General features: G+C 38.4%; 2 protein-coding genes, 1 long non-coding RNA gene and 2 other non-coding genes across 5 annotated transcripts; 3 read left to right on the top strand and 2 right to left on the bottom strand.

Moving 5' to 3' along the window:
* Positions 1–16,028: 16,028 nt before the first annotated feature.
* LOC145138443 (uncharacterized) lies at positions 16,029–18,117 on the top strand. Its single transcript, XR_013721529.1, has 3 exons — positions 16,029–16,310; positions 17,045–17,093; positions 17,791–18,117. It is a non-coding gene; the product is annotated as an uncharacterized LOC145138443 (long non-coding RNA).
* Positions 18,118–30,664: 12,547 nt separating this feature from the next.
* Positions 30,665–33,450, top strand: LOC145138095 (la-related protein 6C-like). Its single transcript, XM_079072243.1, has 10 exons — positions 30,665–31,217; positions 31,334–31,415; positions 31,532–31,626; positions 31,699–31,770; positions 31,962–32,041; positions 32,128–32,206; positions 32,290–32,337; positions 32,596–32,664; positions 32,748–32,876; positions 33,048–33,450. The coding sequence occupies exons 1-10, from the start codon at positions 30,867–30,869 to the stop codon at positions 33,285–33,287; spliced, it is 1,245 nt and encodes a 414-aa protein (XP_078928369.1). The 5' UTR covers positions 30,665–30,866; the 3' UTR covers positions 33,288–33,450.
* Positions 33,451–34,447: 997 nt separating this feature from the next.
* Positions 34,448–34,521, top strand: TRNAI-AAU (transfer RNA isoleucine (anticodon AAU)). Its single transcript has one exon. It is a non-coding gene; the product is annotated as a tRNA-Ile (tRNA).
* Positions 34,522–36,100: 1,579 nt separating this feature from the next.
* LOC145139983 (akuammiline synthase 1-like) lies at positions 36,101–37,447 on the bottom strand. Its single transcript, XM_079073618.1, has one exon. The coding sequence runs from the start codon at positions 37,445–37,447 to the stop codon at positions 36,101–36,103; it is 1,347 nt and encodes a 448-aa protein (XP_078929744.1).
* Positions 37,448–68,603: 31,156 nt separating this feature from the next.
* Positions 68,604–68,710, bottom strand: LOC145141606 (small nucleolar RNA R71). The gene has a single exon (XR_013722799.1). It is a non-coding gene; the product is annotated as a small nucleolar RNA R71 (small nucleolar RNA).
* Positions 68,711–72,089: the final 3,379 nt, after the last annotated feature.

Raw genomic sequence — 72,089 nt, 5'->3', positions numbered from 1 at the left:
AAGAAATTTATGTTGACCAACCCCCTGGGTTCGTTAACTCAAAGTTCCCTAATCATGTCTACAAGTTGGACAAGGCGTTGTATGGGTTACATCAAGCTCCTCGAGCATGGTATGCGACTCTAACAAAGCACTTGCTCGAGCATGGATACTCTCGCGACACTATTGATCAAACTTTATTCATCAAGCATGTTGGTAATGATCAGATACTAGTCCAGATCTATGTTGACGACATTATCTTCGGGTCTACCAGTCCACAGCTTTGTAAAGAGTTTGAAGGCGTGATGAAAAAGCGGTTTGAGATGAGTTCACTGGGTGAAATGACCATGTTTCTGGGGCTTCAGGTCAAATAAAATTCAACCGGAATCCTGCTACATCAAGCTAAGTATGTGGAGGATATTCTTGAGAAGTTCGGGTTTGATGACGCAAAACCTGCATCGACACCAATGGCTGAAAGACCCCTACTGAATCCAGATATTGATGGCGAATCCATAGATCGGACACACTACAGGTCGATGATCGGATCGTTGATGTATCTTACTGCAAGTCGTCCCAACATCATGTTTGCAGTTTGTCAATGTACTCGCTATCAGGCTAATCCTAAACTCTCTCATCTTATTGCTGTCAAAAGGATTTTTTGGTATATCAAAGGCAGCCCAAAATTGGGTCTTTGGTATCCGAAGAATTCTGAATTTGATTTATATGCTTTTGCTGACAGTAATTATGGAGGCTGTGAGCTTGACAGGAAATCTACTTCAGGAGGGTGCCAATTCCTTGGCGATAGGCTGGTGTCGTGGCAGTGCAAGAAACATCATACCGTCTCTACCTCAACAGCAAAAGCGGAATACGTTGCTGCATCTGCCTGCTGTTCTCAAGTTATCTGGATCCAACATCAGCTGTTGGATTACGGTTTGAATTATCTAGAAACCCCAATTCACTGTGATAATGAGGCCGCAATTCAAATCACTAAAAATCCGGTCCAACATTCCAAAACCAAGCACATTGATATCAAAATTCACTTTATCAGAGATTGTTATGAGCGCTCGCTCATTAGGCTAGAACAGGTTCCCACTGCAAATAATGTGGCGGATCTGTTCACCAAACCCTTTAACAAAGCTCGATTCGATGTGCTTGTGGGATTTTTAAAAATGATTCGTTTTGAGGATTAAATTTTTTATTTTTTTATATTTTTTTGTTAGGTTCGTTTAAATTTGCGCATTTTAGTCATTTCATTCTCTCCCATGCACAAATTTAGGGGGAGAAATAAACAAAAACCAAACAAAAAAAATTAGAAATTTAAAAATCCAAAAATAGTGTTATTTCTGTTTTATTTTTTTCAGAAAACATTCAAAAATCCAAAAACATTAAAAATTCAGAAAAATCAAAAATATTGTCGTTTTCAGTTTTGCTTGTTGATATAGTACTGGGAAGTGATATTATCAAGTGATAACAGACAATCTGAGTCTGCGTAACGTACCCAAAGTTGAAGGGTCTATGCTCTGGGTTTGATGCGCTGGTAGGCACGAAAGATTCTAAATGGACTTGACTAGGCATTAATGAACTTAAGGAATTCATAGACTTGACAAATTTTGACCTAGTTAAATCCGTTTAGCCTGACAATACGACGCTCGGATAGGTTGAGCAGGGAGATATATATGGGAATCTACTGGTCATATTAAAGAACTCGTATCTGGAACCGTGGATTAACTTTTCCTCGATGTGCGGATTCTGTCCTTAATTCCGGTATTGATGGGGTGACTGGTGAATTCCGATAAGTTAGGTCTGTAGAAGGTTATATTCTTTCTCTCTATCTGTTATTCATATGTTGCCTCCTCTGTGTGATCGAAAGATCCGACTTGGAATGTAGCATATGCAACTCAATCTCTCTGCATCTTCTATCTATGTAATTCTTTCTATCTGTTATCCATATACTGTCTCCTTTGCGTGACTCACAATCCGACCTGGTACACAGTATATGCATCATTCTTTTTCTCAATCCCTCTAAAACTTCAGTTAGTCATATGTTTCACCCTTTGCGTGATTGGAAGAGATCCAACCTGGGTGTATAGCATATGCATTCTAAATCTATCCTCTCTCTTAATAATTGTCTGCTCACCCGATGTAAGGAGTATTCTGGAAGTTCTTGATTACTGGGGTATGTCAGGAAGTGGGAACCATGTTCTAGTACAATTAACAATTGAACACTTACAGATTGTCTCTAGATCTCGTTGCTCGATTTAGGTGGACAACAATATCCCTGGTCGTCGTCAGCTGAATGGTCCTTAGGAAATATTATCTAGGAACTTAGGATTACTTTGTCTTATAATTAATAGTATGTCCTAATTCTGTCACAATTTTTCGTGTTTAAGTGGACCACACTACCGGCGATCGACCAGACAAAGATGTGAAGATGAAAGGTACCGACAAGTGGATTAAGGCTGTCTAACAACTTTGATCCCAGTATCACAAGAAAATTTTTGGTGAATTTTAAGATAAAATTTTGTCTGTGTTTATTCTTATTTTATTTTATTTTTAATTTTATTTTAATTTTATTTTATTTTTATAATTGTTAAAAATTTAATTTTTAAATCCTTTAATTCTTAAATTTTTCGAAATTAGTTTATTTCATTTTTAGTTTAATTTTTAATTTTAATTTTATTTTAAATATCCTCAAAAGTTTTATTTTTTAAAATTTTTAATCGGGATTTGGACTGTGTGGGAGACAGGTAATCTCGAAGGAAGTATAAAAGGTGGGGCTTACTACCGTAAACCCCTTTTCACCTCCACTTCTCCCTTTTTACTGCCGCAAACTCCCTTTCTCTCTCTACTCTCTCTCCTCGAAAATTTTTTGTGAGTTTTTGCGAAATCAACTAGTCCACTTCGAAGGTATGCTAAAACCGACTGGGGATATGCTACTGGTTCATCGATTCGACTTAAACTGGAGGAGTAATCGGGGTTTAAGTGTTCGTCGGCGTTTACGGTTCTGGGAGGGTTTACGGTTTGGGGAGATTCAAGAACCGTAAACTCATTTTGGCCTTACGATCGTAAACCCATTTTGGCCTTACGACCGTAAACTCCTTTTGGGTTTACGACCGTAAACTCCTCTGAGTTTACGACCGTAAACTCAGTTTACGGTCAGATGACCAGTTTGGACCGTAAACCCTGTTTGACCATTTTGAACCGTAAACTCGATGTTTGACCATTATTGACCGTATACTCCAATTTTTTGATCAAAATATTATTTTTAAGGCCAAAATAAAATTGTTTAATTAAGAAAACTTAAAGCTTTAAATTGTTTAAATACTTTGTTTTCTTACTTGGCCTGTTTAGTGCAGATCAATGGCGAATCTTAAGTTTGCTGACATGCACAACCTGGCGATTGTGTTGGATGAACCTCCTGTTGCTCATGGAGACTTCAAATCAATGATCTACAGACTAAGAGAATGTTGCCTAGCTTGTGCCATCACTGTGAATCCTGTCATTTATCAGAACATTGTCCGGGAGTTCTGGCAGACGGCCAAGATGTCAAAAGAAAATGGTGCGATTGCTATTAAAGCTGAGGTCAAAGGATGCAAGATCGTAATCACCGAGCAGTATATCAGAGACACATTGCTAATCGATGATCAACCTGATTTTCCTACTAAAATTAGGATTGATGATGTTCAAAAGATTCTCAGAAGGACGGGTTATGAGGGCATCTATGCTCCCACGGTGAAGAAGCTTTTGCCTCCCTACTGGAGATTTTTAGCACATGTGTTCGTGAGCTGTATCTCGGGAAGGAGATCAGGAGCTGATGAAATCTCTCTCAGGAACACAGGGGCAATCGTTTCATTGGCGGCTGGCATCAAATTCAACTTCTCGAAGTTCATTCTGGACGAATTCTTGGTGAATATCAACGCTATCAACCGGCAGACCAGAGATGCATTCTTGCTGTACCCGAGATTTATTCAGGTGTTCATCGACAACCAGTTCCCGGAGATGATCAAAGATGGTGACAAGCTGGATATAAAGTCACTAGGCCCACACACTATTGGTCTAATCAAGCATAATCGAAAGGGAAAAGTCGTCTTCCAGGGCTTACATCCTCTAGTGAAATTCGGAAAATTCGCTGAAATCAATGAATCTTCCGAATCTCATGAGACTTCAGACAAGATGTCATCTGAGCCCACTTCCTCCGAGAGAGTTGTTTCTGAAGATGTCATCACAGTTTCAGATCATGATGAAGAAGAAACTCCAGCTGCTAATGCTCAAGTAGCTGAGGAACACGAATTGACATTTGTTCAGGTTCAAGGAGACTACAATGAGGGATCTGGAACGGAGACTGATTTGTACGAAGACCTCAACCTCACAGGATTTTACAACGATGAAATTCCTCTAAACTTCGGTAGTAATGAAGATTTCGTGATCGGGGTAAATCTCAACACGCTGCTTGACAATGTCGATGAAGTTGCTCATCCAGCAACAGAGACAAGGGAAAAAGAAGACGTTCTCGAAGCTACGCCTCCTCCTACCAATCCATTGGCGGAAATAGCAATTCCTATGGTGACAGCGTCAGGGATTCCTCCCCTTGATGTTGTTTTACCTACTTCTGCGCCATTGGAAAGTGATCACCTAGCTACACAAGCCTCTCCTCCACCTCCTACTAAAGGACGAAGACTCGACCCTAGACAGGGAATTCCTGATTCTAGTGTTCTTCAAAGTTTTACAACTCCACCAACAACAACTCCAGTTATCATCTCATCTAAACCTATCAGTGAAGGTCCTAGTACCTTCTATGAAGCTGGTGGATCTTCATTCCCCACGGATTTCTCTCCTCCCAGGCCAGAGCATGATGCTGCCTCGGTTAGGTTAGCCAGGTTTTTAGCCAGAGAACAACTCACAACGCCTCCCTCACATGGCAAAGGAATGTCTATTGGGGGTGGCAGCTCAGGAGAAGAGAATCCTTCACTTCTTGGACTCCAGAAAGAGATCGATGCTCTTAATCAGAAAAATGTTGATTTAGATCAGAGAAATATTAAGCTTGATATCAAGGTCGCAGACCTTCAGACTGAGAATACAAAGCTCAATATTCAAGTGGCCGAACTTATCGAAGACAAAGCTCTGAAGTCGAAGCAAATTACTGACCTTCAGACGCATTTCGGCCTGCTGACCGCCAGCTACTACGATTTAAAGAAGAAGCTGGAAGATAAATTTGGCGACGAATTCAAGTCATCCGTTGACGAGCCAAAGATCTATCTTCCCGACCAAGATGCTCCCATAGTTCCTAACCCTAAAAGAACAACCACCATTGTTGATCGTTTTGAAAAAGAACCGGCTCAGGCTCCAAGTGTAATGGCATTAAAACGCGCTAAATTAGCCAAATTAGCTGAGAAGGGTCAACTTCTATTCAAAAGGAGCTCAGAACATAATGCCCCCTGGGATCAACAAAAGATCATCGTTACGGATCTGGGCGAACATCGTTTCAGAGACGTTTATGGTGATAGGTCAGGAATCATCTCGTAGGGATTCCATGACATAATGAATATGTTTATGGTGAGAAGAAAGAGCGGCAACACTGAATTATACAAAGATGCTCACAATTTTCTTTCCTTTACTAGGATTGATCTTACGGAGCTGTCTAAAGCTCCTTTCTCAAATCCATAAAACAATCCCAGGGCGACTCAGTTCAAATCATTTTTTGGAAGATCAAGTAGCTAAGGGTTTCCCTTCAATGAAGACTGCAGAGTCTATTATCAAGATTTATCCTAGCGTCATTGATCCCAAAACAAGTCAGCCACTTCGATCAGTGATGTGGCCCGCTACTACTCAAGTAAAGCAGGTTCCCGTTCTTCAAAATTATCCAGATGGATCTCTCGCATCCATGCAATACTGGGTGTTTGATGAATCTGTTGCTGCTGCTGTCATCAAGCTTAAAGACGATTGTATCCGCTTGTATGACAAGAGGGATCTGCTTCAATTTGGCAAGTGGGACATTCATCAGCTCTCTATTCATCAGATCAAGGTGGCTGAAGACATTTTTGAGCCCGTTGCAAAGGAGTACACTTCGATGGTGGCCGAAATTATCGAGAAGGAGATGTGGAACGGAGCTTTGGGAAAATCCGATGTGCTGGTGGTCGACAAAAGCTTAGTCCAAGCTAGCACCAAACCAAGGGGGAGATTGAAGGGTCCAATAAATGGTTTGGTCTAGGCTTTCATTGTATTTTGTTCGGCATGAGTCTGTAATACTGTTTATGAGTTATATATGTGTTTTTGGGTCATTATGTGTGTTTACGACCGTAAACTGTGTTTACGGCCGTAAACACGTTTACGACCGTAAACCCTGTTTACGGTCATAAACCCTGTTTACGGTCCTGTCTAGTATAAATAGTGGAGGTATTGGTCATTGTGTGGTTGTTGATGCCATTGCGTTTACAGAGTGTTCCATCGAGTTGTACCTGACGTTTTTCTGAATATAAACGTGTGCAAGCTCGATTTCTTTTCATCTTATTCTTCTTTTTGTGATTGTTTGTTGCTTGATCATTGGTAAAGATCCTTTCCAGGACCTTACACCATATTAGTAAAATCGAATTTTATGAACCAAAACAGTTTGTGGTAATGATCCTAATCCAAAATAGACCCAAAACTTGAAAAAAAACTGCCATTTGATGATCCAACTCGTCGAGTCAGGCAATGGACTCGTCGAGTTCATCACCAGATTATCCAACTTGTCGAGTCCAATCATAGGACTCGTCGAGTCCAGCAGTCAGTGGCCATAAATGTCAATTTTTCAGCCTTGAAAATCAAACAATTGCATTAATATAATAGAAAACACCCTAGGCTCTGATACCACTCTTGGGTTTTATGTACTCTAACATACCTTTGGTGCACATACAACTCTAATGCTTTGGATCTAAGTTTTCTCTAATTATACATGCAATATTCATTTTTCCAAAGCATGAATCCTAACTAGCATGTAAAGGTGATATTTGAATCATAAAACTATATAGAAGATTACCTTGTGTAGTAGCTTGTAGAATCTTGGCCTTAAAAGAGCTTAGCACCTCAAGTGTGATGCCTCAAACAAGTCACAAACACCAATAAACAATTAGAGGACAGTGAGAGAGGCTTAGGAGACACAAAATTGGTTATACTCGTCTTGGAATACAAGTGTGGCCGATTTTAGGGCTTAGGGTATACATTTATAGTGTAGAATTCCAAGAATCATTTGTAACCCTAATTCTTACACTTAAGCTTATGATCCAACAATTGATTTTCACTAACACTTCATGGACTAACTTATAAGCTTAGTCCATCACAAATCAATCATGGATCATTAGCCCAAACCATATGTATCTCTGATTTACATAGTCAGTCCCCGTTAATTTAATTAGTCTCTTTTGATCACTAAATTAATTCCAAATTAATTATTGATCAATACTAATTAAATAATATGATTTCTCAATTAATATGTTATTCTTATAATATATTAATAAATCACAAATAACCTCTTTCTCAAATATCCAACTATCAAATTGTTCTGGTGAAGGCAACTCGAAATGGACCATGCTACTATCGGGTCAGGTACATACCAATTATAGTTATGGGCTTAGACACCTAATCCAACACTACGTTCTATAGGGAGAGGGACCCCATTTCCAATAGGAGGTGGTTAGCAAATATAGCTAACACGTTCAGGACGAGTTTCTGCCCCAAGGAGGTGAAGGTCAGATATGCTTCCTCCGTATTGAAGGACAGGGCATGGGATTGGTGGGAGGAGGTTGGTCGTGAGGTGGGTGATGATGTTGTTGATGCTATATCATGGGATGATTTCTCAACCAGATTATGAGCTGAGTTTGCACCGGTGATTGAGGTACAACAATTGGCGCGAGAGTTTCAGGATCTCCGCCGGACTACTGAGACTGTGACAGAGATCACTGCCAAGTTTAGGGAGAGGGCTTTATTGGTTCCGAAATATGCAGCAGATGAGAAAATGAAGAAAGTGACGTATCATGATATGTTGCGGGATGATATCAGGGAGTTTGTGAGTATTTCAGGGTGCAAGACCCTGAATAATATGATTTCTAGAGCCCGAGAGCGGGAAATCGATTTGGAGCACCTAGGGAAGAGGGGGCTAGATCATGTGCAGGTAGTAGATGGTCCTAGGAAGAGACACAAGACTTTAGATCAACAATTGAGAGTCTAGCAGGGCCAGAGTCAGTGCAGCACGTGTGGGAAACTACACGATAAGGTTTGTCGTTCAAGGGGTTTGGGTTGCTACAAGTGTGGCAGGTTTGGTCATGTCAGCAGGGATTGCCCTCATGGGGCAAGCCCGTTATGTTTCACTACAACCAGGTGGGCCACAAGAAGTCCGACTGTCCGATGTTGAGGGGAGGAGCAGTGAGTGTACCTACTCCAAATACTTTGAGGATCACTGGTGGACGTGAGGGTAGGGCTGGAGCCCCAACAGAGAGGAGCAGGGCATTGCAGTGTCAGACAGGGGAGGTCAAGACTCCAACAGGCGATATTGCGGGTATGTTCTCTTTTGCTTTCTTTTCGGTTGTTATCAGTATTTATGTTGTTTGAAATCTTTCCTCGGTTCGGGTAAGCATTATCTTTGGTTTAATTCTCTATTTATGTTTGGGTTATATCTTCAAGAATTATTATATGCCATTTGCATGCCATCAATCATTAGTGGATTAGTGAGGGGTTGTTTCTCATATAGCGGGTTCCAAAGTGTTCGGTTGTTATTCTGGTTTATGATCGAGATCGGTTCAGGGGTATTGTGTGGAAGGTTATGGTTAGGATTCAGTGAGTTAGTTCTCAAGTATCGTCAGGGTTCAATATTGTTAGCTTTTGTGCTCGGATGGCCATTGGGAGTGTCGAGAGAAGGGGTCTATTGCTAAGGTCTTTGGGTCTTGTCATCAGTGTAAAAGACTTCAAGAGTTGGGTGCTGTATCATGGAAAGTATCTATAGTTATCACATCTGTCGGGATATCGGGAAGTGTTCAGCTGGTCTTCAAGGGTTGTGTGGTCTTTGGATTTTGGATAGTAATGGATCATTAGCATTGGTAAGCGCAGATTGACAGAAGTTCGATCATTAGAGGGTAAGATGGATTGGGAATCCTTAAAATCTTGTGTGATGGAAGAGCTTAGTTGAATCAAAGTGGGGGAGAACCGTTCAGATAATTCGGAACAGAAGCGGGCGTGAAACTAGGATGGGTTTGACATCTTCATTGGGGAGGAAGGTGACCCAAGTGGCCGTCAGGATTGAGAACTGTGCGAGTTGGGAGTTCGGGAAACTTCCCCACGGTTGGTTAGTGCCTTTTGGTGATGGATAACAGGCTTTTGATGGACCCAGCTTGGGGATTCCGGTCATGTCTCGAGTTCATCTTTGGTTCTAGGTCGAGTACGTGCTCAATTATGGATTTGTTCGGATCGATGGATGAGTGGTAAGACCATGAGCGGTGGCTATGGCAAAGTAGGAGTGTTGTAATACTGTGGGGTGGCCCGTAGCATTCACTAGTTGGAAGTTAGTATGGGAGTGTTGTAAGACTGTGGGGTGACCCGTAGCATTCTCTAGTTGGCGGTTAGTGTGGGAGTGTTGTAAGACTGCGGGGTGGCCTGTAGCATTCATCGGTCCATATGCAAGAAGTGAGGGTGTGGCAAATCAATGATTGGTCACGGATTTCTTCAGATGGTTTAGACCAGGGTGGGTCAGTTCACAAGGCTGTGGGAGGGCCACAGCAGGTTTGGAATCAGAAAATGGTAGGTCGTTGGAGACCTGGTATGATATGAGGCTACAGTTGGTCATGTAGCATTCATTTTAGCATTGGATTCGGTGGCGAGATGGCTTGGGCAATAATTTCCAAATAGGGTTTCTCTCGGGAATTGCGTGGGGCGACTGTGTATGTGTGTTTTTTTCGACTCAACAACCGGGCAGTATAAGGTCAGTGATTTTGTTCTTTTGGAAGCATCAAGATAATCAGTATTGGAAGTGTTTTGTTTAGTCTGGTTTTCAATGAGGATTTGGCATGATAGTGGTTCAGTGTGAGTGGTCTGTCGGGAAGTCTGACCAATTTGAGATTTCAGGTTTCGGTAAAGGTAGAGGTGGTTTTCTGCAAGGGTTTAAGGTTCGTTCTTCTTTAGGTTTGGTGAGTTCTTCTATGGTTGGTTTCGGCCGGCTTGGGAAGGTTGTGGTATTCTCGGGATTGTGGTCGTGTTGCTCAGGATGTTGGCGTATTGGGAAAGGTAAGGGCTGATTTTGAGGATGAAATCTAATTTAAGTGAGGGAGAGCTGCAACACCCTGTTTCGAATGGGGAGAGTTGCAACACCCTGTTTCGAATCGTTATCCATTTGGGAGTGGATGATGAAATGAAGATGGTTCGGGCATTCATAATTGGTTTTGGGTGCCAAGGGGGTATTTTGGTAAATTGGCAGCGGGCCTTTATGGAATTTGGATTTTGTGTTCGGGGAACTTTAAGTCAAGTATGAGTTGATAATAGTGTTGAGCTTCTCGATACCTCTTCATGGATATAAGGATGGTCGGAATCGGAGATGTATCAAGAAATATATGGCCTTCGGAATGAATTAGGGTTTAAGGGTAAACCCTAATACGCGGGGCATACTTGTGCGAAGGGGACTACGCCTTGCGTAAGGGAGTGTACACTTAGCGTACTTCGGAGATGGGATCGGGGAGCGAGACCTCGTACGCTGGGCGTACGAGGGTTAGTGAAAAACCCTAATTTATGTATTTGTACCATATATAAGCTTAATTTAAGCCCCTTTCCCTCATTTCTAAGTCAGCCTCCACACTCTAAAAACCCTAAATCGACCTTCTAGCCTCCTAGTGGTGTTCTTGAGCTCTTAGAAGGTTTTTGGAGCACATTTTTCCCTTGGGAAGGAAAGAAGAGAAACTTGAAGTTGTTTGGCTTGGTGGGAAAGCTTTGGATCCAGAATCATCATCTTGTGGGGAAGCTTTTTGAGGTATCAAGTTTGCATCTTGTCTGATGTATGATTAGATCTCTTCATGGCTAGTTTATTATGATTTTGGCCTTCTTTTTGAGATTATGGATGAGTTAGCTTGTTTAAGGGTTCATCCTTTCAGATCTGAGTTTGTTTTGGTATCCTTGAGCATAAAGGTGCAAACTTTATGTGTATTATGGAGGCATGCATGCATTAAGTCAACCATTAAGTCCCTTTTTAGCTTAAGATCTTCTTTTAGCCATGTATGAACATAAAGTTGGCAACTTTATGTGGTATTTCAGCTCAAGGAGGCCAAATCTATTTTTTGAAGTTTTGTCTTAATGGATTAAGTGAAAATCGAGTTTAAGGGTGAGTACGTTGGGCGTACAAGCAGGTACGCGCAACATACAAGCCTTCAAGTGAGTATGGTGCGCGTACGTGCATGTACGCCCCGTGTACTCGGTCTGAATGGGCTTGGTGTGTTTGGGCTTCGGTTTGGGTTATCTTTTGGTATTGGATTGCTTGGGGCTTTGTTGGTCCATCTGTAAATAAGTGTTTGGATTGGGGAAATGTTAATAGACTTTAGGGTAAGGTCCATGTAAAGGTTTGGTCCCAATTTGGAAAATTGGGCCATAAGTAGGCTTTGGATGGTTTTTGGTTTGTGGGCATTTATGATTGGGAGTTTGGGCCTTTGTCTTGGACCAAACTAGGGGAGGGGTAAAATGGTCTTTTTACCCCATATAGGGATTAATTGGATTTGGTTTGGAACCCAATTGTTAATTGGTTGTTATTTGTTTGATAACGCGGGGATTCTAGCGGATCAGCAGTCAGGGATTTATTCGAGGGTTCAACTGTCGAGGTGAGTCTCCTCAATATTCTATGGGTCGAAGGCAACAATGCCAGCCCATTTGGTTTGTGTATTGTAGGAAGGCTAGGGGTGGCCCTTGACAATCTGTATGAAAGACCAGGAGGCGGCTCCTGGCAACCTGTATGCAAGACTAGAGTCTGAACTCTGGCAGTTAATTAGTTAAGTAGTTGTAGATTGTATGTTAGTTGTCATTATGATGCTTACCTGGAAGACCAGGAGGTAGCTCCTGGAACTTTTCAATAAGACCCATGGTTTTGACCCCCGCCCAGGCAAGGAAAGATAATGATATGGCTTGTGGCATAATGGCAAGACTATGGTTGGCACATAGCACCTCCTATTGTATGCATGATATGTCTGGCTCGTATGTTATGTATGGTATGTGGTATTTGGGGAACTCACTAAGCTGTGTGCTTACAGTTTGTGGTTTGTGGTTCAGGTGCTTCTGGTTTGAAAGGGAAGGGCCCGACTTGATTGTAGCGCATACACCCGTGTTTTCCGCAATTTGTGATTTTGGGATTATACTCTGATGAATGTTCTATTTTGAAATTCTTTTAAATGTTTGAATAACGGATAAATGAATGGTTATATATATTAAAAATGAAATTTTTACACTATGATTTTCGGGTCGTTACAGTTGTAGTAGACTAAAATATGAACGCATGGATAAAAAGATCGTTAAAATCTGAGATCGTAAGAAAAATTTATAACGTTTAGAACACATTACCTAAACAACCAAGTAGTCGAGATCACGATGGACATAAGAATTAAAAGCCCCATACACCTCATTAATGATTGTCCCATGTAAGATGTCATGAGAAAAACCTTAAGAAATCATTCATAAGTACCGAATGAGTACAAAAACAAAAATGACTTATTTTGCAATATATATATATATATATATATATATATATATATATATATATATATATATATATATATATATATTAAGGACTAAATGTGTACAAAGTAAGAAATATATTACCCTATTAAGTCATTTTTACCGGCTACCTAGAGTAGCCGGTCATAAAGACTAAATGTGTACAGTTTAACAAGTTGAAGAGGTAAATGTGGACGGAAAAAAAAACTCAATAACCAAATGTATACAAATCGAAAAATATATTACCCTTTTAAGTCATAATCCATTTTTTGTAAAAAAAAGTTTCAGATTATATATATATATATATATATATATATATATATATATATATATATATATATATATATATATATATATAGAGAGAGAGAGAGAGAGGTAAGTTCAATTGAGAAAATAAAAAAAGTTGAGAATGGGGGAATCATTCTCAGCCACTCATTTAATCTAAGCATAAAAGACACGGTGGCAAACTTGTAAATATGATAATAACCTTCAATCTCAAATACGTAACATCGATTTCTTTGTTGAATACTCCGAATTTGAATTTCCCAGATTCGCAAACGAACTCAGTTGGAATCAGAATTTCTTTGTTGTTCATGAAATTGGAATTAGAGTTCTGGACTCGCAGTCACAGTCGACATTGAAGGACTCGGAATCGGTACTCACAGGTTCCTAATCGGATTTTCGGAAATCAAAATCAAAATGTGAAATCGATCAGACATAGGATGTCGCATATGAAGTCAGAAGCTTTTGAAATTGGAACATATATTCTAATCGGAACAGTTCACGTCTTGATTATTAGTATTACAAAGAAATCTGGAATCGGGATTTCAAGGTTTCAAAATTGAAATCGGATTTTTTTTGGAATGAAATGAAAATCGGAATTGCACGCTTTAAAGTCGAAATCGGAAGTATATGATGATTTGGAATTGATAACTTGAATTGGAAGTATCATGTTTTTAACATTTTTAAAAAAGTTAACTTGTATGCACTCCAACTGTTTGATGAAATGCATAAACTAAATTACCACGTTATATTCACATATGAATATGTTTTCCGACCTGAATCAGTATATGATTATTAAAAAAAAAACAAATATGCAAGTCTGTATGTTATTCATATGTGAATAACGTATAAAAATTATATATATTTGTGAAAAAACATTGTAATATTCATATGTGAATATACTGTGTAATATTCATAAGTGAATATATCATATTATATTCACAAGTGAATATACTATGTAAAATTCACATGTGATATACCATGTAATACTATGTAATATTCACATATGAAAATATCATATAATATTCATAAGTGAATATACCATCTAATATTCACAAGTGAATATACTATGTAATATTCACAATTGAATGCATCGTCTAATATTTAAATATGAATATACTATGTTTATTATATGCTATATTCATATATGAATGATATTTATATTATAAAAAAATTAATCATACTTTTTATTCATAAGTGATAATGTATTTTTTTCGGAAAAAAAACATTGTTTTGAGGTCCTAAGCAAGTTTGTAATTCATATGTGAATAACATATAAGAATTATATCCGCATGTGAACATATGTAATATTCACAAATGAATATATATGTAATAATCAAATGTGAATATATATGTATTATTCACAAATGAATAAAACTGTCAATAAAACCGAGGACTACAAAATATATAAAATTAAAGATAAAAAAAAGTATTTGATAAGAATATATATTTATTCACATACAACTAATCTTTTTAGGTTAATAAAATAATTATATAAGCATATATATTTTTATTAATGTTCTATTCATTTGTAAATAAATGATAACTTTTTTTTCAGAAAATTATAAAAATAGAAAAACGTCATTTTGAGGCCCTAAACAGTCCCGAATGGCCGAAAAATACCGTACGTCACGGCGATGCTGTGAATTTTGTAAATCGCACCATTTTACATCAAATATGCGAATTTCGTCCAATTCCGAGACTAAACTTCATTGCGGCAAATTGTTTTGATGATGTCACTAAATTTTCATTCCTACTAGTGATGACATCATCATGACATGCTATTTATTCATATATGAATAAAGTTTAGAAATCATTACGACATATTTACTGATGATGTTACTAACTTCAATCACACTAGTAAAAAATCATTGTAATCTGTTATTTTTATTTATGTGAATAAACTATACATGTTGATTTATTTATTTTGTGAATACAACCTTTATATATAAAAATATATAATACATTATAAGAATTGGTTTGTGAATAGTTTTTTTGTATATTGTAACAATATTATTTTACATGTAAAATCAACATTATACTAAGACAAACAACATTGTATTGGTTAATGAATATCATTTGCATTTGAATTTAACACGATCAAAATGAAGAATATATTAAATTGTATAACATATTCATATATGAATATAACATATTTGTTTTGTGTATAAAAAAAACAAATATATACTAATTAAGGTGCGAAAACATATTCATATGTGAATATAACGTGGTAATTTAGTTTATGCATTTCATCAAACAGTTGGAGTGCATACAAGTAAGTTTTTTTAAAAATGCTAAAAACATGATACTTTGACTATTTAAAACTTACAAAATAGTAGATTGATAGAGAATTATATGAAATTTTTCAAAAAAAAATGATTTGACGTTTTTCTAACCTTAATTTAGAAGTTTTGTTTGATGATCGATGTTGAATGAATGATATGAAGTGAAATTGTTGTTGATTATCGATGATGTTGATCTAATGACACTGGAAGTATAATTAATCGTAGATGTTGAAGATATGCTCGAATTCAAGCATAATTGAAGGTTGGATTGAAAGAACCAAAAACGATTTTTTTTTTGTCTACTGTTGAATGATCTTGATGAACGTGTTTTTGACGAAGATGGATGATTGATTAACACTGGATGATGTTGATCGAGGATTTAATTGAAGAAATATGGATGATCGTTGAAGGTTGGAGAAGAAATTTGGATGATGAACGATCGAGTAGTAATGAATTTGAATTGTTATCAAATTATCCACAATTATGTATCTGTGATTGAAGGATATCATATCATATTTACAATTTTGCTACCGTGTATTTTATGTTAAGATGCTAATTAAATGATTGGCCGAGAATGATTCCCCCATTCTCAACCTTTTTTTTTTCTCAATTGAACCCTCCTCTATATATATATATATATATATATATATATATATATATATATATATATATATATATATATATATATATATATATATATATATCATTATCATTATTTTATATAAAAACCTTTTTATACTCGTGCCTTCAATATTCAATTCATAGGGTTCCGGTTCGGCCACGTACCCCACTCCCGGAACGACACAACGTACTCAAATGTCGAGTAAATCTTCCTCATCATAGCATCCTGTTTACCACTTAACTTTACCGACTCTGATTACCCATCCATTCTACATCACCCCGAAGACACATAACGGTTCGTCCTCTACAAGATCTGACATATCTTCCACTAATCGGATTTTCATAAAATTCGTCCAATTCTCGACCACAAATTTTCTGAATGTTTAATCAAATAAGATCCGTAACATGAGTCCGTTTGCCATCGCCATCTTCCCACTGGTATGTTCTCTACACAAACCCTAATCTGATTTCAATTGAAAACACAAACCCTAATTTGACGACTTCAGTTCTTTTTACTTCTTACCGTCAATCTATCGATGGATTTTCTTCCCCTGATAAAATCTATTTGATGGTCGTTTTTCCTTTAATCATTATCTCAAATTCTACTTATAATTAACAATTGCCACATAGGAACATTGATTGCACAAAGTTTACATCTATTCAATTCTAATTATGATTAACGAAGGGAATTAGGTGCTGATTGGTTGCTTTTACATTGTAAATCTTTGGCCTTCAATTATCCAAGTGTCAAAATTTCCATAAAAAATACATATGTTATTGCAATCTATTTTCCCTTTTGTTTTCAAAGGTATAAAAGGGGCAGTTGAAATTCCATTAAACAACGTATTTGAGAGATTACATTTTATACTTCTTAAATGTCTATATTAATTTGTTAATTTCTCTGTGTTATTTAAATACTCTCACTTTTGACAGCACCTATGAAATACTATAAGTAATCCGATTTTAGAAATTACTGCAATTTTCCTAAACTGCATGAAAACTTTCTAGCAAAAAAAAATGAACTTCAATTTAGTAGCAGGTAAAGCACCAAAACAGTGAAACAGTCATATAATTAGTTCATACTTACATTTTGGTATACAATTATTCTTAATGACAATTGTAATCATAATATTTTCATATATGATCGTGACAAATTGTTTCTATTCAACCAGATGTTGAACTTCTCAAGTGGTGCCAAGTAACAAGTGGTACATGTCACATGTAAATCAATTTCTTTGCTTAAACAATATAACTTTTAACAAATTGGCGGTGTACTATCATCAAATTTCCATATCGTGAGTGGATGTCAACATGCACCTAATAATCACAAAAGAATAACAAGTGTTGCTGGTTGTTCCATTGTAGATAAGAAACTATACAGGTGAAAAGCTATTATAAATTGGAAAAAAACGAATGGTAACTGTCAAGATATAATAGATATGTTAGATATAGTTGATGATGCTCCTCCTTATAAGAAACGTTACAAAAAGGAAGCCCTTAAAAATGGAAAAGGAAGAAATTAACGAACATTTGCAAGACAAATGTTCAAATGAACAACACAATAGGAAGACTAATGATACCATACAAGCAAGTTTATACAACATAAGTGAAAACATAACTGGAGAAAGTAAAGGACTTAAAAGAAGAATAGTTAGAAATTTAGGTACAACAATTATGAAATAAAATAATGTTGGCAAGCAACAGAGCAATAGAAAAGGAAAACATCTCTTACAACAAGTAATTTTATCTGCTGGTGTTCTTCGAGAAGTCATGTCTTGTTGGTGTTGTCATGCTGTGAAATTTTATTCTGAAACATCAAATTTTTGTTGTTTAGGTATGAAACTATATAGAATTGCAAATCATTTGTGCAACTTCTTAATGTGTTTGAAACTGATGTATTCCGTTTTGGTTATGACAGGAAAAGTTTTTAAGCTGATCTTCCCACCGAACAGTAAGTGAATACCAATTTACCAAACATAAAGAATTGATATGTTCATTTCCACATTAGTTGTTATGTTTTCATGCTATTAAAACTAAACAAACTAACAACTTCATTTCCTCTATAATAGTATATTTCAATCAGATTTTAAGTTGTGGCTTGTGTATTATTATTGAATAATATTACATTTCTTTATAATAGTTTATTTCAGTAAGATTGCAACTTCATTTCCTCTATAATACTTTATTTCACTCAGATTGTAAGTTGTTGCATGTGATATTATTTACAATAAATAACATGCACTTCCATCATTGAGGTTAACTTTTGTGTAAGTATCAATAAGTACAATCAACTAATAGATAAATACCCAAATTCAATGAAGTCTTAAAGATACATCCATCTACATCAAACACTTAGATTTTTAAAATATGTTCACATGATTAGTTTGAATTAGGTTTCACTTATTTATAATTAGATTAGATGGGGTTTGTAATATTCATATTTATTTTTTTAATGCCTAATCCACATAAATTCGTTGATGTCTTCTGGAGATCACATATCACCTAAGGATCGAAGAGATTAGAGATGGCAATATTATTCTCTAACATTTGTGGGGAAAATTTATCAATTTGATTTGCACTCTCTCCACATCTCACTTCTCTACAAAACTCAATTAAACAAATGACAACAATAGCAATAAACAACATACAACTCATTGTTCAATCATTCTGTAAGCCTGAAGTTTCTACTTCTCCACATCAACGTATTTCAAAACAAGGTTTCTACTTCTCCCCATCAACAAACAACTGGATGTTATGATTATACAAAGCCGGATCCTTTATTGCTAACAATTTCAATCAGAAAACATGTATTCAAATGTCAAAGAAAGGTTACTTTGATTGTTCTATTTTCATTATATTAACAAACTGAATTGAGGAATCATTTAACATTTTAATTTAACTTTCAAATTACCCAATTACTCACCAAGCATCATTTCAAAAATCCATCCATAATCCATGGGTCGTGTTGAGCACGGGCCTCTGAACTTTTCTAGTATATATATATATATATATATATATATATATATATATATATATATATATATATATATATATATATATATATATATTAGTGAAGGAGATAACACGTAAACATCTTGTAGCTCAAGTGGCAAATCGTTTGCAACTCCAGAGAACAGGTCACGAGTTTGGAACCCCATCTCCTCATTTTCTAAAAATAGATCTATTTTTTCATTATTAAGTCAGAAACTGACGTGACATGTCACGTCAGTCCATGTCAGTCTCTAGATCAGTTTATTCGTCTACTTTTTCCAATGTGAAGAATTTTCCCGGTTTCATGGGTTTTTCTATTAAAAAAATCGGGACTAAATTAAAACTTTTTCCAAAAGTTTGAGACTTTTCTGATAAAAAACCCCTTAAAAACATACAAATATAATAAAAACGTATACAAAATATAATAGATACATAGAATTTTTTTATTTAAAATATATTTTTACATAAAACTTATTTATTATATTTATGTTTTTATGACTTTATACGTAAAAACTTATTATGTATACGTATAACAAATACATAAAAAACTCATAAACACGTAAATGTAACTTATAAAATTTTAAAAAATCATTATTTTTTAACTTATAAATTTTTAAAAACATAATTTTTTAAATTTGTTTTATTAAAAAAATAATATTTTTATTTTCTCTTAAAGTAATAATAATAATAATAATAATAATAATAATAATAAATAAATAAATAATGTATTTAAAGCTTTAGGTTGTAATAGATATAAAAGATAGTGTAAAAGAAAAAGCAAACAATTTATGTAGCCTAACTGGTAAGTAGTATGTATGGGTTTCCAAGTGATGTAGAAAAAACCTCCATTTGGCAAGCCTTTCTTATTTTCCAAAATATGTCATTTTTTAATTAGTAAGACAGAAGTTGACGTGGCTAGCACGTCAGTCCATGTCAGCCTCCACATCAGCTCATTCGTACAGTTAGCAAGCCATGTAACATGGTAACCTGATAAGGTAAATTTTGGTTAAAGTGAAGGATTTTCCCGGTTTTTTTGGGTTTTTCTTTTTTTAAAAAAAATCGGGACTACATTGAAACGTCTTTCGAAAGTTTGAGATTTTTTCTGATAAAACCCCTTCTTAAATTCCAATATTTATTTTAATAAATTGATTTATTATTATTGTAACATCCGGATTTCCAGGTATCATAGATTGAGTATTTATTTTGAGTCAAGGAGAAGGACGCGACGAGTTGACGCCTAAACTCGTCGAGTAGGATCGCGACTGCTGACTAGGATTAATGAATGGACTCGACAAGTCGGCGAGTCGACTCGACGAGTCCGCGCTGTGGACAGAAACCCTAAATCTTCGGGCATGTGCCCTATTTAAGGGTCCTTATGGCCCTTATTGCGGCCACACACCCACTTGCGAAACCCTAACAAACCAGAGAGCATAGAGAGTGAGGGAAAGAGCTAATTGCATCACCATTAGTGCATTCTTGCAAGGAGAGAGGGGATTCAAGTTAGGCTGATTGAGGAGCTCAGACCTGCCATTACTTCACCAAAGGTTGTTGTTGAGGTATGAATCCATGCCTATTTTCGTGTATAGAGTAGATCTCTTGAATCTAGGGTTTCTTTACCCTTTCTTTAGTTGGAATTTGGAGCATGTGAAGTCACATTGAGGAATAGACTTTAGATCTGGACCTTGAGAGGTGCAGAGTGTCCCAACAACCAAGCTTTATGCTGTTACATGAGAATATTGAGCCTATGACTCCATTTTTAGAGCTATTTCATCATATAGAGCCATATGTGCGATCCATGAATGTAAAGTTCAGACCTTTACGTGACTTTTGGGTGTTAGAAGGTCAAATCTATAAGTTAGAGAAACAGATCTAACCTCAGAAGGTCGTTTGAGCATTCCCATGGAAAAAACTCGTCGAGTCCATGAGAGGAGTCGACGAGTCGGATTGTGTTGCACCACGATTCGTGATCAGTGGTAACCCGTCGAGAAAAAGGTTAACTCGACGAGTGGAGTGAGGCCTTAGGAGGATTCAGAGGACACGCATGGACTCGCCGAGTCACCCGAGTGCACTCGACGAGTCTGGTCAAAGTTGGACCGTTGACAGGGGTTGACTTTTAGGCTTTCGTCAACAGTTGGGCATTGGACTATTGGAGGGGTAAAATGGTATTTTTCCCTTCTGAGAGAATATAGGGAGGAACTAGTCTAGTCTTTGAGAGCCGTATTAATTAGAGATGATTACTTTATGTGATTAGGCAGAGGCTAGATCAATGATTCGAGTTCGAGACTTTCCGAGATTACCCAAGGTGAGTCTTCTCACTATACATTACCTAGAGTGGTAACTATATGCAGACCGGAGGGTCTTATGTGTTATGTGTATGTTTGAGTTTATGTGCATTGTGATATATGTATTATATGTGTTATATAGACCGGACCGGAGGGTCCAACGAGTTAGACCGGACCAGAGGGTCCAACGAGCTAGACCGGACTGGAGGGTCCAACGAGCTACGGGACTGGAGGGTCCCGCTGAGACACATTGACCGGAGGGTCATACTGAGTTATAGTCTCGAGTGGCTTATGTGTTGTATGTGGTATTTTGGGGAACTCACTAAGCATTTATGATTACCGTGTTATGTGATATGTGTTTCAGGTACCAGCGAGGATCGCGGGAAGGCGCCGACATGATTTGTACACACTAGCAGAGGATTATGTGTTGAGATTCTGGGATATGTTTTATTGTGATGACATTTGATACATGAGATTTTGAGAATATTATATGAGTTTTATTATGTTTGAAAATTGAAAAATTGTTTTGAAATTTACGTTGTTACAAGTTGGTATCAGAGCCTTGGTTTGAGGGATTCGGATGCACCTTCGGGCGTATCTGAACTCAAACTGGGGATTTGAGAAAAATTTTCATAAAAGAAACAATTTTTCTAAAAGAGTAAAATATTTTTGAGAAAAGCAGAACGGAGCAGTATGTACGATCAGCCAGCGCCCAAACGGTGATTTCCCAAAATACCCTTACATTATATGTTTATGAGATATTATGTGATATGTTATGCATGCTAGAGTAGGCTAGGTATTCATATCTAGGACTAGAGTGGCCTGATTTGTGATGCCTTATCCTAGGAGATTACTGCTACTATGAGTTACTTCGAGAGTGAGTAGGTAGTAGCGAGGAGCTTATGAGTGGTCTACTGGAAGGTAGCATGTGTTCAGCGAGATATAGGGTACTTGTGATCTGGGATCCTAGGTGGAGGACTTGGAGTGAATACTAATGCGGTGTGGAAGGTAGTATAGGGCCCGTACTACTGGAAACACCGGATCAGTGAGCAGTCCAAGTAAGAATCCTTAGGATACTAAGGAACGAGTAGGGTTGAGTTATCGAGTGCGAGTATACTCGAGCGAGTCTCTGATTTCTTTTGTGTTATGTTTCAGAGACATTATGGTGGGTACGCGCCACACTCCAGAGAGCAGCGGTGTTAGCGATGATGAGATTCGCAGGATGATTCATGATGAGGTGGCAGCAGCCATTCGTGCTGAGATACCGGAGATGTTTGGGTCTATCAAGACCATACTGATTGAGACATTTGACGAGCGGTATGCTGCTCTTACCGATGCTGCTGTTGCTGCGGCCACCGCAGCCATTGCCGCTGCTAGGCCACAGGGGGATGATTCATTGCTGTACCTGGAGTTCAGCAACACGAAGCCACCAGATTTTGATGGGACTCAGGATCCGATAGCCGCGATGAGATGTATCTCTGACATTGAGGGGTGTTTCTACACATGTTCTTTCCCTGAGCATCTGAGGGTACGGTTCGCGCTGAACCAGCTTCGCTTGGGAGCGAAGGACTGGTGGAAGTTTGTGACGACATACTTCATTCCTGCAGAGATTACAGCGGTGACCTGGGAGAGGTTCACCACCATGTTCCGAGATGAGTATGTTCCCCCGATGGAGAGGGAACGATTGTCGCAGGAGTTCTTGTCCCTCAAGCAGGGGACGGACTCCGTGACTGTGATTACACGGATGTTTCATGAGAGGGTGTTGTTTTACCCTGAGCACGTGTCTACCGAGTAGGAACGTATGAGCCGATATCTGAGCATACTGAGGAGGGACATTCGTGAGTTCGTGGCGAACTCGACATACCGGACATTTGCCGAGCTCCAGGAAAATGCCCGGAAGAGGGAGATTGAGCTAGAGACTCAGGCCAGGGAGGAGGCCAAGTCTCAGAGGAGGGATAAGTGGCCGGTACAGTCTCAGCCGGCAGCCAAGCGGGCAAAGCCCGCTGATTCGAGATCTGGAGGTCCGAAGGGCCGCACTTGCGGGAAGTGCGGCAAGAGCCATGATGGGGTGTGCAGAGCGGGGGTGTGCTACAAGTGTGGTAAGGAAGGGCATTTCACGAGGGATTACCCCAAGGGGTTTGCAGTTTGCTTTCACTGCAACCAGACTGGCCATCGGAAGGCCAAGTGCCCACAGCTACTTCAGGGATCAGCACATGGATATACACCTGCTGCTAGAGCTACCGAGGTCCGGCCAGCGAAGGCCGAGGCACCGAAGGCTTGCGGGAGAGCCTTTCAGTTGACAGCGGAGGAGGTCCGCGCAGCGCCAGATGTCGTGGCTGGTATGTATTCTTTTATTTACTTATTCTGAGTTGAGATATTGTGCTTATATTGTGGTATGCATAGGTACTTTTCTTGTGAGTTCTGTACCTACTTTGGTGTTATTTGACTCGGGTGCGAGTCGATATTTCGTGTCATTGGCGTTTAGCCAGCACATCAGTATCCGACGAGAGGCGTTGAGTCGACCTCTATGAGTTTCTATAGCTGACGAGCGAGCGGTTTATGCTACTGATGTGATTCGAGGATGTGTACTCAAGATTTTCGGTGTTGAGTTCCCGATAGATCTGGTACTGATTGCGATGGGGGATGTCTGTGTCGTCGTAGGCATGGACTGGTTGAGCCGATTTGGAGCTGTTATAAACTGTGAGCGACAGTTGGTGACCATACGAGACCCTAGTGGGGGAGTACTTACGGTGTATGGCGAGGGTACCCGATTTGGGTCAGCATTCTGTTCGGCTGCCAGAGCGAGACAGAGTCTACAGCAGGGCTGTAGAGGGTTTGTAGCCTATGTCATGGATGCACGAGTTACCGCAGAGAGGCCGAGTTTTGTCGGTGAGGTACCGATAGTGCGAGAGTTTTCGGATGTTTTCCCCGAGGAGTTGTCGGGTTCGCCTCCCGAGAGGCAGGTGGAGTTCCGCATCGATTTGGTTCCGGGGGCAGTGCCTATTGCCAAGGCACCCTATCGCCTTGCACCACCAGAGATGCAGGAGTTATCCTCGCAGCTTCAGGAGCTGTTGGGGAAGGGATTCATCCGACCGAGTAGCTCGCCGTGGGGAGCGCCGATCCTTTTTGTCAAGAAAAAGGATGGTTCACACCGGATGTGCATCGATTACCGGGAGTTGAACAAGTTGACGGTCAAGAACCGTTATCCACTACCGAGGATCGACGATCTATTCGATCAGTTGCAGGGAGCGTCTTGGTTTTCCAAGATAGACTTGAGGTCTGGATATCACCAGATGAGGGTGCGTGATGAGGATATCCAGAAGACGGCGTTCAGGACTCGTTATGGGCATTACGAGTTCGTGGTGATGCCTTTTGGGCTCACCAATGCACCAACGACGTTCATGGATCTCATGAACCGAGTATGCAGGCCGATGTTGGATCGATCGGTGATTGTGTTCATCGATGACATTCTAGTGTATTCGAGATCCAGAGAGCAGCATGAGGAGCATCTGAGGGAGGTCCTTGGAGTTTTGAGATCGGAGAGGCTTTATGCCAAATTCTCCAAGTGTGATTTCTGGTTACGAGAGGTCCAGTTCTTGGGGCACCTCGTTAATCAGAATGGGATACTGGTCGATCCGGCCAAGATTGAGGCTGTTATGAGTTGGGAGGTGCCGAGATCCCCCACCGAGATCAGGAGTTTTCTGGGGTTGGCCGGCTACTATCGGAGATTTATCAGAGATTTCTCCAAGATTGTCGTTCCCCTCACCAGATTGACCCAGAAGGGTGTTGCTTTTATTTGGGGTCCCGAGCAGCAGACCTCGTTTGAGACTCTTCGCCAGAGATTATGCGAAGCCCCGGTGTTAGCCCTTCCGGAGGGAATGGAGGATTTCGTAGTGTATTGTGATGCGTCTATATCGGGGTTGGGTGCGGTGCTTGTGCAGAGAGGGCACGTGATAGCATACGCATTGAGGCAGCTGAAGCCTCGTGAGACGAGGTATCCCACCCACGATTTGGAGTTGGGGGCAGTGGTATTCACCCTCAAGATATGGCGCCATTATTTGTATGGGGTTCGGTGTACCATATACACGGACCACAAGAGTTTGAAGTATCTGATGGATCAGCCCAACCTGAATATACGCCAGAGGAGATGGTTGGATGTGGTAAAGGATTATGACTGTGAGATCCTGTACCACCCGGGCAAGGCTAACGTGGTAGCCGATGCCTTGAGCCGCAGGGCGGGAGAGTGCCCCGATTCGAGACATATGTATGAGGATGACGGTGATGACTCCTGTGTTGGATACTATTCGAGAGGCCCAGGCAGAGGCTGTGAGACCGGAGAACCGCAAAAGGGAGCGGGTAATTGGACAGGTGTCCGAGTTTGTGACGGATAGCCAAGGGCTCATGACCTTTCGTGGTCGGATTTGGGTGCCGTATATGGGCGGGGCACGTAGCACTCTGTTGGAGGAGGCGCATAGATCGAGATTTTCGATCCATCCCGGGGCCACTAAGATGTATTTGGACCTGAAGAGAGACTATTGGTGGCCCTGTATGAATAGGGATGTTGCATGGGTCGTAGAGAGGTGCTTGACCTGTCATCGGGTTAAGGTCGAGCACCAGCGTCTGCATGGCAAGTTGCAGCCATTAGAGGTTCCCCAGTGGAAGTGGGAACAGATTTCTATGGATTTTATCACCAAATTGCCGAGGATCGCGAGGGGTGTTGATGCAATTTGGGTGATTGTGGACCGACTGACGAAGAGCGCTCACTTCCTTGCTATCAGTGAGAACTCTTCTGCGGAGAGGCTGACAGAAATATATGTGAAAGAGGTGGTGTCGCGGCATGGAGTGCCGATCTCGATTGTGTCAGACCGAGATGTACGTTTCACTTCCAGGTTTTGGAAGAAGTTCCATGAGGAGTTGGGTACGAGATTGCACTTCAGTACTGCCTACCACCCATAGACGGATGGCCAGAGTGAGCGAACGATACAGACACTCGAGGACATGCTTCGAGCATGTGTTATGGACTTCGGTGGAAGTTGGGACACATACCTACCTTTGGCTGAGTTTTCTTACAACAACAGCCACCATTCGAGTATTGGTATGCCTCCCTTTGAGCTTCTTTATGGGAGGAGGTGTCGAACTCCCATCTGTTGGGGAGAGGTAGGGCAGCGAGTGATGGGTAGCACTGAGATAGTGCTCAAGACGACTGAGCAGATACAGCAGGTCATACAGAGGTTACTGACAGCCCAGATCCGTCAGAAGAGTTATGTGGATAGGCGGCGATCCGAGCTCGAGTTCCAGGTTGGAGATTTCGTACTCCTGAAGGTATCTCCTTGGAAAGGAGTGAATAGATTCAGGAAGAGCGGCAAGCTGGGGCCCCGATACATTGGTCCGTTCAGGGTGACCGCGAGGGTGGGTAAGGTAGCATACCGTCTGGAGCTACCCGAGGAGTTGAGTCATATCCATGATACCTTCCACGTATCCCAGTTGAGGAAGTGTATAGCCGATGAGACGGTGGTTGTGCCGCTAGAGGATATTCAGGTGGACGCGAGTCTGAATTACATTGAGAGGCCGATCGCGATCTTGGATCGGAAGATCAAGGTTCTGAGGAACAAGGAGGTGCCCCTGGTTCAGGTCCAGTGGCAACATCGGAGAGGGTCCGAGCTGACTTGGGAGCCAGAGACGGAGATGCGGGAGCAACATCCAGAGTTGTTTGCAGAGCGAGACTTCGAGGGCGAAGTCTGATTCTAGTGGGGGAGAATTGTAACATCCGGATTTCCAGGTATCATAGATTGAGTATTTATTTTGAGTCAAGGAGAGGGACTCGACGAGTTGACGCCTAAACTCGTCGAGTAGGATCGCGACTGCTGACTAGGATTAATGAATGGACTCGACGAGTCCGCGCTGTGGACAGAAACCCTAAATCTTCAGGCATGTGCCCTATTTAAGGGTCCTTATGGCCCTCATTGCGGCCACACACCCACTTGAGAAACCCTAACAAACCAGAAAGCATAGAGAGTGAGGGAAGGAGCTAATTGCATCACCATTAGTGCATTCTTGCAAGAAGGAGAGAGGGGATTGAAGCTAGGCTGATTGAGGAGCTCAGACCTGCCATTACTTCACCAAAGGTTGTTGTTGAGGTATGAATCCATGCCTATTTTCGTGTATAGAGTAAATCTCTTGAATCTAGGGTTTCTTTACCCTTTCTTTAGTTGGAATTTAGAGCATGTGAAGTCCCATTGAGGAATAGACTTTAGATCTGGACCTTGAGAGGTCCAGAGTGTCCCAACAACCAAGCTTTATGCTGTTACATGAGAATATTGAGCCCAGGACTCCATTTTTAGAGCTATTTCATCATATAGAGCCATATGTGCGATGCATGAACGTAAAGTTCAGACCTTTACGTGACTTTTGGGTGTTAGAAGGTCAGATCTATAAGTTAGAGAAACAGATCTGACCTCAAAAGGTCGTTTGAGCATTCCCATGGAAGAAACTCGCCGAGTCCATGAGAGGAGTCGACGAGTCGGATTGTGTTGCACCACGATTCGTGATCAGTGGTAACCCGTCGAGAAAAAGGTTAACTCGACGAGTCGAGTGAGGCCTTAGGAGGATTCAGAGGACACGCATGGACTCGCCGAGTCACCCGAGTGCACTCGACGAGTCTGGTCAAAGTTGGACCGTTGACTGGGGTTGACTTTTAGGGTTTCGTCAACAGTTGGGCATTGGACTATTGGAGGGGTAAAATGGTATTTTTCCCTTCTGAGAGAATATAGGGAGGAACTAGTCTAGTCTTTGAGAGCCGTATTAATTAGAGATGATTACTTTATGTGATTAGGCAGAGGCTAGATCAATGATTCGAGTTCGAGACTTTCCGAGATTACCCGAGGTGAGTCTTCTCACTATACATTACCTAGAGTGGTAACTATATGTAGACCGGAGGGTCTTATGTGTTATGTGAATGTTTGAGTTTATGTGCATTGTGATATATGTATGATATGTGTTATATAGACCGGACCGGAGGGTCCTACGAGTTAGACCGGACCAGAGGGTCCAACGAGCTAGACCGGACTGGAGGGTCCAACGAGCTACGGGACTGGAGGGTCCCGCTGAGACACATTGACCGGAGGGTCATACTGAGTTATAGTCTCGAGTGGCTTATGTGTTGTATGTGGTATTTTGGGGAACTCACTAAGCATTTATGCTTACCGTGTTATGTGATATGTGTTTCAGGTACCAACGAGGATCGCGGGAAGGCACCGACATGATTTATACACACTGACAGAGGATTATGTGTTGAGATTCTAGGATATGTTTTATTGTGATGAAATTTGATACATGAGATTTTGATAATATTATATGAGTTTTATTATGTTTGAAAATTGAAAAATTGTTTTAAAATTTACGTCGTTACAATTATTATTATTATTATTATTATTATTATTATTATTATTAAACGTTAAAAAGAATTACATACCCGGCCTCAGAAACGGATGTTACAAATACGTCTATTTGTATTTGACGAGAGAGAGAGAGAGAGAGAGAGAGAGATGATGGTACGGTGGGTGGCCTATTCCTGATTTTTCTAGTTTTCAAATTTTAAAAAATATTAATATAAGGTAAAAAACAAATAATAAGAGAAAATATAATCCTTTCAAATCTATCAAGGACCAAAACCATAAGAAATTATTGATTTTGGACTTCTATACACGTTAAAAACTTTTTGGACCTTATTTACAGTATTTTTTGCAAATCACGAGACCAAATGTTGCAGTTTAAAACGAGCTAAGTTATTAGTGATTCAACGAAACAATACAAAACCAATGTTCATCTATCAACTTATTTGAATATAATCCATGATATGTGCTGCATCACCGTCTTCCTTTGTATTGTCTCAATTATCTTTATCAACAACCTTCGTTTATAGAAATTTCGGCGTTATATGTTTTTGTGTTGTAGTGGTTTTTTCTCTTCCATCATAAACATATACTATGTATACTATATGATTTACACATAGCGATTATTAGCGAGATATTTCACGATCTATCAGGTAACGATTGGATGTAAAAGTAACAACACGAAGAATAAATTTTGTTCGCGAGAAAATATGTAGTTTTAATTTTAGTAAATGTGTACTGGCTAGTAGGGGTGAGTATTTGGACCGGTGGACCGGACCAGACCGGACCCTTTTTTTGGACCTCCGGGCCGGTCCTCGGTTCTAGGAATCCATCAAAACTGGTCCGGTCCGGTTTTTACCGGGTTTAGAACCGGTTGGACCCGATTTTAAAAAAAATTGTAATCTTTAAACAATCATAACTCATTCATTTTAAGTCGAATTGACACGCAGTTTTTTCCAACGTTTAATTTACAGTTTGTAGATGAATTTAAACTATAATTTTGTTGATTTTGGTATTATATTCAATGAGTTACAGTCTTTCAAAGTTGAGCTATCAAAGCTGAAAATTTTCAGCTTTTCAGCAACGTTTTTAAAATTTTGTAATCTGTGAAAATTTTTAAACAACCATAACTCATTCGTTTTAAGTCGGATTGACACACGGTTTTTTCCAACGTTTAATTTACAGTTTGTACATAAATTTAGACTATAATTTTGTTGATTTTGGTATTATATTCAATGAGTTACAGTCTTTCAAATTTGAGCTATCAAAGCTGAAAAATTTCAGCTTTTCAGCAAGATTTTTAAAATTTTGTAATCTGTGAAATTTTTTAAACAACCATAACTCATTCGTTTTAAGTCGGATTGACCTGCGGTTTTTTTCAACATTTAGTTTACAGTTTGTAGATGAATTTAGACTATAATTTTGTTGATTTTGGTATTACATTTAGTGAGTTACAATCCTTCAAAATTGAGCTATCAAAGCTGAAATATTTCAACTTTTTAACTATTATTTTAGACTATAATTATGAATTTTATATATCTTTGACAGATAAATCATATGAAAGAGATCTTGGTGAACTTGATTTATATGTTAGTTGCTTTTATTTGGAAAATTAATTTTGTAAGTTATAATATTATAACATTAAGGTAGATTAGCTATGCATGAAACGGAAACGTAATCATTTTTACAAGTTGTATCGTATCAAACCAAATAACATATTCGTTTTAACGAGTTCTATCAAACCCAAAAACTTATTTTAACGACTTGTACTCTTTGCAATTAAAGTTGTACCAGTCCAAACGGGTCCAAGAACCGGAAAACCCAGACCCGGACACGGACACGGACACGACTCATCCGGTCCGGTCCACGGTCCACAATATTCTCCATAACCGGTCCGGTCCAAGAGCCGGTCCAGTCCAGTTCGGTCCAAATGATCACCCCTACTGGCTAGTTCACGATCAGAATAATAGTTGTTAATGATCAAGTGAAAATTTAATGGTCAAATAAAAAAAATATTATTATTGCCTTGATGATCATTTTGAGTAAATAAATATAAATATAAAAAAAATAAAAGCCATAAAACGCTTTCAAAATGCCCTCATTATATTTATAAAATCGACAACTTTTGAGCGCCAAACATGGAATGGAAATGAAAATGCAGTTACCAAACTGTGAGAAAACCATGCCAATTTCTTCGCTTCAATGCAACCCCTCTTACCATGTCTATGTGAGAGAATGAACATGGTCCAAATTTTCTTGATGGAGAGAGATTGGATTGGTTCTTCGCTCTAATCTTTGTAAGAAAAGATTGAAAAACACCAATAAAAAAAATGGCGCAGGCACAACCAGAAGAAAAATTGCAGGAAATAAGAGACAAAGAAGCATCCAGGAAGGAAGAAAAAAGGGAAATTTCCAGTTCTCCTTCTTTTAAATTCAATGCACACGCACCTGAATTCGTCCCTAGTTCGCACACCCAGATTCCGGTTTCCGGTTATTTTTATCCATGCTTTAACTATCTGGGTGTCGGCGGGAACGACGGCGGTGGTTCCGGTGAATGGGTTTATGTTGGTGGCAGCGATCAAGATCAACAAGTGCAGTTTTTCTCCAATCCAGATGTTGTGATCCCCAACTATTCGAAGAATGTCCTCACTGAGGATCTTCAACAAAAAATCATCAAACAGGTCACTTCTCTTGTTTTTCAGAATTAAATATCCATTAATCCGAATTCAGAATAAATTTCCCAAATAAGGGTGTTTAATTTTGTCTTCAAAATGAGTTTTTATCGCATCCCTAACAGGTGGAGTATCAATTTAGTGGCCTGAGCCTGCTTGCAAACGAATCCCTGGTGAAACACATTAACAAGGACCCTGAAGGCTATGGTGAGCTTTTACACCATTCGTTTTTATCCATTTAATCGTTTTTTATTTTGTGGATCTTGTTTATATAGCATCAAGAAAATGAATATGTGATCTATGAATATTTCCTTGTGTAACAGTTCCTATATCTGTTATTGCATCTATGAAGAAAATCAAATCTTGCATTACTAATAATCATCTGCTTGCTCAAGCTCTTTGCTCATCTTCAAAGTTGGTATGTTCTTTGACATTTGAACAATTACAATTTACAATTGGTTCTTCATTGGTCTAATTGTGTCCTTGTTAGGTTGTAAGCAATGATGGCAAAAAAGTTAGGCGTAAACACCCCTTCACGGAAAAAGACAAAGAAGAGCTTCAGGTTACTCGACTAAACTTGCATACTAATGCTTAGGTTGTACTGCATTTGACGTGCATTGGCAGTGAGACATAAGTTGTTGTCTTTTGTTTTGTACTGTCCAGTCTTGCCCTGTCCTGTTTAACAAATGTAGCCTTATCAACCATCTTGCAAGTTTTTTAGAACTTGAATCAATGTTTCTTTTTTCCATGTAGTCTCGCACCGTGGTTGCAGAGAATCTTCCTGAAGATCATTCTCATCAAAATCTTGAGAAAATCTTTAATGTCGTGAGAAGGTAGAATTTGGAACCCATTTTTTATATCAAGTTTCATCCGTTAAATTAATTTTATAAATTGTTGAATGAGTTTGCTTATTGTATAGTGTGAAAGCCATACGTATTTGCCATCCACCGGAGCCTAATTCCTCACGTTCTAGAGGAGATTATGTTTTTAGCAACAAGGTATTATCAACTCATTATTTACTTCATTTGATCTTTTGGTATGTTATTTACTTCATTAAACATGCTTTATTTTTGCTTTAAAGCTTCATGCTTTGGTAGAGTACGAAACTGCAGAAATGGCTGAGAAAGCGGTACGTTTCTACTAATGAATCTTGAACACTAGGACTGGACTGACCGGACTGGATAATCTTTTTAGAGTTATTTTCAACGATAACGACGTAAAGGACATTCATGTCCTTTCCACTTCCGGTCCCACCTTCTTCCACCTTTTTGAATAGGACAAAAAGTTACAATTTTTGTCCTATTGATATCAGTCTCGAGTCCCAGGTACATTTTGTTTTGTCTTGTCACGTGTGTATCAAACAGATTTTAAGAAGTTGTGTTTTCAGGTTGAAAAGTTGAATGATGAAAGGAATTGGCGAAAAGGGCTAAGAGTTAGGTTGCTGCTTCGTCGTTCTGTATGTGATATACGCTTCTTGTTATTTAAATACCGATTTACTCTTTATAAAGTTTATGCAAATCTTATGATTTAAATGTACAGCCAAAGTCTGTATTGAAGAGCAGGAAGTCAGAGTTTGACGGAATACTTGACGATGATAATGATGAACCATTCGATTCGCCTGAAGAATCCTCTCCAACTATCTTTACTGAAACTGTTGTCGACAATAACGTAAGCCCATAAACACTGTCACCGTCACTATTACTATCAGTGTCATACTGACAATTATCATTGTCATTGTCATTGTCATCGTCATCGTCATTGTCATTGTCATTGTCATTGTCATTGTTATCGTTACCGTTACTATTTACATATGCTGAATGTTGATTCTTATACCGATAGGTTGAAGAGGGTTCGAAGAAAGGATGGGCACGATTACGTGGGAAGTCAAAGATACGAACCCCGACACATAACGGACGTGGGGTTCTTTCAGGGTCGCCACAATCAAGTGGGTCGGCCCATTCCGAAACATCATCACCTAAGTTGAGTCCAAAAGGGCCAAGAATGCCAGATGGAACAAGGGGTTTTACCATGGGAAGAGGGAAGCCAATGTCTCCTCATGCTCTAACTAGCACACCATAAGTGTTGTTTTAAATTTTGTAAGGTTAGTTCTATATAGTTGATGCTAGTTTTTTATTCCCCAAACATCAAACTATAGGAGGTTTTTTTATTTTATTTTATTTTTATTTTGTATTTGTAATAATTTGTTGTTTTGATGAATTCCTTTTGTATATTTATGATTTAAGAGTGTGATTGTGTTTGTTGCCTGATAACATGCTTGTCTGATATTGTATTATATATATATATATATATATATATATATATATATATATATATATATATATATATATATATATATATATATTATTGAAGTTACATTAGGGATACAATAAAATACTCAGGGTTGTAAACAAGCCGAGTCGAGCTCGAGCTTAAGTAGGATCGGGTTCGGCTCATTTAAAATTCATGGGGCTCGAGCTCAAGCTCAAGCTTACTTTTCAAATTTTGAGCTCGGCTCGTGGATGAATTAAAATGCTCGAGCTCGGCTTGCGCTCAACTTGTTTGTGAGACGAGCCTAAACAAGTCTAAGCTCGATTCGGTTAATAGTCAAATATCAAGCTCGTTTTTGTTTTTAAGCTCATTAAAAAACTTGTTTTGATATTTAATATTTAATATTTAATTATTTAACTATAATTTAATATAAAATTAATATTAATATTATATACATATACATAGGCTCGTTTATGCTCGCAAGCATAATCGAGCTCGGCAGATGAAGCTCAGGCTGGAGTTCGTTTAATAAATGAACCTGAAACTAAGCTCGAGCTCGTTTAACTCGTGCTCAAGTCGAGTTTTTTACGATTCGATCCCGAATAGCTCGGCTAAAAGATAACAATCTCTATATGTTTTAAAAATATATATATTTTTTCAAACAATTTCTATTAAAATTTTAGTTCTATTGTAACAGTGGTTTTAAATGATTGTTGTCATTTAAAAACTAGTAAGACATAATTAGATAATCATATAATTGAAGTTATGAATAATCGTTTAAATTACCTTAAAAACCCACTTTCATATGATAACTATTGAACCCAAAACCAAACACAGATTTCTTTTCTACCACACATTACAAAACTGATCAAATAGTAATACTCACTTTCGTAGTAAGCCTTATTTTTTAATTTTTTGTTGAAATGTATTGTGTAATATAGAGGATCACAGTTTCATTATTAAACAAACATGGCCCATTAGCTCAGTTGGTTAGAGCGTCGTGCTAATAACGCGAAGGTCGCAGGTTCGAGACCTGCATGGGCCATATTTAACTTTTTTTATTCATAATTTCTATTTTGAAGTCCAAAACTGCCTTCAGATTTTTCTTTCTTTTCCATCCCTAAACACAAATTTATATCATTCCTATCTAAAATCATTTTTTTAAGTTGAGACCTGCATTGGCCAAATATAACATTTTTATTCATAATTTCTATTTTGAAGTCCAAAATTAGAGCCTTATAGTTATAGGCACATCTGCTTTTTCTTTCTTTTCCATCCATAAACACAAAATTGTATCTTTCTAATCTAGAAATCATTTTTTTTAACAAAATAACTACCAAAGTAAAAAAAAAAATGTAATTCAACAAATATAAAACAAAAACTTAAAATCACTAGTATTTATCTTTCTATACAGTTTTAATTTTTACGTCTTTCACCATAAAATTTCTAAAAATAAACAAAATATATTTTTATCCGATGATCGTTGTAAGATTATACGTTTTCATATACCACTTGCATAAATAAAAACATATACCATTAATACCCCTATAGAAATGGACAACTACTACGTAAACATATCGGACAAGAAGGGATTGTTGATTGTGGATCGTCGGTTACACACAAGTAGAGGTGTGCATTTACCGGTTTTGAATTGGTTTGTGTTTTTCAAAAACCTATCTGGTTTTAAGTAGTTTTTTTTCTCAGTTAAACCACCGGTTCGGTTCAGTTATAGTAGAGAACCAGTAAAAAAAACTGGATTTTGATTTTTATTAAAACCTATTCCTAACCGGCGGTTCGGTTTTAGTTGAACCCGTTATTAAAAAACCAATTTAAAATTCTTAATTTCTCATATCTATTTGCAAAATTTAAAAAAAAAATGGACTTTTTTTGTGGATTTTTTTTCAAAGAATATTTCTACAGTAAAAACGGTGTAAAATTAGAGTTTCAAGAAAGATAAAAAGAAAAATGTGTTTTATATATGCGGACAATCTTGCGGCTCAAAAAGGTGTTTTCGTAGAGGTTGTGCTATAAGTACCCCCATCTTTTCACTCACATTCAGTGTCACATTAGGGGGCTGCACAAACACTATTACACTCACATGTAGGAGGGGTACACAACATTGGGAGTACATATAAAAATTGTCTTTCATAGGCCAAAATGACTTTTCCTCGGCCCATCTACCGATTTAACAAGCATATACCAAATCATGGTTATTTTCGATATTTGACTAATTTTTTATTATTTTTTGAAAAGTGGTAAATGAGATTAGCCTATTACGTCTTTTTGTATTTAAAGATCTACTAATTGAATTGATATAGAAGATAAATGCAAATAAAAGAGTTTTGGCATTATATTTATAAAGATGACTTCTTATATTTTTTGGAAGTTGCTCATGCCATAAGCTAAAAGTTGAGGATGAATTGCATAAATAAAGTTTAAGTTCAAAATTTACACATTCCAAAAATTGTTAGTGTTATTTGAAAGTAAAATCTACAAGCTAGCATAACATAGATATGATAAATCACGAATTTCAAGCATACAAAATAAACTTGGCAAAAATAATTTTAGAAATTAACTAGATTCGGAAATCCTGCTATAAAATTAAGCCATATATATATGAGAAACTAGCAAAAGGCAAGAAGCTCATGGTCACTTTGAATAGTGGCCATATCTTGCTTTCCCAAACACACAAGTGCTTCAATACCATCCCTGTTTGGAGTATCCATGAGAATAAAGCTATTCTTCCTTAAATTTCCGGCCGTGGTTACTTTTACAGGCTTTCCCCACCCAAAATCAATCTCATATCCAGGAAACCCACACATGCTTGAACAAATATACATGTGATCATCATTCATTTTGATTTCTTCTAAATCAGCTTGGGTAAAAAGATCAAACACGGTTTCAATATTTCTTATGCCTAGAAGTTCCAACTTTTTCACCTTCAGGTCATTGATGAATGACTCTGCACTGATTTCACTTTCGTTATTTGTTACCATCTCAATTGCCACAGCGAAATTTCCTATGCTCTTTTCAGGCATCGACTCAATCATTATGTTTCTTAAGTTTAATGCATGGTCAATTCCAGTGGGTTTGAAGGAGCCTGAGTTATTCTTAGTAGCTGCTCCCACTGCACACTTGTAAAGTAACCAACTCAAAACTTCAGCACGAGTAGCGTTTGTGATGGGTTCAACACATTCTGATGTTATGGCTTTGACTTTGAGTTTGAGCTCGTTTATCTTTGAGTTAGGGAACATGAAACTCCTTGTGACACAGTCCTTCGATTCATAATCAAGCGAATCTCCAATATAATTCAATTTCATGGATTCAACAGAAATGAACTTGGGGTCAACTAGAACTTCATGTTCATGCTTATCGGAGCAAAACCGTGTCATTGTAGCCCAATCGTTTATAAATTGAACCAAACTGCTTCCATCTGCTATCTTGTGGGACATCGACACTGCAACTGCTACTCCACCACATTCAAAATGGTTGACCTGAACTGCAAGTGGGATGATCACTTCGTCGTTTTCAAGATCATCATCTCTACTGTTGGAGTTGCAATATACTAGACCATGTGGAAAGAATTGATCAAGATCTTCATGCTGCGAGTTCTTAAGGAAATCCAAAAGTGTACTATCGATTGATGCTTCAAGGAACTCAGCTCCATTGTCGTTGCAATCTACAAAAACTGGTGCGACTTTGGGTAGCCTACCAGCAAAAGGGTAGTACTTTATTAATGTTTGAGATAATGAGCTCTTGAGGTCAAGCGTTTTGTCATGGGAACTACGATAAATGCTGGTGTTCCGGTAGAATGCAACCATCGGCATATATGCATGCGGAATGATTTGATCAATCACTGAAAGATTGTAAGTTTTGAGGTGAGAAGGTGTCGGAGAAGAGGGTTTGATGATTTCTCTAGAGACGATTGTGTGAAGCTGCCTTCTAGCAAATCTTACCAGGCTACGTATCATCATCGTTTTTACATATAAAAAAAGGTGGAGGGTTTTAACCTTATAGATACATGCACACACACATAGTTAGCCGTTTTCAATTGTGGGAATCTAGTCGAGACAAATTATGAAGACAATCATCATGATAAAACTCTAGACTAATAAATATTGTAAAATTAATAAAATTCAGCCTGCACATGAGAAAATGAAAAGTTGCCGTCGAATATTTGTACATAAATGCGTGAAAAACTATGATCATGTCATATCCATATTAAAATTCTTTAGATATAACCTAATATCTATGCAAACTTTCCAATCAGTGAATTTCTTTTAACTGAGATCGATTAAAACAAATTTAATTTGTCCATCTTGGAGCTTAGATTTCGGATATGTGGATGTGGGCTCTACAGTGGTTCGGTTTAGGCTTTGGATCCAAGTTGACGTTTCCCCGATCTACTTGCTGCAGTACTGCACTCTCCTTGGCAACGGCTCATTGTCAGAAAAAGAAAAAGGGTGGCTTATGTGCTGGTCGGAGGCGTTTACTTGGCTAAAATATGGGGGAAAGTTTTAAAACACTCAACGAATTACTTGAAGATGCTTTTATTTTCTCATTTTCCCTGGCGTTCTAAAAAAAGGTAGAGCTAAATATTAAAACCATATTCTATATGAATTAAGACAGTTTCGCATCATCATAACTTTTTTTTTTGTTACAAGTTCCAAGATTATCTTATAGAACACTAATAGAAAAAAAGTTTTTAATGACATTCAAATTACAGCATATGAGAATTTTATGACAAACAAAAACATATAAAAACAAAGTCATCTTTTGTGAAATCCAAGGATTTATGACAAGCATAATTGTCTCTTGTACAATTATGTCATCTTTTGCAAACATTTACAACATACAAAAAACTGTCATCGTTTAAAATTGTGTCGTGTTTTAGTGTCATAATTGATATTACTTATATTTATACATATTTTAGGCATTATTTTAATACATTTTAAGTTATATTTTGGTTAAATGCAAAGATATTTAGTACTTATTAAATTAAATTACATTTGCAGCAAAAAAAGACATTCTTGAGGAAAAATAACCAAAACCGACAAACGCTGGACCCTGGAAGGACTGGAGCCGAGCTGGGAGCTTAATTGTAACATCCATAAAGTTTATGTAAAATCTAAACTTTTCAAACATTTCAAAACCATCCATTGTTTACAAATTGTTTTCAAAATGTTCCAATATCAGAGTTTTCCCAGAAATCACAACATGAAAAACGAGGAGGTGAACGATCAAGCTTTCGTCTTCCCGCGATCATATGATGTACCTGAAACAAAATCCACAACTATAAGACATAAGCTTAGTGGGTTCCCCCAAAATACCAACGCCGTATAACAAAACAATATCATAAACAAACAGTATGCATATAGTCTTCATATGACTGGACCGCCTCACTGGGCCTTCAGTCTATATGGCCCACTCTCAAAACCTTCAGCATGTCTAGACCGCCTTACCGGGCCTTCAACCTGTCTGGACCGTTCTCCGGGCCTTCGGCCTGACTCGTACGCCCCGATGGGCCTTCAGTCTATCCAGGCCGCCCTGGGTCTGTTGGCCTAGAGCACAAAGCAGGACCGCCTCAATCCACCCGCAATCACATCACCACATAGATATCAGACGCTAGCTAGCACATACAATAATCATACAGGCCTAACAGATCATCAATCATGGCATCATCCTATACACTAGGATACAGATTTAACAGATCGCTACACATAGCATCATACTGTAACACCTATAAAAAATCAAGCCAATTTAAAACTTTTTCAAACATCCAAAAGCTATTAGTTATTACAAAATGTTTTCAAAATAGTTTCATATCAAGTATCCCAGAAATCATAAGTCCAAAACATGAGGATGTCTACGATCACACCTTCGCCTTGCCGAGACATCTGAAGCACCTAAAACAATAAACTGAAACCGTAAGCACAAAGCTTAGTGAGTTCCCCCAAATACACATACACACAACAATACACATATAATCACAAACAACATACTATGGGTCCAATCAACCATCGGGTTGGAATACCCCAGACCCTCAACCATCGAGTTGGAATGCCAACATACTTTGGGTCCAATCAACCATCGGGTTGGAATACCCCAGGACCTCAACCATCGGGTTGGAATGCCAACATACTATGGGTCAAGTCATCCTCGGGATGGTATACCCTCGGCCCACAACCATCGGGTTGGAATGCCCACATACTACGAGTCCAATCATCCTCGGGATGGAATACTCATGGCCCACAACCATCGGGTTGTAATGCCCACATACTACGAGTCCAATCATCCTCGGGATGGAATACTCACGGCCCACAACCATCGGGTTGGAATGCCCACATACTACGAGTCCAATCATCCTCGGGATGGAATACTCACGGCCCACAACCATCGGGTTGGAATGCCCACATACTACGAGTCCAATCATCCTCGGGATGGAATACTCACGGCCCACAACCATCGAGTTGGAATGCCCAGGTCTGTTGGCTCTCGTACAAAGCAGATAAGCCTCAACCACCAATCAAACATGTACACATATAACACATAATTAAACAACAGTCTATAGACAGACAAACCGATCTAACAGATCATAACATCATAACAACATCCTATCTACTAGGATACTGATCTAACTGATCATAATAGCATAATATCATCCTATCTACCAGGATACTGATCTAACAAATCATACGATACTCGAGCATATAACATATCAGGATAATAATCCAAAAAGGGCCGGCCTTGGCGACTTAAACCCTTGAGTATAGTGAGGAAAACTCACCTCACACTCCTGAAGTCCCGCAGGCAAAAACCCTAGTTGCTGGATGACAGATTCCCGAACTCTCAACATCAAACAACACCCAATTAATAATTGGGTTCCAATACATAATCATAAGTCAATGCTTGGGTTAAAAGACTACTTTACCCCCAACCTAGCTGGATTCAAGCCCAATGCCCAACTCACACTCCAAAGGCCCAAAAGTCAACCAATGGACCAAAGCCCAACATATGGCCCAATTTTCCAAATTAGGCCCAAACCTCTTCATGGTCTCATATTAAGGCCCAACCATTTATCCTAGTCCCAACACTTCGCATTCGGATGGCCCAATATCTCAAAATCATTTGGGCCCAATTATGGCCCATCTATGGCCCAATTTTCCAAATTGGGCCCAAGTCCCTCACATGGGCCTTACCCTAAAGCCCATCCAAATATTTTAGTCCATTTACTTGTTCTTGGATAGCCCATCAATAGCCCAATCACCAAAGCCCAATAGAAATCCCAACTCAAGGCCCAAGCGAAATTAGGGTTTTTACATAAAATGACGATTAGGGTTAAGTGTTTCTTACTTAACCCATTAAGTCCATCACTCTACTAGATAAATCATACAGTGTGATTGGGTGTAATTCATAATTCAATTCCAATGGCCCAAAACGTGGGTCCCGATAAGCCCAAACCAACAAATCCAAAATTAGGATTTTCTAAACCCTAATTAAGGTTTCCAACCCAATCGCGTGCCCATTAGTCAAATGGTTAGGTTTTTAGGCCAATTAGGGCTTCATTAGGTCAATTAGGGTTAAATAGGTCAGGCACCACCCACTACCACCTCGATTAGTGGCGGTCAACGGCGGCTGACGACGGCGGCCACCACCTCGTGTCCAAGCATCTAAACTAACAATCCAAACACACAATGCACACTGCCACCCAACAGGGCGGCTGGTGGCGGCAGAGGGCGACAACCACTACCTCACGATGGTGGTTATGACTTTCTTGATTATACTAGTCACTAATTACAATTATACAATGCAATATCTCGAAATAAACCCACATACAATAAGATAAACACACCCACACATCCACCATTGTGGTGGCCGACGGTGGTAGAGGGTGGCAGCCACCATGGTGGTTCCCTTACAATTTCGGCCAACAGAAACGAGCATAAAAACAATTAGCAACAGCAGCACTAGGCTTTTCATGCTGAAACGGACGTAGCCACCCACCTGGTGACGCACGGTGACGGCAGCAGCATCACAAGTGCCCACAACGGCAGCTGACGATGGTTCATAGCAGCAACAGGCGCCTAGCGTCTGGCGACAGCTTGTCTTCAATGGAAACGGGCAGCGGCGGGACCAACGGAGCCGAGTCGTAGCGACGACGAATAGATGGAGGATCGTGGCATCAACGACGGCTAGGGTTTGGCAACGTCCTTCCTTGGTCTTGACGGATTCCTCCCGACAATCCCGCTTAACACATCGTCGTGTGCTGAGTACTTCATCTACGTCGGCGGCGGTGGCTGGAACGGGAGTAGTGAAGGTGGCGACTGGTGTATAGTGTGTCTAGGGTTAGGGTTAGGAAGCAAGGTGACGGGTTTATAAGTCCCGTCCATTTCAAACTTTGATCCATATTGACAATATTAGTCGCTCTTTCTCCTTTTTCTTTCAAATCAAATCCCAATGTTACCAAACGACCCTTCCAATACAAAACCCTTTTCAACTTACGTCCGAAATTTACTCTTTAACCCCCCTACTTCCATAAATCCTTTCATATTAAGTCTGAATGATACCAAACACCCCCTGACTTCTAAAATCCTTTTCAAAATAAATCCCGAAATTACACTTTAACCCCCGAAACCCAAATTATATTATTTGGCTTCCCGAAACCAACACCCTGCTAATTATTATTTGATTTTGGCTACAATAATAATAAAAATTAACATCTCGGGGTTTCGGGTTTATTATTTAATTACTCTATTTTAAACGGGATGTTACACATACGATAACCAGGATAATAATCCAAAAGGGCCGACCTTGGTGTCTTCGACCCTGTTAGTATAGTGAAGAAAACTCATCTCACAAGTAGTGTTGAACCGGTAATATCAATCCCAACTCACAGCTCCAACTCAATTGCCTACAATCACCAAGTGACTAACCTCATCAAAATCCCGAAATACCCTCAACCAAAGTCAAAGTCAAACTTGGTCAACCATGGTCAAAGTCAAAGTCAACAGTCCATGGTGACCCAACTCGTCGAGTGCATCTACTGACTCATCGAGTTCCTTCATATCTCAGAAAATCGTGAAAAGCTCGAGACAACTCGCCGAGTTACCAGAGCAACTCGTCGAGTTATTCAATATCCAAAAAGCAGGAAAACCCAACCCAACTCGCCGAGTTGGCTAGGCAACTCATCGAGTTTTCCTAGTCTTAAGGCGTTCAGACACTTCTAAGTGAAACCAAAGCCCCAAACTATAGATTTGTTCCCTTTAGGACTGAAATACAACGTAAAGTTGCTAGCTTTACGTCCATGTATGGCATCAAGAGGGCTAAATCACTCAAACAAGGCTTATCAAGGGACTTAGAGCATGAAGGAGGGCCAAGACTTGATAAAGTTGGAAACTTTAAGTCCATGGAGGCCATGAGATGTCCGGATCTGAAACCATGGCTTCATAACATGCTCAAATCAAAGAATGGTCCCAAAATAAGCTAATAATAGCCATAAACTTTCAAAACAAGAGATCTAGCAAAGGGATGATCAAGATAACGACTTTATACCTCCAAATGGTTGCAACAACACTGAAAATCTCAGATCTAAAGCTTCTCCCTTCAACTTTGCACCACCACTTCACACTCCTTCAAGAAAAGCACCAAAGAACACTCTTTAAGCTCACACACACACTCAAAATGGGGAAAGATACACGATTAGGGTTTTCTCTGGACCGAGGGGACGATGGGGGAGGCTAACAATGGGTCATAAGGTCTTTAAATAGGGTGTAAAACCCTAAAAAATTAGGGTTTCATAAGCAGCCGTCAACTCGTCGAGTTGGGGCCTTCCAACTCGTCGAGTAGACCTTAAAAGATACGCTGCCATTTAAAACTCTACACGACGAGTTGGCACCTTCCACCTGTTGGATTAGGTGTCTAAGCCCATAACTATAATTGGTATGTACTTGAACCGAGAGTAGCATGGTCCATTTGGGTTGCATATCACCAGGACAATTTGATAGGATGGACTTTTGAGAAGAGGTTATTGATGATTTGTTAATATATTATAAGTTCTAATATATTAATATGAAATCAAATGATTTAATTAGTATTGATCAAGAATTAATTTGGAATTAATTTTGTGATCAAAAGAGACTAATTAAATATATGGGGATTGATTTGGTGAATCATTCATTCTTATGGTGTGGGCCAATGATCCATGACTCTTTAGGTTGGGCTAAATCAATGTTACAACTCATGGATGATCCATGGGGGTTTTAAACCCATGGATCCTAAGGAATATGGAAGGTCATGAACATTAGGGTTTACATGGTGTAACCCTAATCTTGCCACACTATATAAGAAGCCCCTTAGCATCCAAAATTGGCTACTTGATACACTAGTGTTCTTGGAGTCACTATAGCCGATTTGAGTGAAAGAAACTCTCCCAAAAGTCTCCTTTGTTCTAGGTGTGTTGTGATTCCATTTGAGGTGCAACACTTAGGGCACTAAGTTCTTAAAGGCCAAACTCAAGAAGTTCTACAAGCTACAACAAAGAGGTAATTCTATAACTCCCTTTTATGTTGATTATTTCATTTTGTATGCTAGTTGTAGGCTTAATGCTTTGGAAACAATATTGCATGTATAATTAGAGAAAACATAGATCCAAAATGTGCACCATAGGATTGTTTTCCACTATACTTGATGTTTTATTAGTTTTCAAAGCAAAAAAATCGAATTTTCTGCATTCCGGACAGTGAAATCACCGAGTAAACTGGGGGACTCGCTGAGTCCACTCAGAAAAGGTCCAACTCGATGAGTCCAATTCATCTACTCGCCGAGTTGGTGCTCCAGTGGGCAGTTTTCGAGTTTTTTTGGCGTGTTTTGGATTAGAATCATTACCACAAAATGTTTTAGTTCATAAAATCTGATTTTGTTGATATGGTAATGATTATACTCATCCAAATGAAAGATAATTGTCAAAGTTTCATGATTTTTATTAGTTTATATGATTAGGCTAATTTCTTGAAACTTGTTTGATATGAATTATCTTAACTTCTGAGTTTAATTAGATCATAGACATATTGTGTGGTTTTGTTAGTTACAATTTTTGATCTAAATGTTTTTGATGAAATCCATAACTTGTCCTCAAGTTATGAAAAGTGAAAAGTCTCATTTTTAAATGTCATCATAAAATGGTTTTAAGTCTTCCATAACTTGTCCTCAAGTTACGGAACTTGAAAAGTCTTTTACATAAATGTTTTTATGAACTCCATAACTTGTCCTTAAGTTATGGAATGTCAAGAGTCTTTTCATAAAACCTATATTAAACTCATAAGTTATGGATTCCAAAAGTTTTTGAATAGTTCAAAACTTGCCTTCAAGTTTTGGAATTCGTAAGTGCAAAGTCTCACTTTGAAACATTTAGTTCCAAACCCTAGAATTTTAAAAGTTTAACATTCAACCCTTATACAATTATAATATTATAGGTTTAATATTTATATAATGTATAAGAGTAAATTCATTCTTACCGTTAGTAGGCCTCATTCACGAAGCCGGTCTATAAGGGGGTATAAGGTTACTGCCTATAAAATGGCAGTTTAATGGGTGTCCACTCTCACCCACAGCTTCCTTGACTGGTGGAGGGTCGTTAGCCGAACAGGTTTGATAGGACATTTAAACTCTCATTAAAAGTATAATGAAACACTAAGTAACTAAACACTTATAAATTCCCAATCTTAGTTACTTAGGAAAATGTGAATTTGGTGCTAACCCATGAAATTGCACTTTGCACCTTGTTAAGTCGTTAATGGAGCGTGTGTGGTTAACCGGCACACTAATATGGGACTGACAGTGCGTGGCAAAGGGTAGCTTGATGTTAATTATAGATCAATGGAGCGTGTGTGGTTAACCGGCACATTGATTAGGTGGTTGTAACATTGGGTGTACCAAGCTAATTTGCATGGTTATTCACACCTTGTTTGTGACCATCGGCATCCCAGTCACAAACTTGAAGGGCACAATCGAGATTTAAACATGCCATTGAAAATTTCAATGAATCTCAAAGGATCTAGGAATTTCAATCCATTTAAAACTTAATAATCAATTTCGTTTTCATGGTGGAAATTGGTAAATCGTCATTTACCTACCTTCAAATATTTTTCAATTTGGATTACGGCATCCCTCTTCCGAATGGTAAAATATTGTGTTGGGTCCTAGCCTTAATATTTCATGTTGGGTGTTATATTAAGGACTAAAATCAACTAAACTTGAATTTCCCCCATTATAGATGTCTAGTTCAGACAACTATGGTCTTCCCAAATCTTTTGAAAAAAACTTTCTTTATAAAGATGAGTTTCCACAAGGCGATCAAGGTGAAAGATTAATCCCTTCTTCGTGTTGTAGGGGAAGTTCACTTCCTCCACCTCCTCCAATTATTCTCCCTAACCCACAAGTTCAAGGTCACTCAAAGCCCTATTGGCAGGAAGGAAAAGTCTGTATGTGCTCACGTCTTGGAGATGAAGTTACATATTGACAAGCTAGGAGAGTTGGGTGTCGAAGTCTCAAGGAAGTTGGCTGTTGACTGGGTTCTTCAATCACTTCCTAAGTCATATAGCGGGTTCCCTTCAGGACTACTATATGGAAGATCACGACATAACCCTTATTGATCTAACATATTTGCTTGTTGCTACTGAATCAGAAATGGTTTGGTGCACTGGTAAAGCAAAATTGATTGGAAGATCTACTCCCAAAACATCCATGGACATTGACAATGGAAACATTGGAAGTCCAGAAAAGCTTTCTCTTCCCAATGGAAAGGGATCGACCATGATCAAGTCATTTGACCAAATGGTAAAGAGAAAGGCTAATTCTGAGATGGTCTCGTGTACCATTCCTAAAGATTCCATATGTTTCTATTGCCAAGAGAAGGGGAATTGGTTGCAAAGCTGCCATATTTACCTGAAAGATCCAAGGTTGGTAAAGTCAAAATATTTGACTCTGCTTCAGGTAAGTCAACTATCTAACTCTATTAAGTTCCTATTTGGAGATCCTTAATACATGATGTAATGTAATTACATTTTGATGTTTTCAAGGATCGAAGAAGAGAAAGGAAGCTTAAAGGAAGAGTATGTTGAATCTGGTTGCGAAGATGTATTTCAATCTCATGGTTCGATGATCGGATTTTTGAGCTGCTGCTTAAGAGTTATGATATATTGCTTAGAAATTTGTAATAACATAGTTTTCATTTGTAATTGCATTGTAAGGAAAAGTTTTTCCGCATTTTATAAATAAATAAATTTTGTTTTTATTTTATTATATCTCCTTGCAATGGCATTTGTGAAAATTGATGTTTGTATGTTTCTATGTTATCAATATGAATTTGATTCTTTTGTTTGTGGTAGTGTCGAGAATTTGCCAAATAAGGAAAGATTCTCATCAACCAAGTTTCAATTGTACAGAAACTTGGAATCATGCAACTTGTTTTGTATGATGAATGAGAATTTTCGTCTATGGGAAATTAAGACTAATTCCTTGTTCACATGAATATATGAGTCACGTGAAGGACTAGGGATCGGGTACACTGGGTATGCGCTGGTCAGGTCCACCACAAAGAACGATAATATTATTCGTCATGATTTACTAAAGTTAAGTAAATATGGTTATGCTTACAAGTTTAAGTATAATTCTGGAACATTGGAAAAGTTTCAATGTATGGCAGAACGAATGAGAAGAATCAAAATAGGCAAAAAGATAAAAGTTTCTCCAATCTGAAAAGATGGGAGAGTACTTGAGTATTGTGTTTTATGATCATCTTAATGATTGTGAAAACCATGTCACAATTGATCCTCTAAAGATATCTTGGTGCATTTGTATGGCTAAGAAGAGGAATCATGAACTGTTGAAACGGTTAAATCTAGAAGATGAGTCGTACTCCGTTCCAAGAACAAGTCTTAGAGTCATACTCCATGATTGTATCTTGAGTGACATAATCTTAAGAAAGGTTTATAACACTTGTCAAGTGTAGAGTAAAATGTTTTCTACTCTTGTACATTTGAAATTGGTAAGTTGTGATGTCTTGGATAAGACAAACACCAACTAAGGCCAATTGTGTGAAGTGTCAGTCTTGATTAGAATCCGCACTAACTCTTCAATATTAGTTTGTCAAGTAATGTTCCTTGACAAAGTGAATATTATATGTCAAGAGGTCAGTGGGAGTCTTAAAGATCTTGAAAGTTTCAAGAACTAATCAAGGGTAAACCTATTGTTAGACACTAGCACACGACTTGAGGTTTGTAACCTATCGTGTTGACATATTCTTGTTTTTGTGCCCATTCCAGTTAAAGTTGACTATGAATGTGAGTTCTATGAGTTCTCAGTTGTTTGCATAACAACTTGGAAGAAATGGTAGGCCCTTGTGCTGCCAGGTGGCAAGAAATTAAGATTGAACAAGTTCAGTCCATATGAGTTTGGATTTGTCACTAACCTTGTCTTGTGATTATGGTAATGAAAAATTCACATGGATAGGAACACATACACCATAAAATCTAAGTTTCATAAGGTTTCTCTCCGCTTCATGAAAATGATTGTGAGGAAACGCTTTCACTAAGTAGATTTTAATAGTTAGCAATTGTGATATTTGCATTCTCAAATTCGATTATGATTACGGCATCCCTCTTCATAGTTCGAATTGTGAGAAATGGTAAAGGTCTAAACATTTGAGACTTATTGTTGTAAGTTCTAAACTTGTTAAGACACACATATGGGCTATCTAAGGAAAGGTGTATGAGTTTGAGAAGCCTAGATAAATTCTTATCGAAGCATCTCGTATCGGAAATCTGAACTTTGGTAAGGAAGTCAATAAGTATTGATTTCTAGAAGTCCAGCTGATTTCTGGGTACATGTCAAAGATAGTGGGAGCATAAGTGTTATGCAAGTAAGATAATAATTATTGTGCTAGTGGGAGCATAATTATTATGGTAAGTGTTGCAAGTTAGCAATGTTAATTATAGAAAACAAAAGGTTTCAATTCGCAAAGTTGTGGGTTTGAAAAGTTGTTTTGCTATAATTAAGGGAGAGGAATTTATACTTCATTTCAAAATCTAAAAGCTTAGATTGAGTTTTTAATCAAATTTAGTCATATAATATATATATATATATATATATATATATATATATATATATATATATATATATATATATATATATATATATGAATGTCATGTTGGAATGGTTCAACATAAGGAAATTCTATGGAAATGTTAATTGTGTTCTCAAAATTTGGTTATGATTACGGCATTCCTCTTCATAATCAAAATTATGAGAACACGGCAAATAGAAATATTATAGCAAAAGGCTGATCAAGTATCATGTCTTTATATTAGACATTATGAATCGCGTCCCATATGCTTCAGGTATAGGATCGATTGCATATGCTATAATATTCTCGTGTTCTAATTTTCCAAATGCCTAGGGCATTAAGAGGGAAAAAGGACTAGAACCGGATATGACTAAAGTAGTTAACAACTATCAAGGACAATCTAAGGTTCGCCAAGGATTGGTCGCTTGTAGTTGGAAGTATAAAATGGATGGACCATATTGACATATTCTGAAAAGAGGCAACTCTTGTTCAGAAGTGATAGTCAAAATGAGAATATGGAAATGTTTCCATAAGTGGAAGTTATTCTTTAAATCTGTGTAAGATTAGGAAACTTAATGCAAGAAGGATGTTCAAAGGAATGTACTTTGAATTTGAGACTTCCCTTCCGTGGAATTGCTTTGTTATCAATCTCCAGTGGAAAATTTTGTAATATCGTTGGTCAAGTCTTTGTGACTTTTGGTACCATGACATTACAAAGGCTGCATTACATGAAAGTTTAGCAGTGACAAGAATTTGGAATTCTTACACTTGCAATAAAGATTTGGAATTGAGAAATGAGTATCATTGAAATGTTTTCAATTGATCTATTTCACAAAGTCAGGACCATAGAAAAACATAGTGTGCATGCTTGGAGCATGGCATAGCTATTGTTTTAATTCAAGTATTAAGTTGATAAATCGAAACATTATACAATGAATAATGAGTAATCAATATGACACTCAAAAGTTTTGGGCCATATAGGATTAGTATTATTCTTGTGTTTCACTTTGCATGTTTTGACTTCCCGAATAACTAGGTTATTCAAACCATCCACAGTCGATCATACTTTGGAAGTATGTATTAAGGCAAGACTATCATGAATGGGTCTGTAGAGGTGTTTTAGTCATAGCACAAGTTTGCTACAGTCTTCATGAGTACTCCTAGAATTAGATTCGAGTATTGGATTCAACCCACACTCATCTGAATCACTTCATGGATTTTATCACGAGTGATTGTGAGACGATAATATATTATATTCTTGAAACCTAGACATGTGAGTTGTAGTTACAAGTCGGCTGCACATTGACATATGTAAACGCACCAGTAACTTGGTGTTATAAAACATATCGTTGTGTGGAATTTGATGAGTAAGTATAAGAAAGCATTTGGGTCGAAGTTTATCCGTTCCTTTTACCCCATGTGGATAAAAGCGATATATGTGGACCCATCGATGATTTAGTGATGACACCCTTAAGTGCTTGACCAAGCCTAGACTAATTTGATTTGTTCAATTAGTCGGTCGTCATAAATTGGATATCGAGAAACAACATATGGACAGAGAGAATGATTATAATCCATGCCGCAGTCCATATGATATCCAGAATGGAGGAATATATGATCCCTTATCTAATGGACGCGTCATTGACTAGGTCAGAGATCGACAACGACTTATAAGAGCTACGATTGCTAGTTGGGTTGTGGAGTCATACTTGCAATAATAGTTATTAGACTTATCCAAGTGGGAGACTGTTGGATTAGGTGTCTAAGATCATAACTATAATTGGTATGTACTTGACCCGAGAGTAGCATGGTCCATTTGGGTTGCATATCAACAGGACAATTTGATAGGATGGACTTTTGAGAAGAGGTTATTGATGATTTGTTAATATATTATAAGTTCTAATATATTAATATGAAATCATATGATTTAATTAGTATTGATCAAGAATGAATTTGGAATTAATTTTGTGATCAAAAGAGACTAATTAAATATATGGGGATTGATTTGGTAAATCATTCATTCTTATGGTGTGGGCCAATGATCCATGATTCTTTAGGTTGGGCTAAACCAATGTTACAACCCATGGATGATCCATGGGGGTTTTAAACCCATGGATCCTAAGGAATATGGAAGGTCATGCACATTAGGGTTTACATGGTGTAACCCTAATCTTGCCACACTAAATAAGAAGCCCCTTAACATCCAAAATTGGCTACTTGATACACTAGTGTTCTTGGAGTCACTATAGCCGATTTGAGTGAAAGAAACTCTCTCAAAAGTCTCCTTTGTTCTAGGTGTGTTGTGATTCCATTTGAGGTGCAACACTTGGGGCACTAAAATCTTAAAGGCCAAACTCGAGAAGTTCTACAAGCTACAACAAAGAGGTAATTCTATAACTCCCTTTTATGTTGATTATATCATTTTGTATGCTAGTTGTAGGCTTAATGCTTTGGAAACAATATTGCATGTATAATTAGAGAAAACATAGATCCAAAGCATTTAGGGTTGTATGTGCACCATAGGATGTTGTAGTATACTAAAACCCTTCACCAACTCGTCGAGTTTCCCTGAAAATATACATATATAGGGATTTATATCCTTACCTGGAGTTTGGGATGTTACAACTCTCCCCCTCTTAAATTAGATTTCGTCCTTGAAATCGCTCCTTATTAATACTCATAACAACGAACATCCCCAATGATATCAATCGGAAATTTTGTGCACAAAATAATTTTCCCAAGGCAACCGAAACTTCTATCCCGAGGATAACATCCCAAGTCCACTCGGATCCCTTCCGATGCTGCCATTGTACCTTTACCAAAGGTATCTCCTTGTTGTGCAGGACCTTTACCTTTCATTTTAAGACAGCCACCGACCTCTCATCGTAGTTCAGGCGATCATCAAACTGAATGTCGTCCGATGATACCACGACATCCTTGTCCAACACGCACTTTCGCAACTACGAAACGTGTAAAGTGCTATGGATCTGACTGGGCTCCTCCGGAAGATCCAGTCTATACGCCACCTTACCAACCTTGGTAATAACCCGAAATGGCCCAATCTATCGGGGACCCAACTTTCCCCTCTTCCTGAAGCGGATCACACCCTTCTAGGGTGAGACCTTCAGCAACACCATGTCACCGACCTGAACTCCAACTGAGATCGGCGCTGGTCGGCATAACTCTTATGTCAACTCTGAGCAGTCTGCAATCGCTGTCTTATCTGCTGAATCATCTCGGTGGCCTACAGGACCACCTCGGTCTGCCCCATGACCCTGTGGCCAACCTCTCCCTAAAAGACTGGGGTACGACATCTCTGTCCATACTAACCATCACTAGTTCCATTCCCCCTATTCCCTAAACTGACTACTCAACCCTGAAAACCTAAAGTTCTCGCCAAAAACAGAATCATAGATCATACGTTGCTACCGATAATTCTTTGCTGGAAAAAAATATTAGATATTCTTTCAAGAGAAAGATCATTCAAATTACCAAATTTCCAGGGATAAAATGACAAACGGGAGGCAAACTGGGAGATGAACCCTTTTGTGCTGACAGGTTAATGCTTCCTTTAGCTCCCGAACCAACATACATATAACAACCAGCTAACAAGCACAAACACTCATACCTGGCCCAATCAGCCTCGAGCTAGAATACTAGGCAAGGCTACGATGGGTCCAGTCATCCTTAGGATGGAATACCCTCGTATCATGCACATGTTTAGCCCAATCAACCCTCGAGTTGGAATACCAAACACGTTAGGTCCAATCGATCATAGTGTCCTGTCATCCTCGGGATGGAATACCCTATATTGGAATACCACTATATACATAGCTCAGGTCTAAAATCATAACTTGAGATCCAAGGACCTACCCTCGTACTTTGCCCAAAATCTTCTTATTCATCACAACCCCTCACTATACCTGGATACACCGATTTTCATCAACCGCCACTGAGACTACCAGTCTCACACCTGATCCAGCCACCAGGTTCCCAAAACCTGGAAGGCAGGGACATCCTAATCCCAACCATATGATGAATCAAACCCTAATGCAATCGACCCTTGGCATGCTATTACCAACCACTGCCATAGTGACCAACGATGATCAGACCCAAAGATTTCCGCGATACTAACAACTCCTTATCGGCTCAGGTGTATCCCCACCTGACAACCACTCGAGACTATCACTAAAAGTAGATGACTTACATTCCCCAATCCTTACAGCTTCCTTTATCCAACCAACCGATTTACGCGTCGCCCGAACCCCAACGAGGCATCCACTCTGAAAGCGCTCCAAACTGGAGAAATGAACATTAAGATCACTAGGCCCACAACCTATGACTAGAAAGCTCCCGATAACCTATCGACACTATGACAACCCGAATTTTCTATCTTGTAAGGTCAATCCAATCAATCAAAAGTCAGACTTGTTTCTATTACCTTTATGCTGTGTTAAGGGCATGTTTAAGAGTTTCTAAGCCTAGTACACTCAAGGATTGGGATCATTGAGTTGCAATCGAGCCGGAAACACCCTCACAAGTAGTTCACGACGTGAATCCATCTTGGGCCGTGAACTCATGCCTTATACATGAGTTTTGGCCATTCTTCTCTTCACTTCTCAGATTCCAGCCGTGAATACATCACTTCTCTCTCAAGTACAATCCTAGAAAGCGTCTCTTTTCACCTCAAAAACATAAGTATCTCATCACTTCTTGTTGTTCCTTGAAAGCCCTTACCTTTCCATCTTGATTCATCATCTTTTCATCACTTTTCCTCAAGGATCTTCAAGTTTGGGCTGTGAACCCTTCATGTGTTTATCTTTGGGCCGTGAACCACTCATCCTTTGCGCCGTGAACACCCCATTGGGCCGTGAACCATTCAAGCCAAGCCGTGAACCACTCATCCTTGTTGGGCCATGAACACCCTTTCAGCCTCCTAACTTGCTTCTAACACTCTTTTGGTGAGTTATTATTGCATCCTGGGTTGTTTCCCAATCACCTTTGTAGTTAAATTCACTAATTTCATGCCTATATGTATCATTATATGTCATTTAGGTCTCGTTTGTGCCTCGGGACTTCATTCGTGGAACTTATCATTCTATATCGAACCTTCGGTTGAATCACCCACATAAGGTGAGTTCATACCCCTATAATCTATCTTTTAAATGTTTTTAAATGCTTTTAAGGGGGGGGGGGGAATACAAGTTGAACACAATAGTATTGTGTAAATATTTACCTGTGATAACCATCACATTAAAGAATTTCTTATGCTTTTGTAAGTGATAAAATCAATTCAAAAACTCTTTTAAAAAGATGTTAGATTGTTGTTTATAAAACTCCATTTTTAAAGTACATGTTTAACTCAGTAGCTAATTGAGTCTTTTCTACAAATCAGAAATAGTTCAAGCAAACATACTAGTAAACTATAATAGGTATAGTTTATGGAATCAATACATACTATATTCTAGAACAGAGGAACAATACATGATTCACGTACTTATACTTTACACTTCCAGTAAGCTAGGAAAGGAACGTATCATTAACTCATTGTTTAAAACAAAATATGATAATACACATGGTATAAGGATATATATGGGGTACATCTACAAAGTACCAGGTTATATATGGGGTACATCTACAAAGTACCGGGTTATATATAAGGGTACATCTACAAAGTACCAGATTTTATTTAAAAAGGGTACATCTACAAAGTACCGGACAATAATCAATAAAACATAGCAATATATAAAACTCACAACAATATCGACTGAGGCGTTTAGAGTTCAGAATTTCATTACTTCTAGTAGTCTTCCTAACCAATAGAACAGCGCCACATAATTCCTAGTAACATGAACATTCAGTTAGAAGGGGGCCTATAATGCTAACTTTATGATTCCTCGGTGGATACATTAGGGATATATAATAATCGAATCCAACAGGCAGTAAGATGTGTGCTTTCCGCTTCATTTTCTGTTCCTTGTTTGGTTGTGGGCTTAGAGCAGATTCATACAATCTGCTATCTATTCGATCTTAGCTATATATATATATATATATATATATATATATATATATATATATATATATATATATATATATATATATATATATATATCATGTATACACCAAGTAATCATAGGGAGTAACAGGTATGAGTCAGGTCATAACATACAAATTCAGTATACCGCTTTCTAGTACAAAAACATACTTTTCAGATAGATCATTAAGTAAGTGAAACTAGAAACTTATCTATAAAAGGTTTGATTCGCATTATTAAACCAGTATAACTTAAAGGACCTTTAGTGGTTAATTCTATAATACCTTAGTTTATACATCAGGGTTATATATAATTAATATCCGACAGGCAGTTGGATGTGTGTTTTCCGCCTTACTTCCTGTTCCTTGTTTGGTTGTGGGCTTAGGGCAGATTCACACATTTAACTGTCTGTTCGATATTAGATTATATATAACTAGTATAAACTAAATGATTATAGAAGGAACTATTGTGGTTACCATTTTACTAAAAGGAAATATATGATTTTCTTAAGGAATGTTTTCTTCAAATATAAAAGAACTATTACAGTTAACTCCGTAAGTATCAAATGAATACGCCAGGGTTATATATACAATGAAGATCTAACAAACAATGGGATGTGTGACTTCCGCCTCAATTCTTGTTCCTTGTTTGGTTGTGGGCTTAGGGCAGATTCACACAATCGATTGTCTGTTTACTCTAGATTGTATATAACTTGTATCCATTTAGTACTCATAGAAGGAATTGTAGTGTCATTTTTACTTATCATTCATCATATTGGAAAATATAGGATTTTCTGGAGGAATAGGCAAACTTTTCAAAAGAACTTATAGTTTACTTTTCATAACTAAAATACTTATGAACTCACCGGCTTAAATGCTGATCTACTCTTTCAAAATAACTTGTATTCTCAGGAAACTAGTAGACAGGTACGCGCACTGGGATTCAGAAGATGGAATATAGTAGCTTCATGTCTTGTTTTGTTATTTACTTTTGGAGTCAATCTTTTGTGAATCACATACTTTGTAAACACTTTAATATTAATGCAATGGTTGTTTGTTACTTTGATTAGTATGATGCATGTGTTGTGACACTACATATGACATCCTCTGCTCCCGAACGTTTCCGCCGTTCCGGTTTGGGGGTGTGACGGATTGGTATCAGAGCATTGTTTATAGTGAACTAAGTATATCAACCTATAAAAGATATACAACTTTAAATGCAATGGGGCCTAAGTGCTCTAACTAAAAGTATATTTTAAAATATAACAAGATTTTATAAAAGTATACATACCTGCTTATACATATATACATACTAGAACAAGTATCACAAGAAGAACAAAATAGAAGTATTTAAAGGTTGGACACTGCGGTCAAACCTGGACAGTTATGTAATCATATCTGAGATCAATATAGCCTGATCAACTATATTCATTTGAGATATGACCAACATGTGTTTGGGAGTGATGTGGTGTTGCGACAGTCTTAAAACTTACCTAACTCTATACACAAGGGATTTCTAGATCATAACATAAAGTTAAAATACTATAGGAGTATTTTATGATATTATAAGATAACAACAAGTTTAAAACTTACCAGGTCATACTATTAAAATACTATAGGAGTATTTTAGGCACTATAAATAACTTATGTGAAAATTTAAAAGACCTTTCTGGTAGGTCTATAATTCCGGAGTGTATACTCCCAAGGTTTTATATAATTGAGGTTTAATAGACTTAGAATTTGTGATCTATGCTCTACTTTTTGTTCCTTGTTTGGTTGTGGTTTTAGAGTAGGATCATTTATTCGAAGATCTATTTAATCTTAAATTATATACAACTTGTATACATTGCGCAGTTATAGGAGGACCCGGTGAAGATCACCCCATAAATGTTTCACTAAATCTCATAGATTCTTTAGACACTTCCATTCTCGCACGACAAACCCAGATAGATGTAACCATTCCATCATAGCAGTCAGCAGGGGAGTCAAGGAGGAACAAGAAGAAGTTCATGAGAAATTTTCCAAGGAGGAATCAGCCGAAGAAACCAAGCGTCCTATGTGTCACACTAATAAATAATAACCCAAAATGACTTAGTGAACTAGTGAATACACTACTCACACTATGTGTTAGAATTATTTCTTTTTCGTACAACCAGTAACAAATATTCAGTTCACAAGAATTCATTTGAGGATAGCCACTTCTGATTCATAAAGTTTATTTTATATAGACTCTCATTATGAATTGTTTTTCAGAACCCTATGAAAGTCAGATCATGATACACTAGGAAACAGGGATAACTTAGTTTAAATATCACTCGTACAATACCTACTTCTAACCACTACCATGGGCACATCTCAGGAATGTTGTCAGAAACATTGAGAATAGTCCAACAAAATGTGAAATTATTAAGTATATTTAAGTTGATGGAATACAACTAGCAATGGCCATCATTACTCACGAGATCATTCTTCGCCATGCAACATAATCATGTCTTCACAAGGAGGAAACCAACCAACAGGCGAGGCACCAATTCTGTAGATAGACTCCGCTACTTTTCAGGCTGCGGTCACAACAGCAGTCACAAAATCTAGCACTTCATCTACCACTACAACCCCCGTCAACCGATATGTTGGAAATCTTCCAAGGTGCGAAAAATGTACCTACCACCACAACGGAGTTTGCCGAGAGATGCAGTGCACGAATTGCCGCAGGAAGGGGCATACTGCCCGTTTCTGCAGGGTGCCGGCACGACCAATCTCCCAAGTAAACCAGGCCTGCTATGGCTGTGGTGAGACCGGACACTACAAAAGGGACTGCCCGAAAACGAAGAACTCTGGCCCGGATGGACGAATTATGATGATCACCGCAGGAGAGACTGCTCCGGAACCACCAGCGAACAACGGTACGTCTTCTAAATAAAAAAAATTACTTTAAAGTTTTGATTTATATTTTATATAAGATTAAAAATTTGGGGAAATTAAAAAGTAATTATAATAACTCACTCGTCCGAACAAGTCACAGCATTCATAGGAGAACTAAAGATTCGTTCAGGTGAGCTATGATGGCTTACTATCTACATCAGGGTTATGCATAGCTAAGATTTTGCAGGTTTATAGTGGGTGATTTCGCCTTACTTCCTGTTCCTTGTTTGGTTGTGGATTTAGGGCAGAGTCACTCAGTCGACCGTCTTATTCATCTTAATTATACACAACTTGTATATGCCAAGCGATCATAGAGGTACCGAGGAGGATCATAATATAAAGTATCGACACTAGTTATCAAAGCACTTTCACTGTTAGTACTCGCTTATCGCTGTATGATTTGTGGCAGTGGTAATATCAAGGAGAAAACTGAAAGCACTAGAAAGTCTACACAAAATACATTGTCGAGCACACTAGGGATACACCATCGTATAACAAACGTTTCTTTCAAATCGGCCTAACATTTGTTTCTATAAAGAGTCCGTCGCCATCATTCGTCATGGATTGGCGTGGTCCTCACCATACCAAGTTCATGTGTTTCGAAATTCCATTGCCTTAACCGACCGATTAACGAAACCCTCGTCATTTATAACGACAGCCCGACCCAGACCTCAGAATCGTCTCCCTCATATTCTTGACGCCGAAGTACTCATGCGAGGAGTACCTTGCCCTCCGAAACCCTTCTGATGTATACTCAACAGACCTTTCCGAACTACCAATCATCCAACAGATCAAGTTCAAGCACAGAGGCTAAGGACGAATACAACCCACCTATCATTATTAAGTGTATACGCGAGGGTGGTATATAATTATGATTATGCGGATTTAGTATGTGTGTTTCCGCCATATCTCATGTTCCTTGTTTGGTTGTGGACCTGGGGCAGAGTCGCACATCCGACCGTCTTACTAATCTTAATTATATACGACTTGTATACACGAGGTGATGATAGATGGACCAGGTATGAATCCTATCATGAACGTCAGGGCAAAGCTGCCCAGGTCCACGAGTGGGTATTCTGCCATTCAGAAGAGCACGACCCCAGGAGTACTGCTAAGAAAGCTAATTTCAGGACAAAATTCCATCTAACGGGAGGATGATGTGACAACCCGAAATTTCTATCTTGTAAGGTCAATCCAATCAATCAAAAGTCAGACTTGTTTCTATTACCTTTATGTTGTGTTAAGGGTCTGTTTAAAAGTTTCTAAGCCTAGTACACTCAAGGATTGGGTGTTAGGAAGTGTTGGCTTGAGATCATTGAGTTGCAATCGAGTCGGAAACACCCTCACAAGTAGTTCACGGCCGCAAACTAGGTTCACGGCCGTGAACCCATCTTGGGTCGTGAACTCATGCCTTATACATGAGTTTTGGCCATTCTTCTCTTCACTTCTCACATTCTAACTGTGAATACATCTCTTCTCTCTCAAGTACCATCCTAGAAAGGGTCTCTTTTCACCTTAAAAACGTAAGTATCTCATCTGTTCTTGTTGTTCCTTGAAATCCCTTACCTTTCCATCTTGATTCATCATCTTTTCATCACTTTTCCTCAAGGATCTTCAATTTTGCGCCGTGAACCCTTCATTTGTTCATATTTGGGCCGTGAACCATCTTAGGGTCGTGAACCACTCATCCTTTGGGCCGTGAACACCCCATTGGGCCGTGAACCATTCAAGCCCAGCCGTGAACCACTCATCCTTGTTGGGCCGTGAACACCCTTTAAGCCTCCTAACTTGCTTCTAGCACTCTTTTGGTGAGTTATTCTTGCATCCTGGGTTGTTTCCCAATCACCTTTGTAGTTAAATTCACTAATTTCATGCCTATATGTATCATTATATGTCATTTAGGACTCGTTTGTGCCGCGGGACTTCATTCGTGGAACTTATCATTCTATATCGAACCTTCGGTTGAATCACCCACATAAGGTGAGTTCATACCCCTATAATCTATCTTTTAAATGTTTTTAAATGCTTTTAAGGGGGGGGAATACAAGTTGAACACAATAGTATTGTGTAAATATTTACCTGTGATAACCATCACATTAAAGAATTTCTTATGCTTTTGTAAGTGATAAAATCAATTCAAAAACTCTTTTAAAAAGATGTTAGATTGTTGTTTATAAAACTCCATTTTTAAAGTACATGTTTAACTCAGTAGCTAATTGAGTCTTTTCTACAAATCAGAAATAGTTCAAGCAAACATACTAGTAAACTATAATAGGTATAGTTTAGGGAATCAATACATACTATATTCTAGAACAGAGGAACAATACATGATTCACGTACTTATACTTTACACTTCCAGTAAGCTAGGAAAGGAACGTATCATTAACTCATTGTTTAAAACAAAATATGATAATACACATGGTATAAGGATATATATGGGGTACATCTACAAAGTACCAGGTTATATATGGGGTACATCTACGAAGTACCAGGTTATATAAGGGTACATCTACAAAGTACCAGATTTTATTTAAAAAGGGTACATCTACAAAGTACCGGACAATAATCAATAAAACATAGCAATATATAAAACTCACAACAGTATCGACTAAGGCGTTTAGAGTTCAGGATTTCATTACTTCTAGTAGTCTTCCTAACCAATAGAACAGCGCCACATAATTCCTAGTAACATGAACATTCAGTTAGAAGGGGGCCTATAATGCTAACTTTATGATTCCTTGGTGGATACATTAGGGATATATTTTAATCGGATCCGACAGGAAGTAAGATGTGTGCTTTCCGCTTCATTTCTTGTTCCTTGTTTGGTTGTGGGCTTACAGCAGATTCACACAATCTACTATCTATTCGATCTTAGCTATATATATATATATATATATATATATATATATATATATATATATATATATATATATATATATATATGTATATATATATATATGTATATATATATATATATATATATATATATATATATATATATATATATATCATGTATACACCAAGTAATCATAGGGAGTAACAGGTATGGGTCAGGTCATAACATATAAATTCAGTATACCACTTTCTAGTACAAAAACATACTTTTCGGATAGATCATTAAGTAAGTGAAACTAGAAACTTATCTATAAGAGGTTTGATTCGCATTATTAAACCAGTATAACTTAAAGGACCTTTAATGGTTAATTCTATAATACCTTAGTTTATACATCAGGGTTATATATAATTAATATCCGACAGGCAGTTGGATGTGTGTTTTCAGCCTTACTTCCTGTTCCTTGTTTGGTTGTGGGCTTAGGGCAGATTCACACATTTAACTGTCTGTTCGATATTAGATTATATATAACTAGTATAAACAAAATGATTATAGAAGGAACTATTGTGGTTACCATTTTACTAAAAGAAAATATATGATTTTCTTAAGGAATGTTTTCTTCAAATATAAAAGACCTATTACATTTAACTCCGTAAGTACCAAATGAATACGCCAAGGTTATATACAATGAAGATCTAACAAACAATGGGATGTGTGACTTCCGCCTCAATTCTTGTTCCTTGTTTGGTTGTGGGCTTAGGGCAGATTCACACAATCGATTGTCTGTTTACTCTAGATTGTATATAACTTGTATCCATTTAGTACTCATAGAAGGAATTGTAGTGTCATTTTTACTTATCATTCATCACATCAGAAAATATAGGATTTTCTGGAGGAACAGACGAACTTTTCAAAAGAACTTATAGTTTACTTTTCATAACTAAAATACTTATGAACTCACCAGCTTAAATGCTGATCTACTCTTTCAAAATAACTTGTATTCTCAGGAAACTAGTAGACAGGTACGCGCACTGGGATTCAGAAGATGGAGTATAGTAGCTTCATGTCTTGTTTTGTTATTTACTTGAATCACATACTTTGTAAACACTTTAATATTAATGCAATGGTTGTTTGTTACTTTGATTACTATGATGCATGTGTTGTGATACTACATATGACGTCCTCCGCCCCCGAACGTTTTCTCCGTTCCGGTTTGGGGGTGTGACAGACACTGTCGTCGTCACATCAGTCGCCCAACACTTCGGGCCTGAAGGTACTCACCTTCCTCCATTGCCCAAAAGGGTCTAATCAACGTCCCACACAACACCAAACAAGTACAACAAGACTAAACCTTACCACACACGATTCAATTTATAGAATCAGCTGCCACCCAAGCATAACGTTACGAAATCAAATTCACACACAAGCCGCGAATAGGATAAAGGCCGCACTCTTGATCCAAATCGGAAGCTAAAACGTAGGAGAACCATGCACATAATTCGAACCGAGAGTCCCAATGCCCTCTTGCTCAACTCACAAGGAGCACTCTCATGCACATACTTCAGAAACCCATACTCTCATCCGAAGAGAAAGAACACCAGATATAATCGACATGCCACCATAATCAGAACATAAAACATCTTCATGATCGGTCAAAACAATACCCTATACTAGACTGAACGAATTCCATCACTACCCCACTAGCTCGATAAGACCTTCAAGATGATCCTGAAGGTTACCAAAACCTGATTCTGCTATGAACCAAGATTTCTCTCTACCATTGAGGATAAGCACACCTGAAGACCGAAGGAACATAGAATATACTGAACAGGAGGGTAGTTGACGCACTCTTTGACCTTTACTAGCACCACTTAAATCCTTCGGAAAATTCCAGCTGATTAACGAACTCAACGACCAATGGTCTCGAATACCTTGACACCCCCAACCAGAGAAACCACAATCCACCTGGTGCTGAACATACATGTTTCTGAAAAGGGTCCACCAACCAACATTTACCCAACAACCTGAAAGCAGCGAACCAATCAGTGAACTGACAGAAACCTTAATAACTGAGGCTCAACCTGAGAATTCGAAATTCTCCCCCACTTAGAACACTAACCACCACCCACTGGTGGTGAAACCAAAACATAACCCAAGTAACCCTTCCAGGTACAGCCACACTTAACCATGAAATGAAAATCATTTGCAGAATGGTCCTCCATAGACGGATCAAAAGAATCCTACGAGGAACATGAATTACAGCTAAAGGCTTCGGATCTTCCCATAATAACCACTAACAAAGCATTGAAAGCTATCGATTTACGATCCAAACATACACTCCTAGCTTGCAATCACAAACAACAATTCGGCACCTGGCCTTCCGAACTCCCAATAATAGGGCCTTTGCTCGCATTTTAAGATACTCATGCCACAACAATCCACCTGCGCACCCCGGCGCTGACATATTGTCGCTGACCATCGTGACCAACTCCTTAAGTCCTTTATGTTGGTGACTAAAACCATAACCCTTACCCTGGACTGGCGAATCTTTACCCTACTTCCCATCCTCAAATGAATCTCTGAATTATAACCATCTACAATCCATTGATAATGAAATTCTCTGACACTTTCAATGACCTAACGAGCCATGTGGAAAGACATATGAAAATTTACAACACGAAGATTAGGCAAAACAGAGAACTAACTGGAAGTTACTACTTACCCATACCAACAAGATTCCAAATCAACAAGTACCAATCAAGGACAATTTTTACCATAAAATTATTACAGAATGGGGGGTTCCAATTACATACCAGAGATTTCTTGCGGCTTGACCTTGACCTCCTGAGGAACGATGACCGTTGGAATCCGAATTCCCTCCGCCCCAAAGTAGGACAGCTAGACCTGAAGTGACCTGGCTGGTGACAGTGAAAGCATATTTGATCCTTCTTACAATCCCATTGCACATGACCTCGCTCTCCGCACTTGTAACACATGAACTTGTGACAAGAAAATTCGTGAGTTCCCCCATACTTGCCACACACCTCCTATTTCCCCTGACCTCCAATACCCACGTCAGCAGCCTCAGACTCCTCATCTTCTGCTGAAAGATCCATCATCCTCTTTCCTAGTTGTGACCCACAACCAACACTCCCCCAATATTCATCTCAATAGCAACACCTCTCACCGTCTGCAAGGCTGTAATTTGCTCCTCGAGCTTGGCGATTACCCTGGTAGAGACCCGATCCACGACACCGGACAATTCTTCTTGCAAAATTTGAGAAACCTCCATGGAAATCATCTCCCGTATCTGATCAACGGACAATACCGGCCTAACCTGGCCACTAGCTCCGGATCCCGATCCGGATCCCACCTCAACTCGACTCGACATCACCATATTGAACATAAACTAGGGAGATATTAGGTGAAACGCATAACATACCGGGGGAGCCAACTCCCAACAAAACCCCTAGGGGTTGGGACTTCCTTGCTATCGTATGGGTCTTGTGCTTTCAGTAGTACGGGCCCATACTACCTTCCACACCTACCCATATTTGACTCAAGGATCATCACAACGTCCTAACGATACTCGCAAGCATGACTACACAATCAATCCTCACTCCCTAGAAGAGAGGCTAAACATCCCACAACTGGCCGACTGACCCCACGTAATCCATCCTACCACCAGATACCACACGACCCTCCATTGGTGCCAGATAGCTATTGCATGAACACTATCACATACCACATAACTTAAACAACCCCAGGCTAAAAGATTCAGTCCCACAACGGTTGGACTCAGACAAGAGTTGCACAGCAGGACCAAATCCCTTAACCTGAGACCATTCAACCCATGTAGTATGTGAATTAACACATTCATTCAATAACTAATTCACACACAAAAGAGTCACACAACAATCAATGAGGTTCACTACACAAGATAAGGCATCAAATATCAGGCAATTCTATCATGCAATTCCTGAAGATCCCTAGCCTATCACTAGCATGTTGTTCTAACATATCACAATATCAAATAACAGTATGGTATTTTGGGGTCTACTTACTAGCTCCGACTGATCATACACTTCGCATCCTCCTAGTGTATTTTGAAAATCATTTTGAAAAATCGGTTCCTTAGTTAGAGATTGTATTCACACAAGTGTTCCCCCAACTCACTCAAACCAAGGCTCTGATACCAACTTGTAACATCCATAAAATTTATGTAAAATTTAAAATTTTCAAACATTTCAAAACCATCCATTGTTTACAAATTGTTTTTAAAATGTTCCAATATCAGAGTTTTCCCAGAAATAACAACATGAAAAACGAGGAGGTGCACGATCAAGCATTCGCCTTCCCGCGATCATCTGATGTACCTGAAACAAAATCCACAACTGTAAGCCAGAAGCTTCGTGAGTTCCCCCGAAATACCAACGTCATATAACAGAACAATATCATAAACAAACAGTATGCATATAGAGTCTTCAATATGACTGGACCGCCTCACCGGGCCTTCAGTCTATCTGGCCCACTCTCAGAACCTTCAGCATGTCTGGACCGCCTCATCAGGCCTTCAGCCTGTCTGGACCATTCTCCAGGCCTTCGGCTTGACTGGTACGCCCCGATGGGCCTTAAGTCTATCCGGGCCGCCCTGGGTATGTTGGCCTAGAGCACAAAGTAGGACCACCTCAACCCACCCGCAATCACATCATCACATAGATATCAAACGCTAGCTAGCACATACAATAATGATATACGCCTAACAGATCATCAATCATAGCATCATCCTATACACTAGGATACAGATTTAACAGACCACTACACATAGCATCAATCGATAACCAGGATAATAATCCAAAAAGGTTATCCTTGGTGCCTTCGACCCTGTTAGTATAGTGAGGAAAACTCACCTCACAAATAGTGTTGAACCGGTAATATCAATCCCAACTCACAGCTCAAACTTAACTGCCTACAATCACCAAGTGACTAATCTCATCAAAATCCCGAAATACCCGAAATACCCTCAAGGTCAAACATGATAAACCATGGTCAAAGTCAAAGTCAACAGTCAAGGTCTACAGTCCATGTTGACCCAACTCGTCGAGTGCATCTACTGACTCGTCGAGTTCCTTCATATCTCAAAAAATCGTGAAAAGCTCAAGACAACTCGCCGAGTTACCAAAGCAACTCGTCGAGTTCTTCAGCATCCAAAAAGCGGGAAAACCCAACTCAACACGCCGAGTTGGCTAGGCAACTTGTCGAGTTTTCCTAGTCTTAAGACATTCAGACACTTATAAGTGAAACCAAAGCCCAAACTATAGATCTGGTCCCTTAGGACTGAAATACCACGTAAAGTTGCTAGCTTTACGTCCATGCCTGGCATCAAGAGAGCTAAATCACTCAAGCAAGGCTTATTAAGGGACTTAGAGCATGAAGGAGGGCCAAGACTTGATAAAGTTGGCAACTTTAAGTCCGAGGAGGCCATGAGATGTCCAGATCTGAAACCATGGCTTCATAACATCCTCAAATCCAAGAATGGTCCCAAAATAAGCTAATAATGGCCATAAACTTTCAAAATAAGAGATCTAGCAAAGGGATGATCAAGATAACGACTTTATAGCTCTAAATGGTTGCAACAACACTGAAAATCCCGGATCTAAAGCTTCTCCCTTCAACTTTGCACCGTCACTTCACACTCCTTCAAGAAAAGCACCAAAGAACACTCTTTAAGCTCACACACACTCAAAATGGGGAAAGTGGCACGATTAGGGTTTTCTCTGGACTGAGGGGACGATGAGGGAGGCTAACAATGGATCATAAGGTTTTTAAATAGGATGCAAAACCCTAAAAATTAGGGTTTCAGAAGAAGCCGTCAACTCGTCGAGTTGGGGCATTCCAACTCGTCGAGTAGACCTTAAAAGATACGCGGCCATTTAAAACTCTGCACGACGAGTTGGCACCTTCCAACTCGTCGAGTTGCCCTGAAAATATACATATATATAAGGCTTTATATCCTTAGCTGGAGTTTGGGATGCTACATTAATGGAGCTTAAAGGGAAAAAAATCAAGCAAAAAACACTCCCCACGACTTGGCTTGAGAGTACCACATCATGACTTATAGAAAAATCATGTTCATACACATGATAATGAAGCTCACGACGTGAACACTATATATTCACATCGTGAGAATGGAAGTTCCAAAAGATAAAAACGCGGAGAACAATTTTCCTTGATGAATAAGGATTTGTGTTGATCTCACGGCGTGAGACCTTAAAGCTCACGACTTGAGAAGCGAAATTAGGAAACTATAAATATTCTTAGACATATCGACTTTTGGAAGATTGGGAAGTAATATTCTGGAGATTAGTCGATTTCAGAAGCCAGAGAAGTGTGGAAAACAACCCTTTGGAAGAGAAGAAGATTGAAGATTAAGAGTTTAAAGATTACACATTACATTCGGTTTGCATTAGATTAATCATGTGTAATTCTTATGTGATTTCGTGTTTATTTTCTGCCATGAGTAGCAAAATCATTAGGCTTTCGTTTAGTGTAGATGAACCCTAATACTATGTGTTAGTTTCTTGCTTTTCATGGATTTTATGAAGTTGGTTTAAGCTTGTGTTTGATTATCAATACCTAGCATGTTAAAGTTATAATCTTCGTTGCTTTGCTTCAAGTTAAGCGTAGTTGAATGACCATTTTAATTGCATGAACTTCATTACCTGGTAGTTTATGATCATTAAATTACTAGATCTAGGATTTACCAAATCTTAGATTAGGTGATAAAGGTAACAACTTTAACTGTGTTGGAGAACATAATTGGATCATATTTGTGTTTAATTAATTATCTTCATCATATATAATTATCTTAGATATATCTTACATAGTCTAATTATTCTTAATAACCAGTTCTGTGTTTGCTTGTGTATGATCATTACATAGTAGTTCATGAATTGGTGAAAATATTATGAGATCGGATCAAGATTGATAATTATATTAATTTTGGTAACCAACTGAATAAATCCATGTTTAAAAACTATCCATAGGAAATATAGGGATTCAAAGCTAAATGAAGTGTTCTCTTAATCTTGATTAAAATCATTTTTAGTTAAGTTTTTGCTTTGTTTTTAGTTATTTGAATAGTTTAAGTTAATCTGAACTTGCAAAATCAGGAAAAACTCCCCCTGATTTTAGTTATTGGTCCAGATTAAATTTTAGTAATTATTTTATAGCTAAATTTTGTTCCATGTGTTCGATACCCAACTTACTTTACTATACTATAAACTGACTAGGTACACTGCCTATAAGTGCATTAGTGGATAAGTAGTTAGGTTTATAAATTTAAAAGTTGATAGGTAAATCTATTGCACATTAAGTTTTTGGCGCCGTTGACGTGGAACGACTAATTCAGTTGCTAATTTAATTGTTTTATGTTAATCGATCCTTTTTATGGGGTAAAAGCCGCAAAAGTTAATTTTTCTGCAAAAATTAAAATTTCTGTTTTTACTGTTCTCATGATGTGAGATTTACCTCTCACGACGTGAGTTCAACTTTTTCAGTTTTTATTATTTTGTTAGTTCATTTTTATGAATTTTTGTTTTGTTTTATTTCAGTGATTTATGACTCGAGGATCCAAAAATCCAGTAGTTCCACCACTTTAAGATCCTGAATCGGCTTTCCATAAGAAGAATGATAAAAAGGTTGACGAATCAAGTAGCACTTTTCAATTTGACAAGTTCGAGCAATTTGAGAAAAATCCAAACAAGAAGGGTATTGGTTATGAGACAGAAAAAGAGAGAAAATCATAGGAAGAGATAAAAAGCGCGGAAGAAGAGATGGCGGACATAACCACGATGACGATGGAGGATTATAAAAGGAGGATGCATAATGACAATGATCCTAGTCTAGTTCCACCCACGATTCCAACTGCATATAAATTTAAGCTCAAGGGTCATATCTTCTCGATGCTCAAGACATACCATTTGTCGGGAAAAATTATGAAGATGCTTTCAAGCACATCAATGAAGTTTTGGAAATTGCTAACTATTTCAATGTTCTAAATGTTTCAAGAGATGCAGTTTTACTGAGAATGCTTCCTGTGACATTTACTGGAGACGCAAAAATATGGTTGAAGTTATTAGCTCCTAGAACAATTAGAACTTGGGACAACCTTTGTGAAGCTTTCATAGAGCAATTTAGTCCTCCTTCGAAAATTGGCAAACTTAAAAAGAAGATTGCTAACTTCCAACAAGAAATCAGAGAATCCTTATACAAAGCTTGGGAAAGATACAAAGGTCTTCTAAGAAATTGTCCTCAACATGACTTAAGCGTGCAATATGAGGTTTCTATCTTCTATGATGGGTTGAATGTGACAACAAGGCAACTCCTTGATTCTTAAGGACCAATGACTAAGAAGAATCCCGCTACAATTAAATAATTAATTGAAGAATTCGCGAAGCACTCAAGAGAATATCATAACCCGCGAGAGGATGCTACAAGAGGTAAAGGAAGTGAAGATGGAGGGAATGAGAATTTGGCAGCGGTGATGGCTAAGTTAGAGAATATGGACTGGAGGATACCTAATATGGGGCAATCAATACATGCCATTCAGGTGGGGTGCGACGATTGTAGTGGACCACACTTAACCAAAGATTACGATTTGGATGAAAATGGGGAACTGAAAAGCTCAAGTGTGTTATTCTAGTGGTAACCAATTTGATGAAGATTGGAGAAAGCCCAAGAAAGAATGATTGCCTTATGAAGAATACAAGAAGAAAAAAGAAGAGAAGCATAGGCAAACCGTACGAGGTTTCTACCAAAAGGAACAACCACCACCGGAAAAAAAACCCGACTTCGAGCCAATGCTTAATAGGTTTATGAAAGCTTCTGAAAAAAGATATGATACTACTGATGTTACCATTAGAAACCAACAAGCTTTCATTAAAAACATCGAGACTTAACTTGGGCAATTGACAAAGCTAGTTGACGAAAGGTTACCACTTAGAAAATTCGATCTGAACCCGCAACCTCACGTCATGGCCATATATCTTTTCTTGAAAAACCTTGGAAAGAAAGCACCAAAAGCTTAGTGCCTCTAATGGTTTGTACCCAAACCCTAGCAACAAGAAGACAAGAGGAGAGATGAGATGTGGAAGCAAAATTTTGACTCTTCCTTTAGGTATATGGTGGACGAAAATAAGGAGCCTAAGAGCCCTATTTATAGCTGATACAAGGAACCCTGGAAACCCTAATTTGAATATAATATTAATATTTAAAATTAGGTAATTATCCAATCTCTTATTTATCTGTAGAGAATATTCTAGATCCACTTTGGATCCTCCAAAATTCGTCCACGACCTATGGAAAGTTATGGAATCTCTCTTGTTCAACTACTGAACAATTACAACTTAAGTCTTTGCACTTTTAATTAATCCAATTAATTCCAAAATTAATTTCAATTAATTTCTTATTAATTTTTAATTAAATAATACTACTTATAATTAATATATTAATCTCATAATATATTAACAAATCAATAAATCAACCTCTCTCTCCAAATGTCATTCTATAATCTATGTCATTACTAGTTATGAGGGAAACCAAAAAGGACTTTGCTTTCAATTCAAGTATATACCAATTTAGTTATGATCTTAGACACCTTAATGCAATAGTTTCTTAAGCTTTCTCCAAAACTGGATCTTAGACTTGCCACATCGTTCTCGTCTAACTTTTAGGTTCTCCCACCATAACAAGGCATACTTATTAAGTTTCAAAACAACAACTTTATTACTTTTTTCATCAGAATACCCATTGATATCGAAAAGGTTCTCAATATCATTCAACCATTCTACAAAATCATATGGGTTTGATCCTCCATGGAACTCTGGAGCATCTATTTTGATATCTCTAATTTCATCTCTAATCCTTTTTCTATGAATGAATGTCTGATCAGATTCATCCAAACTAGAAACATCAGGTCCGATTGAATAACCACTAGCATAATCTTCTTTATGCTTCCAATTGACCCTTCGCGATTTTTCGCCCATCAATATTGTAAGTTATTGAGTTATGATTCCGGTAGTTCTTTGGAGTTCTTTAATCTGCCTATCGCGTATGATATTCTTAGCTTCTTCTGCACTCATACCATGAGGAAATGCCATGATGTTTTGGGAGGAGGGAAACCAGTAAAGTGATAAGAACACAACCGAGGATAACCTGGCTCTGATACCAGTTGATGTGTAAGTGGGTGAAAATTAGATAAAACAAAAGGGATAGGACAAGCAACCTGATTAGATCAATGATAAAGTACTTAAACACCACCACGATTAACCAAATTGGTGAACGTTGATGTTAACTAGTGATAAAGAAACAACACCACACTAACAACAATCAATAATCGACTTCGTTCGTGAATGAAATGTAACATCCCAAAAATTAAGGCCAAAAATTTCATTTTTAATAATAATAGAAACCATCTTTCAAAACATGTTCATATAACCATAATAGAATCAAGTATGATCAAAACATCACATTTACATCAGAGTAAAGTAAAATGCAGAACAACATGGTGTGTGCGATGCGATCATCCCGAGCTCTTCCTCTTGGAACCAGAAGTACCTAAAACATAAACTGAAAACCATAAGCACGAAGCTTAGTCAGCTCCCCAAAGTACCACATACCATACATATCAAACATATAATGGGCGTCACTCGTCATTGGGCCCTGTCCGACATCGAGCCCCGCTCGGAATAGATCTGTCAGTAAAATAAGATGGGCCCCGCCACATCATATTCATCAGGCCTCGCCCGATATACATACAAACATATAAAAACATGCAAGAATCACAAAGATAATTAACATACAATATAGTCATCAGACCCCGCTTAGCATCGGGCCCCGCCCAATATACATATAAACACATAACACATGCAAGAGTCACGCAGACAACTAGCATCCTACTCATAACAAACAAGGGCTGACATTGGTGCCTTCAAACCGTCAAGCATGGTGAGGAAACTCACCTCAAACTACTGAATCTCTTAGATAAATGCTCGGACTATTGATCTGGAAAAATCCCCGTGCTGACACCACCAAATAATATCCAATCAATAATTAGGTTACAACCCATAGCTGGGATCCTAGTCCAATTGTCCAACACTACGGGTAAAAGACCATTTTACCCCCTCCTAACTTGGCCCAAAATCCAAGGCCCAATCCAATAGCACCAAAAACCCATTAAGGCCTAACTTCCTAATTGGGCCCAAAACCCATCATGGGCCTAATTCTAATAATTCCCAAGGCCTAGCCATGGCCCAAAATCAAAAGCCTAATGGCCCAAAAGGACCCAAAACTCATCTAACCTAAAAAGCGACCCAAATCGAGAAAGTTAACTGAAGTCAACGGCTGCTGAGTACGACCGGCATACTCAGTCTTATGCCCATCGTACAACCAAGCGAAACATGATCGGGTACCAGGCAGTGTACACGCAGCGTACACATTCGTACGCCCAGCGTACGTGCCCATTAAGCACTTTTCCATTAAGTGCTTAATACTTGCTACCTAAAGCCCAAACTTTAGATCCAAGTCTTATCAAAAATCTTAAGCCATAAAGTCATGAACTTAGAGCCTTTGCATGGATCAAAAGGACCCAAACCTCACTTTTAGCATTCTACTTTCACCATAATGACCTAAACTTGTGCATGGT

This window comes from Lactuca virosa, chromosome 9 (genome assembly GCF_052849685.1).
Source record: "Lactuca virosa cultivar CGN04683 chromosome 9, Lactuca_virosa_CGN04683_v6, whole genome shotgun sequence".
Classification (NCBI taxonomy): Eukaryota; Viridiplantae; Streptophyta; class Magnoliopsida; order Asterales; family Asteraceae; genus Lactuca; species Lactuca virosa.
This window is presented reverse-complemented; position numbering and strand designations above follow the sequence as displayed.

What these genes read in the sequence shown, in the direction of transcription:
- LOC145138095 (XM_079072243.1), top strand. Translation starts at nt 30,867, where the DNA reads ATGGCGCAGGCACAACCAGAAGAAAAATTGCAGGAAATAAGAGACAAA. An exon ending in AAGACAAAGAAGAGCTTCAG is followed by an intron (nt 31,771 to 31,961) that starts GTTACTCGACTA and finishes TTTTCCATGTAG; the next exon opens with TCTCGCACCGTGGTTGCAGA. An exon ending in ATTATGTTTTTAGCAACAAG is followed by an intron (nt 32,207 to 32,289) that starts GTATTATCAACT and finishes TTTGCTTTAAAG; the next exon opens with CTTCATGCTTTGGTAGAGTA.
- LOC145139983 (XM_079073618.1), bottom strand. Translation starts at nt 37,447, where the DNA reads ATGATACGTAGCCTGGTAAGATTTGCTAGAAGGCAGCTTCACACAATC.